At 42.6% G+C, this 72,089-nt stretch overlaps 9 non-coding genes across 9 annotated transcripts; all 9 read right to left on the bottom strand.

Moving 5' to 3' along the window:
* Positions 1-21,341: 21,341 nt before the first annotated feature.
* trnav-cac (transfer RNA valine (anticodon CAC)) lies at positions 21,342-21,414 on the bottom strand. The gene has a single exon. It is a non-coding gene; the product is annotated as a tRNA-Val (tRNA).
* Positions 21,415-24,275: 2,861 nt separating this feature from the next.
* On the bottom strand, positions 24,276-24,348 carry trnav-cac (transfer RNA valine (anticodon CAC)). Its single transcript has one exon. It is a non-coding gene; the product is annotated as a tRNA-Val (tRNA).
* Positions 24,349-27,209: 2,861 nt separating this feature from the next.
* Positions 27,210-27,282, bottom strand: trnav-cac (transfer RNA valine (anticodon CAC)). Its single transcript has one exon. It is a non-coding gene; the product is annotated as a tRNA-Val (tRNA).
* Positions 27,283-30,143: 2,861 nt separating this feature from the next.
* Positions 30,144-30,216, bottom strand: trnav-cac (transfer RNA valine (anticodon CAC)). Its single transcript has one exon. It is a non-coding gene; the product is annotated as a tRNA-Val (tRNA).
* Positions 30,217-33,077: 2,861 nt separating this feature from the next.
* On the bottom strand, positions 33,078-33,150 carry trnav-cac (transfer RNA valine (anticodon CAC)). The gene has a single exon. It is a non-coding gene; the product is annotated as a tRNA-Val (tRNA).
* A 2,861-nt stretch (positions 33,151-36,011) lies between these two features.
* On the bottom strand, positions 36,012-36,084 carry trnav-cac (transfer RNA valine (anticodon CAC)). The gene has a single exon. It is a non-coding gene; the product is annotated as a tRNA-Val (tRNA).
* A 2,861-nt stretch (positions 36,085-38,945) lies between these two features.
* trnav-cac (transfer RNA valine (anticodon CAC)) lies at positions 38,946-39,018 on the bottom strand. Its single transcript has one exon. It is a non-coding gene; the product is annotated as a tRNA-Val (tRNA).
* Positions 39,019-44,813: 5,795 nt separating this feature from the next.
* trnav-cac (transfer RNA valine (anticodon CAC)) lies at positions 44,814-44,886 on the bottom strand. Its single transcript has one exon. It is a non-coding gene; the product is annotated as a tRNA-Val (tRNA).
* A 2,861-nt stretch (positions 44,887-47,747) lies between these two features.
* Positions 47,748-47,820, bottom strand: trnav-cac (transfer RNA valine (anticodon CAC)). Its single transcript has one exon. It is a non-coding gene; the product is annotated as a tRNA-Val (tRNA).
* Between the last annotated feature and the right edge of the window lie 24,269 nt (positions 47,821-72,089).

Genomic DNA, 72,089 nt, shown 5'->3' with positions numbered 1-72,089 from the left:
TTGAAATAACCTCACTTCTTCAAGGATTCTGCATTTCCCCCATTTTATGTCTTTTTTCCACAGTTATCAGTACTGGAACCCTTCTGTTTGCGATACAAATATACAGAAGTGAAATAGGTTATAATCTAATTGGGGGAGTTAATAAATTTGCAGATGATATAGCGTTCAGTGCAGTTGAGGACAATGTTGAGCAGGAAAAAGATAAATTGCAGTTATGGGCAGATAAATTAAAGGTGAAATTTAATCCAAACAAGTGTGAAGTGTTTCACTTTGGAAGCTGAAATGTTAAGGAAAAGCAGATAGTTAATTGCAGGACCCTAATAGCTTTATTATTCAAAGGGATCTTGGCGTTCAAGACCATGGTTCCCTGAAAGTGACCATGCAAGTAATTAGGTGGTTAGGAAGGCAAATGGCATGCTTGCCTTTATTGGTCAGGGAACTGGTTACAAGAGTCAGGAAGACATATTGTAACTTTATAAGACTTTGGTTCAGGCATACTTGAAGTATTGTATTCACTTCTGTTCACCACATTACAGGAAGGGTATGGAGGCTTTGGAGAGGGTACAGAGGGCGTTTACCAGGATGCTGCCTGGATTCGGAGAGGCGAGAAAAACTCAGATTGCTTTTTGTGGAATGGCGGAAACTGGGGGAATACTTGATGGATAGCTGTACAATCATGAGATACATAGAGAGGGTTGACGGTCAGAATGCTTTTCCCAGAGTTGAAAAAGCCAAAAACTATGTGATATGCGTTTAAGGTTAGGGGGAAAATTCAAGGGGCATGTAAGGGGCAATTTGTTGTAACACAGAGAGTGGTCGGTGTCTGGAATGAACTTCCAGGGTTGGTGGTGAGGCAGATATATTAAGGATCTTTAATGTTCATTTCGATAATTTGGAAGGATATGGACCAAGAGTAGGCAGAAGGGATGAGTTTCTTTTGCATTACGTTCAGCACAACTTTATGGGCCAAATGACCAATTCCTGTGCTGCACAGATCTTTGAGAGAAAACTAACGTCTAACTCATACGACATTTAATCTAATCAATATTTAGGCAATGGTGTCAGAAATAGGAAGGAAATAAGTCGAGAACGAACTTGACTACAATCGAAAAATATAATCAATTAAATTTACAGAGTTTTTATGATATTCGTTCTGAATTATCAGATTAATAACTTTGATGGAGATGTTTCGAAAATGTTTGCAGTTACTGATGTGCTGACCCAAAATTACCCTTGTTAAACTGAAGATTAGACCAGACACTAGTTAGAAAACATGACAATATTCAGTAAGGTGAGATGCACATCATAATTTAATCCATTAATTCTTACTGCCAATACTACAATAACAAAATCTTTCAGGTCTACACCAAAATGCATTGATTTCCAGCCAATGCTCATTATAAATATCTGAATGCTACTCGGTTTAACAATCAAAGTAATCACAGCCTCATCGATTAAGAGATATCTAAGACATTTCAGTAATAATTACTGTTTATTTCGACAAATTGCTCATGAAACACCAATGTAAGATTTCTCATTAATATTCAGTTCACTGACAGCACATTAATGATTTAGTTATTTGTAATATCTAATAATTGATCATTCCAGTAAGGGGTATAACAGTGGAATTATGGCTCCATACATTAACTGATGGAAAGATATTGTTGTGTTCACTCTCCCAATTATTGTGAATATCGATGTGTATTTTGATTTGATTTGATTTGATTATATTTTTCTTCAACGTGTAGACTTATTGTATTTCTGATCACAATAATAGTTAAATATTTTAAAGCTAAAAAATAAAATTTGTGACTTTTTTGTAAACAAGAAAGAAGAATTTACATACGTATGTTCTTTTCTTTATCAGAGTAAATTTTGAATTGTTGGAAGTTATACATTTTTGTTAGGAAGGGGAGCTGTCTGCTGCAGAATAGTCAAGGTGAATTTTTTTTTGCGATTACATCCGGCTGCTAAGCATTCTAGCTATCTTTTCATTACAAGAAAAACTACTTTAAACACATTCCGCAGTCATATTTTTCATGAATTTGCAATAAGCGCATGATATGTGTATTTATCTTTCTTTCAATTGTCATGATTTTATTTTTTAAGTAAGAGCATATGTGCTTAGTACCATCATTATTGGGAATTACGATTTCATTCTCAGTCCATTACACACAGAAACAGTTAAATTAATTCCCAGCCAAATTATCGGAATGAATATTGATTTGTTTTCATTTGAGTTATCACAATTGATTATAATCCCACACTTCCTTGTTAGTAACATAACGAAAGACACTTGTGCAGCTCTAGTAGTGTCTCTCCTATTAGACTAGGAGGTGTGGCTTCAGTTCCCTTCTCCAACAGAGATACGCCAGAGCAGCTTAGAATGGTGATTAGAAAATATCTAAGCGGAGTTTGAATTGATTTTCAATCCAGTTCTGGATCTGCTTCTGTCTGTTGTTAATTCCAATAATCTCTGAATCTGCAATTTATTATCTTCAGGTCATTAATAACATCATGTATCATATTATATCCAAATTTTAGATTTGAGGACACTGCAGTTTTTAAAATTTTAAAGGGTGTAAGTAATGAAATTCATTTTATTTAATCAAAATACATTCGGGTATTATTCATATGGTGGGCAACACGATTTTACTTTCAGTCAACTCATGAATGATCAAATTTTGTTTATTCTGTGAACGTAATGCTGCAGAAGAGATTCAATAAACATTTAGCACATCATTATTGTGCATTTCAACTCCTCACGTACATCACTCCTTATTCTCTAGTCCGAGCAGATGAAGAGATGAAGATCGCCTGATGAAGAGGCAGTACCTTGAAAGCTTATGCTTCCCAATAAACCTGTTGGACTATAACCTGTTGTCATGTGATTTTTAACTTTGCTCACCCTAGTCCAACCCCAGCATCTCTAAATCATAGTTTCACAAAGGAATTCTCATAATTTCTAAGAAGAAAATATGACTTTAAATAAGCACTTTAACACGCGATTATTAATCCCTTCCGATATTAGTTAAATATCTCAATGTCAATGAAATCAATGCTCACACAATAGGGCACATACAGATACACAAATGTCTTCCTGGTAATCTAATTACTGCTCTGGAGAAAAACCGGAGTAAGTATCTTATCGTTCCTGAGAACAGGAGCCACAACAAACATTTGGTGAGCAGTTCCATCCAATAAATGCATTTGATTTCTTTCATTTTGGTTCAGTAATTGCACACAAATTATTTAGCTAAAACCAATAACCATGCTTTATTACAAATGACCGAGGATGGTAACATCAACATATGTAGCAGCTTGCCACTCAGGGTTCCAGTTGAAGTATTGCAAAACAAAATAATTTAATTTTGGATTAGTACAACTGTAGGTGAAAACATGTTGATTTTGCGCATTAAAAACCTTGATCGGCTTATTCAGAGAAAATACTGAAAGGTGGCACTGTACATTTAATTTATTTTGAGTTTCGTTCACGAAAACAATCATGTGAATTGCTTCTCATTTTCTTCCAGTTCTGATACAAATGTCAAAATATTTACGATATTAACTCTTTATGAATAATGAAAGAGTTTTCTCTGCAAGAACGACATGAAGATATTCAAGCTCCTTTAATTACTGCTGAGCAGAATACTCTTCATATGGGTCTTATTGTCTTAAACCGATCCTTTTTATGACCTTGATTTTATTTCTGACTGATGTTTCTGTGACTGATGTGTTTTCAAACCATGTGCACTGCATAAGGATTTCTTTCAATTTGTTAGAAGGAAAAAAACTGCTTTCCATGTTGATTTCCAATTATTTTTACTCCCAAGTTATTTGTCGATGTACAATAATCACAAAATTATGGAAGATCCCTGTATCTTATGTTCACTGCAATATGCACTTTCACTATCTACTTATTTACTTCCCATGTCTGACTTGAATGTCTCAACATTGATCAAGAACAAAAGTTGTAAATTAAAGCTTCATCTCAATAAGCAAACCAATGGATGGAAACATGTAATTCTTGTAATCCTGCATTTTTGAACCAAAAGCAAATCTGCTGAATAATCACTGAATGGCTCATTTTTGTGAATCCATAAAACTAGCTATCATATTGTATTTCTCAGTTTACCGAACTTAATGAATATCCAACCATCATCACAACAAAGTGCTTTTAAAACATTGAATCAATTTAGTTTTTTAGATTACAACGCAATTTTCCAGTCACTGCCATGAAAATAATTGCACAATTATAGGAGTTAGTCTTTATCACAAATATAGTGTGATTCGCATTTTAATTGCATCAATTGTTTCTTAGTACGAACACGACAATATATAAATCAATTTACTGCTCAGGGTATCGATCCCATAATGGAACCAATGACTTCCCATTCGATGCGGATCTAATTGTGCACATTTGAATGATCGCAGTAATCTCAGCCTGAAGCATTCAGAGAACTGCAATTATTTTCATCAGAACAATTTCTGGTCGTTTCTCCACATTGCTCAGTTAAATAATCAACTGAGATTTCTCAGTAGTCTTAAATTAAATAATATAATTTTGACAATCCAATTGTTGCTATTATCGTTGCTCAATATAGTTCAGAGTATGACTACAAAATTATGGTTTATGAATTAAATAAAGTAAAGATTTTGCAGTGTGCATTGTGAATATCAATTTTTATTTTAATCGTGGAAACAGTTGAATTGATTTAATTATGTTTATCTTCAATATTAACGCTGACTGTATTTATAAACACAATACAAGTTAATCACTTTTCATGGAACAAAATCATTTAAAATTTTTGTGAATGTTTGAAGTACACCAAAAGGAACTAACATCTCTTTATTGTTTCATGAAATAGTCAGAGTACATTTTGAACTTTAGGAAGTTGAACATTTCTGGAAAGAGCGGAAGTTGTCTTCAGATGAATAGCCGCATTGAGTGACTAATTCGTTTATTTTCCTAATCATTTATGTTGCAAATGCATATCAATTCTCTTTTCATTCTGTGACAAACAGCATTGAACATATGGAACTATTTGATTCATTGAGTTTCGTTCATCAGTGTACACTAATCAAATGATTAGCTTTTTTCGTATCATGCATAATTAGATTCGTATGTAATTAAAGTCATTATTGCTTTGCTGCATCATTACTGTAAATCACTAAACCGTTATGTCAGTTCATTACACACAGGAAATACGTAATTAATTCCCATTCAAATAATTACAAGAAACATCTGATTAATTTTCATTTGTGTTACCACCATAAGCATGTGACTATGCACCTGCCCTTCCCGTTTGGTAACATTATGACGGGTCCTTGTGGAGCTCTGACAGTGTCTCTACGACAAGATCAGGAGGAATGACTTCAATTCCCATCTTCAGCAGAGATGTGTCAGAGCAGCTCGGAAATTTCATTAGAAAATATTTAAGTATAGATTGAACTGCTTTTCAAAACAACATTAGATATTCTTCAATCTGTTCTGCATTTCAATCATCACCACATCTCCTATTTATTATCTTCAGTTCACTAATAAAATGATGCACCTAATTCTGCTGCTTCTACATTCCTTGGAAAAATAGTTGACGATGTTGCACTCTTAAAGTTGCAAGAGTCTAAGAAATGATACTCATGATTTGTTTTACTGTTTAAAGGAACCTAGTTCAAACATTTCAAGCACAAAAATCCTTATTCTCCGGTATTATAAAGATGAAAATATTAACAGTCGAAATTCCTCTCCAGCAAAATAACCAAATGCAACTTCATGTTATTCATTGGTCAGTTGATCACCTACATTTGTAACTAAATATTGCAATTCATCTAAATACTGGCATGTGCTTGAATCAAATTAAATTTCTAATTATTAGTCATTCATGAACTATCAGGAATTTGTTTTTATTTTACATTCACCTATTCATATTGAATGTAAGATTGATATGCTGTGAAACTATTGGCATGTTTTTTATTTCAACATTTAATTTGTCTCTCTCTCACTTATCTCACTTCATGCATGATGGCTTCAATGCACTTTGCTAAACTTACAGATTTTGTTGACTTTAAGTAGTATCTTTAGCACTCACTTATCAATCTATTCTAAAATCATAGGATCATAGAGTCATAGAATCCCTACAGTGTTGAAACAGGCCATTTCGCCCAACAGTCCACACTGAACCTCCTAAGAGGAACACACCCAGACATTCCCTTGTTCTATAACTCGAAATTTCCTCTGACTAATGCACCTAACCTCGGTAAAAACAATGACTGCAGATACTGGAAACCAGTGTTTAGATTAGAGTGGTGCTGGAAAGCACAGCAGTTCAGGCAGCATCCGAGGAGCAGTAAAATCGACGATTTGGGCAAAAGCCCTTCATCAGGGATACAGGCTGTATTCCTATTGAAAGGCTTTTGCCCGAAACGTCGATACTACTGCTCCTCGGATGCTGCGTGAACTGCTGTGCTTTTCTCGCACCGCACTAACAAAAACTAATGCACGTAACCTAAACATCCATGAACATTATGAACAATTTAGCATGGCCAACTCACCTCAGCTGCACACTTGTTTACGATCAGAATGTTATTGAAATCAATACTCACACAAAGCACGATACATAATGCCACACAATGATCTTCATGACCATTTAATTACTGTCAGGAAATCATCTGAGTAATTGTTTTATTGTTCCTGAGATTAATCATCGCTTTAAGCATCTGATCATCATTCTCTCCAATAAATACAATGGGTGTCCTCTGAAATTTCTGTTCAGTAATTATCCGTGATACTTGTTGCTCAAAGCAGTGTTTATTCTTCATTACGAGTGGCCAATGATTCTCACAGCCAGTGGTCTTGATCTTATTGTTACTGAGTGCAATAACCCCAGTAAACATCTGGTTTTCATTCTTACCAATAAATACAAGAGCTATCCTCTTACTTTTCAGTTCAGTAATTACACATGATACTTGTTGCTGAAAGTGGTATTTATTCTTTATAACAATTGGCCGAGGACACTGACAGCAAGACATATTGATAGTCCTGATTTGTTCATGTTTTCAAACAGGTTATCAGGCCATGTATTTCAAAAAGAAGTAATTTGACTTCGTTCTAAATTAAATGTAAACATTTTCAGATATTTTCCATTCAAAATGTTTATTTGCTTATTCAGATCAAATTTGAATCTTGCCTCTGCAAAGTGAATTTATTGTGCTTTCCATTCATGGAAGTACTCATTAATTGGTCCTCGTTTTCATCTTAGATCTGATGGAAATTTGAAATACTGATTACAGTGAAAAGTGTATGAATTATACATGAGTGGAGTGGTCTCTAAAAGAAAATCATGAAAGGCGAGATAGAATTCTTGAAAAGCCTGTATATTTGAATAAAGAAAACATTCCTTCCAAAAAACAAAGTTAAAAATCACACAACACCAGGGTATAGTCCAATATGTTTATTTAAAAGCACTGGCTTTCGGAGCGCTGCTCCTTCAACCACCTGATGAACGAGCAGCGCTCTGAAATCTAGTTCTTCAAAATAAACATGTTGGTTAATAACCTGCTGGTGTTTGATTTTTAACTTTGTACAGCCCAATCCAACACTGGCGCCTCCAAATCATTCAAAAAGTAAAACACTTAAGTCTGTGGTTTAACAATTCAACAATCCTGCAACTCGATTATAATTCTCAGTTTATCTGTCTTAATAAATATCTAATCAATGTCAGTGTAAATTCCCGGAAAACAAGAAATCGTTTTGTTTATTAAAACACAAACTTTAATTGAAAACTCATTGTTATCACAATATATGAATTATATTTTAACTCTCCAGTAATGTGAAGTGACCCTTGGACAGAAATTGGATGTTCTAAATTCACCTACAGGCAGAGAAATCGGGACAAATACAAAATCAATCAAACTCAATCAAACAGCAGCTAGAATCAATCATCTCCAGGATGAATCAGATTTTCTTACAACTTGACTTCCAGCCACTACCTGAGCATTATACACTTATCTTGGAAATGTCAATAATGAAGGGTTTTCACACCAACGCATTGGATTTTTTAAATCCAGCTCATAACCACATGTGGATGTTTGTCACAAAATTATTAATCATTTTACAAATCATGGAAAATATCTCAAAGCTCTTGAAATATATTAATCACTGCACATAAAGCCACACGATGGGATTCAAGGCCATCTAATTACTGTTCAGTGCAAAACTTTTTGTCAGTATTGTATTGTTCTCAAGATGAATAACCACAGCAAACATCACACTTTCACACCATCCCAAATATATGCAACAGATACCTTCTTATAATTTACACACATCTTTCCCACACCATTAATCAGACTTCATTATTTACGACTAAGGATGCTGATAGTAACATGTTTTTAAATATAGACGAGTTTTCTGATAGGTTCCCCCCAGTCATCATGATAACAATGCAATTGCGTCTCAGTACATTGTAACAGATCCCCATTAAACTTTTTCATGTATTCACTAAGAGGCAATGTTTAAAAATTTCCTCTATAAATGCTGTTGACCGTTTTTTGCGATGATACCCATGTTCCTTGTCGATTTATTTTCTTTGTAATGCTGACATAAATGTCTGAATATTGATGACATGAAAAGTTGCATGGGTTATATATTTTATTTCTACAGAAGAAAAGCTGAGACACCAAGTACAGATTGCAGGACATTCTGAGAATGTTGAATGATCAATAATGACAGCATATCGAATGTATTTTCCAAAACATCATGTCAGCATTCTAATTCTCAGTCCACTGATACGAATTATTATGTAATCAAAATCACAGCAAACTTCGTTCGAAAATATTGAATCACTTAATGTGTCAGCGTTCTAAAATAGATTACCAATTCATTGTTAGTCCAACAATCACACAGTAATTCAGTTCAGGTTTTGTAACAAATATCATGAGATTCACATTTCAATTTAAATCATTATTTCGCAGTGCCAATTTTACAAAGAAAAATGGATCTTTTATTCCACGTCAACACAACCACAAACCAAGCAATAATTGCTCATCCAACACTGACAGGAAATATCTGATATCTTCTCTTTGAATGTTCACAGAAATCATTGGATTAATATTAATATTAATATTACAAATGAAGATACGTCTGATTGTTTTAGACTCCAATAATTAATGTTGAATTCTACATGTTACGGAGAGTAATATGACATTTCTAATCATTTTAAGTTTACAGTGACCAGTTTTAACACGAATTGTTAATTATATCTAATATTTAATCATTGATCAAATCCAATATAGTCGGCTTTAAGTGTGGAATTAAGTTTCAGTGACGTAAGCATATTGCATGGTACTGTTTCCTAATGGTAGCGAATGCTGATTTTTATTTTAATGCTGAAATTCTTGTTGATTTGCTGCTGTAGGGATCCCCGATTAGCCTGCCTTGAAATTAAAACACAAAATGGTGGAGGGGAGATAAATAAGACGAACAGTCTGTTTCAGTCTTAAGTAAAAAAAAAGAATATTTTGTACAATCGTACTCCAAGTCCATAAGTATGCCATTCCAGACAGTCATATTCCAGATAATGATAAGAGAATGCCAGCATACAGAAAAATGACCAATTCTGACTTTCATTAATGAAAGAATAATTGTCCCAGTGAATGAATAAACGCCAACTGCAGAATAAAGCCCAGCTAACTTCCACAGTTGCTATCATGGAAACAGACAGGGTTTAATTGTCAGAAATATTTACTATTTTAAAGTTGCTCAGAACATTTAAAAAGTTTCTAATTACATATTCTTGAGAATCGTAAATAAGGCAGAGTGAGAGGCCCAAAGGACTGCAGCAATTAATTTTGTAATCTGAGGAAATAAAACGCACAGAGAGATCCCAAGGCCTGGAGATTATAGCACCTGTAAAACACCATGAAGCAATAGAAAGCTGCGGCTATCCATAGCGATGCCCATCTGAGATTAGGTGTTCTACAGGATCGGGTGTCTGTATAAGGAGGGAAGGGCTGTAACTACATTGCATGTGGATATTGTAACACAGCAAGTTTGTAAAAGTACTGCTTTTTACTGTACACGTTACAGTGTGTCATGGACCTCCCTTCCTAGATTGGCCTCGGGAGATGATCTCTGCACTAACTGATTGCAGCATGAGTAAACATCTTCCACTTGCCTGAGTTCTGCCTATCTCCTCAGTCTTCATTCTCTGTCAGGGGAAATCACTCCTACAGCGATGGTGACATTTAAATTCAATACAAACGCTTATTATCTGTGAAAGTATTACTTGCAGAGCGATATCATTTTCATGTTATTTTTTGAACTTTTTGTGTGTGCAAGAAAACAATGTAGGTACATCCATTTGTTATTTAGTTCAACTTATACTAAATTTAAATTTATTGAAAAGACTACACGTGGGGGGGGGGGGGGGAGGTGGATGAAGGACGATTCTTCAGCTCAAATGTCACATTAACTGGCAATTTCCGTTTTTCAAAACATGTGACCTCCAAAATGATATTTATTTTACTTTCATTTTGAGGTAGTTTTATTTTCTTCCAACATTAGTTGTCAATGAACAATAATCACAAAATTATTACTCATTTGCGACAAAATGACTTCCTGGACCAAATGTCATTAACTCGATGTTTTGTTCATAATAATACTCACTTTCCCGGCCTAATTATTTTCTTCCTAGTTCTGACATTTATCTAAACATTTATCATGATTAAAGTTACATTTATAAAATAGACATGAACTGACCAAAATAAAGTTGAACTATGTTCAATTGTTGCTGAGATTTTTTAATTATTAAAGCCACGTTTTATATTTTTATTTTCAGTTTATTAATCTTAATGAATATAAAATCGACATCAGAGCAAAGTGCATTCAAAATATTAAGTCAATTTATCTATCAGGATTTTAGAAACAATGATCAATTGCAATAATTACGCAATACTTTAACCTAGGCTTTATAACAACTACAATGTGCCTTTAATATCTTGATTATTTCTGAGTGTGAGTGCTACAATATTAAAATCTGTTTGATCAGGCCAATACACCCACAAAAGACCAATAATTGCCATTGCAACATCATTTGTAAATATCTGATTTTTGCTCATTTGAAAGATCACAGTCTTCTCCGCCATTGAAATTCAGAGAACACCAGTTACTTTGCACTGCAATATTTCTATTCATTTCTGAACATTACTCAGTGGAATAGGAAGAGGAGATACCTCATTATTCTTAAATTTATTAATAAAAGTTTTCGAATCGATTTGTTGCCAATACCTAATAATTGTTCAATTCGGTAAGGGGTGTACATGGGGAACTATGTTTTCATATAATAACTAATGCAAGGACATTGCACTGTACAATCACTCAATCATTCTGAATATTGCTTTTCATTTTAAACTTGGAAACTCTTTTGAATTGATTTGATTGGAAATCATTTTAATGTTAACATTTATTGTGTTTTTAATCACAATAGCAATTGAATATTTTTCATGTGCAAAATCATTTAACTCCCCATTAATTTTTTGAAGCACACAAAAAGGGTTGGCATCTATCTTATTTCATTAAACAATCACAGGAAATGGTGACTTCTTAGAAATCGTACATTTTCAGAAAGAATGAAAGTATTCTTCAGCTGAATAGGCACATTGACTGACCAATTCATCATTTTGTTCCAATTTATGTGTAGAACAAAAAGATTTTAATTTGCATTTCAGAAAATGAGAAACTTATGAACATATAGAATAATTGTATTCATTTTTATTTATAATGCACAGTAATCACACAATTCTGTCAAGTTGTCGTTCCACAAGTGATCATAAAAATCATGTTTAATTAAGACATTTTATTAACTCCCATCATTATTGTAAATTACAACTGAATTTTCAGTATCCAACCATTTAATTCCAATCCAATTGTCACAATAAACATATGATTAGTTTTCAGCCCTGCCCAGCCTGGTTGGGAATGTTATGAAGGAATATTGTGCAACTCTTGTCGTGTGTCTGTTACCAGACCAGAGGGTACAATTTCAATTCCCACCTTGCACAGAGCTGTGCCAGAGCAGCTCTGATAGTTGAAAAGAAAATATCTAAGAATCGAATGAATTGCCTTTCAATTCAACATTGGATATGTTTTCATTTGTTGCTCATTCCAATAATCACAGTACCTGCTATATATTTTCTTCAGTCCGCAAAGAACAGAATGTATCTAATTCCACTCAATCAATATTCTTTGCAAAATATTTGATAATGTTGCACTCACAAAGATGAAATAAGAAAAGTACAGATATTCCTTGATTTTCTTTTTTTCTGAAGAGCTGAGTTCAGACTGCACATTGAACTTGATGCTTCAAAGGTATAAACATGAGAAAAAAAATCAAGTTCTTCTTCAGTTAAATAAACAAATGCCACTTCCTACTATATATCAATTTTTAGTTATTGATCTGTTTATGAGGTTGTCTGAAATTTGTTTTTAGCTTTCCATTCATCTATTTATATTGAATGTAAGATTGAAATGTTGTGAAAATATCCGGGTGCATCCATTTGAAATTGAATTTGCATATTTCTCTCTGATCCAGTTTACTGCATGAGGACTTAACTGTGTTTTGTTCAGCAAACCTAGTGAATCCTAAAAATTGTCTAATCTTAAATAAGAACTTTCACACCCAGTTATCAGTCAGTATCTAATTCATATAAATATCTAAGTATATTGAAATCAATGTTCACACAAAACAGTGCACATAAAGCGACACAAAGATATTCGGCTGATTACTATTCAGTGGAATACCCTGAGTAAGTATCTTATTGTTCCTGGGAAAATGACAACAGTAAGCATTTATTTACTATTCTATGCAGTTAATGCAATTGATGTGTTATATTTCAGTTCAGTCGTTAATGTTGATTTATATTGTTTAAACCAATAATTCTACTTTATCACGGATATTGACTGTACTACAATAACGTTGGGAAGGAAAATTTTTGTCAATCTAACAAGCTTTAAACTCCTTTTTTGTTGTGTGTGTATACAAGAGACAATTGAAATTATAACCATTTTTATTACAAATTGAACAAATACTGCATTTTAAATTTGTGAAGTTCCTACATTTTTACAAAAGGGTTAGTCTTCACTGTATATGTCACATTAAAAAAACTTCTATTTCAAATCATGCGTGCTACAAAATGATTATTGTTTTCATTTCATTGTAAGAAAAGAATTGCTTTGACCATGTTGATTTTTTTGGCATTTCTATTCCAACATTTTTCATCATTGTCCAAAAATGACAATATTATTAAAATCGCATATACGCCACATGTCATTGACTACATTGTTCAGTTTCAAGCTCACTTTCATGACTTACGAATTCTCTTCCTAATTCTGACACAAATCTTTAAACATTGATCATAATATTGATCATATAAATTGATGTAACATATCTCTACAAGGAATCCGGTGTATGGAAATTCACAATTCTTGTATTACGTATATTTTTTTTACTTTAAAAAAGAAGAATTTCGCTCAATTATCACCGAATGGCTCATTTTTCTTCAATCCATAAAGCGAGGTACAATGTTTTATTCCTCAGTTTATTGATCTTAATAAATATCCAATCAACGTGGGCGGCACGGTGGCACGTGGGCGGCACGGTGGCACAGTGGTTAGAACTGCTGCCTCACAGCGCCTGAGACCCGGGTTCAATTCCCGCCTCAGGCGACTGACTGTGTGGAGTTTGCATGTTCTCCCCGTGTCTGCGTGGGTCCCCTCTGGGTGCTCTGGTTTCCTCCCACAGTCACAAAGATGTGCAGGCCAGGTGAATTGGCCATGCTACATTGCCCATAGTGTTAGGTAAGGGGTAAATGTAGATGTAGGGGTATGGGTGGGTTATGCTTCGGTGGGGCGGTGTGGACTTGTTGGGCCGAAGGGCCTGTTTCCACACTGTATGTAATCTAATCTAATTGTTCTCCCGCACAACCGCCTGGTCTGGCATATCCCCCTCACAACAAGTGCTTTTGAAATATTGAATCATTTTAATTCTTCAAAAGCGCATTCATTATCAAGTCATTGCCATTATAATAATGGCACAATTATTTATAAAAAAAAGTCTTCTGAACAAGTATAGTGAGATTCACATTTTCATTTAATCCATTATTTCTGAGTACTAATAGTACAGTATGAAAATGCCTTTATTTTTCAGGTCACCTACCCCACAAAGGAACCAATGAATTCCCATCCAGTCATTGCAAATATCTGATGTTTGCTCATTTGAATGATCACGGTAATGTCAGCCTTAAAATTCAGGAAAATGTAATTACTTTTCACTGAATTAATTCCAGTTCATTTCCAGACATTGCCCAATCACTTGCAAAAAGAGATTTTTCATTATTCTTGAATGCATTGACAGACTTTGATAATACAATTGTTGCTGATTTAGAATAAAAATAATAGTTATTAAATCCAGTAGATTGCGCAAATGTGGATTTACGGAACAGTATATTAACCACTGTAAATATATTGCAGTGCACAATCTCTCAATCATTGTAAATATCAATTTTTATTTTACCTGTTGAAACATAGTTGAATTCAATTAATTATATTTGACTTCAATGCTCACATTTATTGTGTTTGTAATCATAATTCGACTTACGGATGTTTCATGCAACAAAATCAAATGTAGAATTAGCATCTCTATTCTTTCATTCAACAATGGCAATAAATTTTGATTTTTTAAATTTTGAACATTTTGGAAAGAAGGGATGTTGTCTTCAGTTGAATTCTTGCATTGACTCACTAATTCACAGTGTCCGCTACTTATTCTCTTTGGGTTCCAATGAAAAGAAATTAACTAGTTCTTCTGGTTGTAAATTCCTGGAAAATATTTGAGAATGTTGTGGTTTTAAAAGTGACAAGGCGAAGTGATCGTAAGTCATCATTTATTTTGTTAGAAAGAGCTTGATTCAAACATTTCGAACACACACACACACACACTGTTATTCTGCTGTGTAACAAGGGGAAAAACAAGTCGCTTTCTTAGGCATTATGTAAATATATGCCACTTCCAATTATTCATTAGTCAGCTAATTACTTACATTTGTCATTAAAAATTGCAATTCGTCTAAATATTGTTATGACCTTTGATTAAATTAAATTTTTAATTATTGTTAATTCATGAATTTCAGGGACTTTTTTTGTTTTCAATACACCGATTCGTATTGAATGTAAGATTGACATGCTTTGACAATGTCGGAGAGTGTCCATTTGAAACTTGTTTTTCTCGTATATTTCACTGATTTTACTTATTGCATAAGATTACATGGTACCTCAGTGGGTAGCAATGCTGCCTCACAGCGCCAGGGACATTGGTTTGATTCTGTCCTCGGGTGACTGTGGGGACTTTGCACGTTCTCCCCATGTCTATGTGACATTGCTGTGGTGTCCTCCCACAATCCCACATGTGCAGGTTAGGTGAGCTGGCCATGCTAAATCGCACATTGTGTTCAGGGATATGTGCATCAGTCAGCAATAAATTTGAAGAAATATGATCGGGAAATGTGTTTGGGTGGGTTACTCTTCGGAGGGTCATTTTTTTCAAACAATTGACCTGTTATTACACTGAGGGAAACACGGTTGCTTTCGTGGCGTCGCTAGAGTTAGGGTGGGCCCCGAGATCTAAGCCATGTTGGAACTGAAACCGAGGAATCGACAGAGAGGCTACACAACGACATCGCATCCATTTGGTTTTCTTTAAATCACTGACGAGCAGGAAAATGTACTCGGGGAGGGCGAGTGGGGAAGTGAAGCAGTTGCAGCTCTGGTGAAAGCCCAAAGGTCCCTCTGAGAGTGTAATTTCTTTCATTGCTGTTGTTGATTGAATGAGCCACTGACGTGCGAAATGCACCAAAACATGATTCAGGACCTCTGGTGCCAATTCTCGCACGTTGAATAACGACAGACACCTTCCAAATGAGGTCTTTCAGAGACGACTTTGGGATACATTTGACAGGCAGACTAGTTGAAGAATCCGTGGTGCACTGTGACACCAGCACATCAGCTTCTTGAATGCTAAATGTGAGACAGTCCGGGGGCATGAGCCATAAAGTCATCACACAAATAACAACAGGGCAATTCCAAACTCCTCTTTCAAACATACTGGAGCCTGAGTGCACCACCACTGCCCAGACAATGCTGCAAAGAGACAAAGAAAGAACATAATAAGAATGGGCCATAAAAAGTGAATTTCACCAATCACAGTCTCGATTAGATTACCTTTCCCTTCCGATGACTCCAGGACGGAAAAGGAGGAAGTGGGAGAAATTCAATAACATATGACATCGAAATACATTGGAACGATTTTCTCATTGGCCAGAAAACCAAATAACGACGAGTCGAGTCACCGGAGGACTCTGTTTCGCAACAATAGTCTCCATTCGGTTCCAGTAAAAGCTCAACTTGGCTGGAACAGAAAGCAACAGTGGAGCCGCTGGCGATTTTCCGTGCGGGAAGCGAACACGATCACGACAGCACAGACACTTTGGAAAATTCGGCACTTTCCCACACCGCAGTCAATTCCCCGGGAAGCAAACTCATTTTGCTTCTGTTTTAAACAGAAATGCAGCAGGGGAATGAAACAGCATTTAAACCAGCAGCTCCGCAGAAACGGCAGCGGTGGGATTCAAACCCACTCCTCGGGCGAGACGGTAGCCTTAAACCAGCGCCTAAGACCGCTCGGCCACACGAGCAACACGCCCGCGTGTCACTTTTCTTGCACTTCCAATTGTGTTCCTGCATAACAACAGATGTCAACTCAAGTGAAAAAGGTTCCATGATCCCTCTCCGACTCGCACAGCTGCTGGGATGTGCCCGTCTACAATATCAATTTCTCAGCAGTTAACGATAGCCCATCAATCCAGACAAAAATCACTGGTAAGCTGAATCTATCTTCTCAGACTGGATTCAGCTACAAATGAATCTGTGAGTGCGTGAGAATATATGATCGGTTATGATTGGGTCAAATTACCATGAGCTACTTGACATTACTGCAATTTCGATTCTTGCTTTGCTAAATGATTTCTCCCATTGCTCGAAACAGGACAACTTACACGTTTACACGGAACATGAAACACACCGGACTACAGGGAAAATGCACAAAGCTGAGCAGGCCGTGTCCCAAATCATACCGTGCAGCATAGTTTCAGTCACTGTGTCTGTTTTGCAGAATAAGGTTCCCAAAGAATGTTCCATCCTAAAACCGGAGGTAGTATTACAATCCGAGAACGACAGATTACATTGTGAGGAAGGTCTGACCTCGGGGCCGGTTCGAGATGCCACTTTCCTTGCCTTTTACCTTAACCGTGCAATTTGCTGCAGAGATTATCACACCTGGACATGAGCCTCATGGATACCAACTGAGTTGGAAACCTGTGTGGGAATCGATGAGAAAAAGCGACTCAATAAATTTTAACAAGTTCCATGGTGCTTTTTAGAAATGCAGTTTCTGTTCACCTCAAGCCAAAAGGCAGTTTCTGAACATAGTAACAGAAGTCAAAAGGTAATTACCTCACCCCACCCCCAGTCCGGAAGAGGTGCTAACTGCCCTTGATTGCTGTTTGTTCATGATGTGAAGAGCTCTCACGCCTGAGTCACCGTCACGTCTCTGGTTGCTGAGTGAATCACAAAGAAGGACTTTCTCCAGAGCTGCAACTGCCTCACTTCCCCACTCGCCTTCCCCGTTTACATTTTCCTGCTCGTCAGTGATTTAAAGAAAACCAAATGGATGCGATGTCATTCTGTAGCCTCTCTGTCGATTCCTCCGTTTCAGTTCCAACGTGGCTTAGATCTCGGGGCGCACCTTAATACTAGCGACGCTATGAAAGCACAGGTCCAGATGTTCCTCTGAGAGTGTAATTTCTTTCATTGCTGTTGCTGATTGAATGAGCCACTAACGTGTGAACTGCTCCAAAACATGATTCAGGACCTCTGGTGCCAATTCTCGCACGTTGAATAACGACAGACACCTTCCAAATGAGGTCTTTCAGAGACGACTTTGGGATACATTTGACAGACAGACTAGTTGAAGAATCCGTGGTGCACTGTGACACCAGCACATCAGCTTCTTCCCTGTCTTTGAACCGGGCCGCCTGCGCAAGGAATGCGAATGCGGTAATGCTTTTCGTGGAAGGATCAGAAGGGGGTAACTACACTCTCAAACAGAATGGCATATGATCAGAACGATGTTGGAGAAAAACTTTACAATGCTTTGCACAGTAATTAAATGGAATCGCATTGCATTGCACGACGAGAGAAGATTTATTCAAGCAAATTCGAAGGCAGGTTTGCACATGGGAAAGCAAGCAAGAAAGCTCCGTTCTTGTCGATGTCAAAGGCTGCAGTTGAAGAGCAAAGCAGTTTCTGCACAGTTTCGAACTGGGGACCTTTCGCGTGTGAGGCGAACGTGATGACCACTACACTACAGAAACAAGCCGCGGTCGCAGCCGCTGCAGCTCAGTGGCATCCAACACAGAAAGTTGAAGCCATTCTACCTTTCGCCTTTCTGTTTCCGTTAACTCGTTGTTTCATGGGACTTGTTTAATTTTGGCTATGTGGTGAGCATGGACGAGATACACCGAAGTATCTGTTTCCACGCGGTGTAACCCGGTAACGTTGTGTTGCTTACACCTGCTTTAAAGAATTACGTTTTTGCGGAGCTTACCGTCGCAGTCTGTGGCAAAATCATTTAGTCTGTTCGACGGCTCACGGGAAAGGTTGCATTGTGAAGCACTGCAGAAACGAACGACTTCCTTACTTTTGCTCCGACTGACCATACTCCGTGAAAGTTTCCCAGATTCTCAGTTGAGGATTTTTGCAGCTGGAAGTTACCTCAGAAACCCTGTTAATTCGTAATGTATTGAGCGAATCGCAAAACAGAAAGCATTTAACACGGAACACAAACAAAACTGGAAAACCAAATGCATTTTCAGACACAGCGAGCATGAATGCTAAATGTGAGACAGTCCGGGGGCATGAGCCATAAAGTTATCACACAAATAACAACAGGGCAATTCCAAACTACTCTTTCAAACATACTGGAGCCTGAGTGCACCACCACTGCCCAGACAATGCTGCAAAGAGACAAAGAAAGAACATAATAAGAATGGGCCATAAAAAGTGAATTTCACCAATCACAGTCTCGATTAGATTACCTTTCCCTTTCGATGACTCCAGGACGGAAAAGGAGGAAGTGGGAGAAATTCAATAACATATGACATCGAAATACATTGGAACGATTTTCTCATTGGCCAGAAAACCAAATAACGACGAGTCGAGTCACCGTAGGACTCTGTTTCGCAACAACAGTCTCCATTCGGTTCCAGTAAAAGCTCAACTTGCCTGGAACAGAAAGCAACAGTGGAGCCGCTGGCGATTTTCCGCGCGGGAGGCGAACACGATCATGACAGCACAGACACTTTGGAAAATTCGGCACTTTCCCACACCGCAGGAAATTCCCCGGGAAGCAAACTCATTTTGCTTCTGTTTCAAACAGAAATGCAGCAGGGGAATGAAACAGCATTTAAACCAGCAGCTCCGCAGAAACGGCAGCGGTGGGATTCGAACCCACCTCTCGGGCGTGACGGGAGCCTTAATCCAGCGCCTTAGACCGCTCGGCCACACTAGCAACACGCGCGCGAGTCCATTTTCTTGCACTTCCAATTGTTTTCCTGCATAACAACAGATGTAAACTCAAGTGAAAAAGGTTCCATGATCCCTCTCCGACTCGCACAGCTGCTGGGATGTGCCCGTCTACAATATCAATTTCTCAGCAGTTAACGATAGCCCATCAATCCAGACAAAAATCACTGGTAAGCTGAGTCTATCTTCTCAGACTGGATTCAGAAACAAATGTATCTGTGAGTGCGTGAGAATATATGATCGGTTATGATTGGGTCAAATTACCATGAGCTACTTGACATTACTGCAATTTCGATTCTTGCTTTGCTAAATGATTTCACCCATTGCTCGAAACAGGACAACTTACACGTTTACACGGAACATGAAACACACCGGACTACAGGGAAAATGCACAAAGATGAGCAGGCCGTTTCCCAAATCATACCGTGCAGCATAGTTTCAGGCACTGTGTCTGTTTTGCAGAATAAGGTTCCCAAAGAATGTTCCATCCTAAAACCGGAGTTAGTATTACAATCCGAGAACGACAGATTACATTGTAAGGAAGGTCTGACCTCGGGGCCGGTGCGAGATGCCACTTTCCTTGCCTTTTACCTTAACCGTGCAATTTGCTGCAGAGATTATCACACCTGGACATGAGCCTCATGGATACCAACTGAGTTGGAAACCTGTGTGGGAATCGATGAGAAAAAAGCGACTCAATAAATTTTAACAAGTTCCATGGTGCTTTTTAGAAATGCAGTTTCTGTTCACCTCAATCCAAAAGGCAGTTTCTGAACATAGTAACAGAAGTCAAAAGGTAATTACCTCACCCCACCCCCAGTCCGGAAGAGGTGCTAACTGCCCTTGATTGCTGTTTGTTCATGATGTGAAGAGCTCTCACGCCTGAGTCACCGTCACGTCTCTGGTTGCTGAGTGAATCACAAAGAAGGACTTTCTCCAGAGCTGCAACTGCCTCACTTCCCCACTCGCCTTCCCCGTTTACATTTTCCTGCTCGTCAGTGATTTAAAGAAAACCAAATGGATGCGATGTCATTCTGTACCCTCTCTGTCGATTCCTCCGTTTCAGTTCCAACGTGGCTTAGATCTCGGGGCGCACCTTAATACTAGCGACGCTATGAAAGCACAGGTCCAGATGTTCCTCTGAGAGTGTAATTTCTTTCATTGCTGTTGCTGATTGAATGAGCCACTAACGTGTGAACTGCTCCAAAACATGATTCAGGACCTCTGGTGCCAATTCTCGCACGTTGAATAACGACAGACACCTTCCAAATGAGGTCTTTCAGAGACGACTTTGGGATACATTTGACAGACAGACTAGTTGAAGAATCCGTGGTGCACTGTGACACCAGCACATCAGCTTCTTCCCTGTCTTTGAACCGGGCCGCCTGCGCAAGGAATGCGAATGCGGTAATGCTTTTCGTGGAAGGATCAGAAGGGGGTAACTACACGCTCAAACAGAATGGCATATGATCAGAACGATGTTGGAGAAAAACTTTACAATGCTTTGCACGGTAATTAAATGGAATCCCATTGCATTGCACGACGAGAGAAGATTTATTGAAGCAAATTCGAAGGCAGGTTTGCACATGGGAAAGCAAGCAAGAAAGCTCCGTTCTTGTCGATGTCAAAGGCTGCAGTTGAAGAGCAAAGCAGTTTCTGCCCAGTTTCGAACTGGGGACCTTTCGCTTGTGAGGCGAACGTGATGACCACTACACTACAGAAACAAGCCGCGGTCGCGGCCGCTGCAGCTCAGTGGCATCCAACACAGAAAGTTGAAGCCATTCTACCTTTCGCCTTTCTGTTTCCGTTAACTCGTTGTTTCATGGGACTTGTTTAATTTTGGCTATGTGGTGAGCATGGACGAGATACACCGAAGTATCTGTTTCCACGCGGTGTAACCCGGTAACGTTGTGTTGCTTACACCTGCTTTAAAGAATTACGTTTTTGCGGAGCTTACCGTCGCAGTCTGTGGCAAAATCATTTAGTCTGTTCGACGGCTCACGGGAAAGGTAGCATTGTGAAACACTGCAGAAACGAACGACTTCCTTACTTTTGCTCCGACTGACCATACTCCGTGAAAGTTTCCCAGATTCTCAGTTGAGGATTTTTGCAGCTGGAAGTTACCTCAGAAACCCTGTTAATTCGTAATGTATTGAGCGAATCGCAAAACAGAAAGCATTTAACACGGAACACAAACAAAACTGGAAAACCAAATGCATTTTCAGACACAGCGAGCATGAATGCTAAATGTGAGACAGTCCGGGGGCATGAGCCATAAAGTAATCACACAAATAACAACAGGGCAATTCCAAACTACTCTTTCAAACATACTGGAGCCTGAGTGCACCACCACTGCCCAGACAATGCTGCAAAGAGACAAAGAAAGAACATAATAAGAATGGGCCATAAAAAGTGAATTTCACCAATCACAGTCTCGATTAGATTACCTTTCCCTTCCGATGACTCCAGGACGGAAAAGGAGGAAGTGGGAGAAATTCAATTACATATTACATCGAAATACATTGGAACGATTTTCTCATTGGCCAGAAAACCAAATAACGACGAGTCGAGTCACCGTAGGACTCTGTTTCGCAACAACAGTCTCCATTCGGTTCCAGTAAAAGCTCAACTTGCCTGGAACAGAAAGCAACAGTGGAGCCGCTGGCGATTTTCCGCGCGGGAGGCGAACACGATCATGACAGCACAGACACTTTGGAAAATTCGGCACTTTCCCACACCGCAGGAAATTCCCCGGGAAGCAAACTCATTTTGCTTCTGTTTCAAACAGAAATGCAGCAGGGGAATGAAACAGCATTTAAACCAGCAGCTCCGCAGAAACGGCAGCGGTGGGATTCGAACCCACCCCTCGGGCGTGACGGGAGCCTTAATCCAGCGCCTTAGACCGCTCGGCCACACTAGCAACACGCGCGCGAGTCCATTTTCTTGCACTTCCAATTGTTTTCCTGCATAACAACAGATGTAAACTCAAGTGAAAAAGGTTCCATGATCCCTCTCCGACTCGCACAGCTGCTGGGATGTGCCCGTCTACAATATCAATTTCTCAGCAGTTAACGATAGCCCATCAATCCAGACAAAAATCACTGGTAAGCTGAGTCTATCTTCTCAGACTGGATTCAGAAACAAATGTATCTGTGAGTGCGTGAGAATATATGATCGGTTATGATTGGGTCAAATTACCATGAGCTACTTGACATTACTGCAATTTCGATTCTTGCTTTGCTAAATGATTTCACCCATTGCTCGAAACAGGACAACTTACACGTTTACACGGAACATGAAACACACCGGACTACAGGGAAAATGCACAAAGCTGAGCAGGCCGTTTCCCAAATCATACCGTGCAGCATAGTTTCAGGCACTGTGTCTGTTTTGCAGAATAAGGTTCCCAAAGAATGTTCCATCCTAAAACCGGAGGTAGTATTACAATCCGAGAACGACAGATTACATTGTAAGGAAGGTCTGACCTCGGGGCCGGTTCGAGATGCCACTTTCCTTGCCTTTTACCTTAACCGTGCAATTTGCTGCAGAGATTATCACACCTGGACATGAGCCTCATGGATACCAACTGAGTTGGAAACCTGTGTGGGAATCGATGAGAAAAAAGCGACTCAATAAATTTTAACAAGTTCCATGGTGCTTTTTAGAAATGCAGTTTCTGTTCACCTCAATCCAAAAGGCAGTTTCTGAACATAGTAACAGAAGTCAAAAGGTAATTACCTCACCCCACCCCCAGTCCGGAAGAGGTGCTAACTGCCCTTGATTGCTGTTTGTTCATGATGTGAAGAGCTCTCACGCCTGAGTCACCGTCACGTCTCTGGTTGCTGAGTGAATCACAAAGAAGGACTTTCTCCAGAGCTGCAACTGCCTCACTTCCCCACTCGCCTTCCCCGTTTACATTTTCCTGCTCGTCAGTGATTTAAAGAAAACCAAATGGATGCGATGTCATTCTGTACCCTCTCTGTCGATTCCTCCGTTTCAGTTCCAACGTGGCTTAGATCTCGGGGCGCACCTTAATACTAGCGACGCTATGAAAGCACAGGTCCAGATGTTCCTCTGAGAGTGTAATTTCTTTCATTGCTGTTGCTGATTGAATGAGCCACTAACGTGTGAACTGCTCCAAAACATGATTCAGGACCTCTGGTGCCAATTCTCGCACGTTGAATAACGACAGACACCTTCCAAATGAGGTCTTTCAGAGACGACTTTGGGATACATTTGACAGACAGACTAGTTGAAGAATCCGTGGTGCACTGTGACACCAGCACATCAGCTTCTTCCCTGTCTTTGAACCGGGCCGCCTGCGCAAGGAATGCGAATGCGGTAATGCTTTTCGTGGAAGGATCAGAAGGGGGTAACTACACGCTCAAACAGAATGGCATATGATCAGAACGATGTTGGAGAAAAACTTTACAATGCTTTGCACGGTAATTAAATGGAATCACATTGCATTGCACGACGAGAGAAGATTTATTGAAGCAAATTCGAAGGCAGGTTTGCACATGGGAAAGCAAGCAAGAAAGCTCCGTTCTTGTCGATGTCAAAGGCTGCAGTTGAAGAGCAAAGCAGTTTCTGCCCAGTTTCGAACTGGGGACCTTTCGCTTGTGAGGCGAACGTGATGACCACTACACTACAGAAACAAGCCGCGGTCGCAGCCGCTGCAGCTCAGTGGCATCCAACACAGAAAGTTGAAGCCATTCTACCTTTCGCCTTTCTGTTTCCGTTAACTCGTTGTTTCATGGGACTTGTTTAATTTTGGCTATGTGGTGAGCATGGACGAGATACACCGAAGTATCTGTTTCCACGCGGTGTAACCCGGTAACGTTGTGTTGCTTACACCTGCTTTAAAGAATTACGTTTTTGCGGAGCTTACCGTCGCAGTCTGTGGCAAAATCATTTAGTCTGTTCGACGGCTCACGGGAAAGGTAGCATTGTGAAACACTGCAGAAACGAACGACTTCCTTACTTTTGCTCCGACTGACCATACTCCGTGAAAGTTTCCCAGATTCTCAGTTGAGGATTTTTGCAGCTGGAAGTTACCTCAGAAACCCTGTTAATTCGTAATGTATTGAGCGAATCGCAAAACAGAAAGCATTTAACACGGAACACAAACAAAACTGGAAAACCAAATGCATTTTCAGACACAGCGAGCATGAATGCTAAATGTGAGACAGTCCGGGGGCATGAGCCATAAAGTAATCACACAAATAACAACAGGGCAATTCCAAACTACTCTTTCAAACATACTGGAGCCTGAGTGCACCACCACTGCCCAGACAATGCTGCAAAGAGACAAAGAAAGAACATAATAAGAATGGGCCATAAAAAGTGAATTTCACCAATCACAGTCTCGATTAGATTACCTTTCCCTTCCGATGACTCCAGGACGGAAAAGGAGGAAGTGGGAGAAATTCAATTACATATTACATCGAAATACATTGGAACGATTTTCTCATTGGCCAGAAAACCAAATAACGACGAGTCGAGTCACCGTAGGACTCTGTTTCGCAACAACAGTCTCCATTCGGTTCCAGTAAAAGCTCAACTTGCCTGGAACAGAAAGCAACAGTGGAGCCGCTGGCGATTTTCCGCGCGGGAGGCGAACACGATCATGACAGCACAGACACTTTGGAAAATTCGGCACTTTCCCACACCGCAGGAAATTCCCCGGGAAGCAAACTCATTTTGCTTCTGTTTCAAACAGAAATGCAGCAGGGGAATGAAACAGCATTTAAACCAGCAGCTCCGCAGAAACGGCAGCGGTGGGACTCGAACCCACCCCTCGGGCGTGACGGGAGTCTTAATCCAGCGCCTTAGACCGCTCGGCCACACTAGCAACACGCGCGCGAGTCCATTTTCTTGCACTTCCAATTGTTTTCCTGCATAACAACAGATGTAAACTCAAGTGAAAAAGGTTCCATGATCCCTCTCCGACTCGCACAGCTGCTGGGATGTGCCCGTCTACAATATCAATTTCTCAGCAGTTAACGATAGCCCATCAATCCAGACAAAAATCACTGGTAAGCTGAGTCTATCTTCTCAGACTGGATTCAGAAACAAATGTATCTGTGAGTGCGTGAGAATATATGATCGGTTATGATTGGGTCAAATTACCATGAGCTACTTGACATTACTGCAATTTCGATTCTTGCTTTGCTAAATGATTTCACCCATTGCTCGAAACAGGACAACTTACACGTTTACACGGAACATGAAACACACCGGACTACAGGGAAAATGCACAAAGCTGAGCAGGCCGTTTCCCAAATCATACCGTGCAGCATAGTTTCAGGCACTGTGTCTGTTTTGCAGAATAAGGTTCCCAAAGAATGTTCCATCCTAAAACCGGAGGTAGTATTACAATCCGAGAACGACAGATTACATTGTAAGGAAGGTCTGACCTCGGGGCCGGTTCGAGATGCCACTTTCCTTGCCTTTTACCTTAACCGTGCAATTTGCTGCAGAGATTATCACACCTGGACATGAGCCTCATGGATACCAACTGAGTTGGAAACCTGTGTGGGAATCGATGAGAAAAAAGCGACTCAATAAATTTTAACAAGTTCCATGGTGCTTTTTAGAAATGCAGTTTCTGTTCACCTCAATCCAAAAGGCAGTTTCTGAACATAGTAACAGAAGTCAAAAGGTAATTACCTCACCCCACCCCCAGTCCGGAAGAGGTGCTAACTGCCCTTGATTGCTGTTTGTTCATGATGTGAAGAGCTCTCACGCCTGAGTCACCGTCACGTCTCTGGTTGCTGAGTGAATCACAAAGAAGGACTTTCTCCAGAGCTGCAACTGCCTCACTTCCCCACTCGCCTTCCCCGTTTACATTTTCCTGCTCGTCAGTGATTTAAAGAAAACCAAATGGATGCGATGTCATTCTGTAGCCTCTCTGTCGATTCCTCCGTTTCAGTTCCAACGTGGCTTAGATCTCGGGGCGCACCTTAATACTAGCGACGCTATGAAAGCACAGGTCCAGATGTTCCTCTGAGAGTGTAATTTCTTTCATTGCTGTTGCTGATTGAATGAGCCACTAACGTGTGAACTGCTCCAAAACATGATTCAGGACCTCTGGTGCCAATTCTCGCACGTTGAATAACGACAGACACCTTCCAAATGAGGTCTTTCAGAGACGACTTTGGGATACATTTGACAGACAGACTAGTTGAGGAATCCGTGGTGCACTGTGACACCAGCACATCAGCTTCTTCCCTGTCTTTGAACCGGGCCGCCTGCGCAAGGAATGCGAATGCGGTAATGCTTTTCGTGGAAGGATCAGAAGGGGGTAACTACACTCTCAAACAGAATGGCATATGATCAGAACGATGTTGGAGAAAAACTTTACAATGCTTTGCACGGTAATTAAATGGAATCGCATTGCATTGCACGACGAGAGAAGATTTATTCAAGCAAATTCGAAGGCAGGTTTGCACATGGGAAAGCAAGCAAGAAAGCTCCGTTCTTGTCGATGTCAAAGGCTGCAGTTGAACAGGAAAGCAGTTGCTGCCCAGTTTCGAACTGGGGACCTTTCGCGTGTGAGGCGAACGTGATGACCACTACACTACAGAAACAAGCCGCGGTCGCAGCCGCTGCAGCTCAGTGGCATCCAACACAGAAAGTTGAAGCCATTCTACCTTTCGCCTTTCTGTTTCCGTTAACTCGTTGTTTCATGGGACTTGTTTAATTTTGGCTATGTGGTGAGCATGGACGAGATACACCGAAGTATCTGTTTCCACGCGGTGTAACCCGGTAACGTTGTGTTGCTTACACCTGCTTTAAAGAATTACGTTTTTGCGGAGCTTACCGTCGCAGTCTGTGGCAAAATCATTTAGTCTGTTCGACGGCTCACGGGAAAGGTAGCATTGTGAAACACTGCAGAAACGAACGACTTCCTTACTTTTGCTCCGACTGACCATACTCCGTGAAAGTTTCCCAGATTCTCAGTTGAGGATTTTTGCAGCTGGAAGTTACCTCAGAAACCCTGTTAATTCGTAATGTATTGAGCGAATCGCAAAACAGAAAGCATTTAACACGGAACACAAACAAAACTGGAAAACCAAATGCATTTTCAGACACAGCGAGCATGAATGCTAAATGTGAGACAGTCCGGGGGCATGAGCCATAAAGTTATCACACAAATAACAACAGGGCAATTCCAAACTACTCTTTCAAACATACTGGAGCCTGAGTGCACCACCACTGCCCAGACAATGCTGCAAAGAGACAAAGAAAGAACATAATAAGAATGGGCCATAAAAAGTGAATTTCACCAATCACAGTCTCGATTAGATTACCTTTCCCTTCCGATGACTCCAGGACGGAAAAGGAGGAAGTGGGAGAAATTCAATAACATATGACATCGAAATACATTGGAACGATTTTCTCATTGGCCAGAAAACCAAATAACGACGAGTCGAGTCACCGTAGGACTCTGTTTCGCAACAACAGTCTCCATTCGGTTCCAGTAAAAGCTCAACTTGCCTGGAACAGAAAGCAACAGTGGAGCCGCTGGCGATTTTCCGCGCGGGAGGCGAACACGATCATGACAGCACAGACACTTTGGAAAATTCGGCACTTTCCCACACCGCAGGAAATTCCCCGGGAAGCAAACTCATTTTGCTTCTGTTTCAAACAGAAATGCAGCAGGGGAATGAAACAGCATTTAAACCAGCAGCTCCGCAGAAACGGCAGCGGTGGGATTCGAACCCACCCCTCGGGCGAGACGGGAGCCTTAATCCAGCGCCTTAGACCGCTCGGCCACACTAGCAACACGCGCGCGAGTTCATTTTCTTGCACTTCCAATTGTTTTCCTGCATAACAACAGATGTAAACTCAAGTGAAAAAGGTTCCATGATCCCTCTCCGACTCGCACAGCTGCTGGGATGTGCCCGTCTACAATATCAATTTCTCAGCAGTTAACGATAGCCCATCAATCCAGACAAAAATCACTGGTAAGCTGAGTCTATCTTCTCAGACTGGATTCAGAAACAAATGTATCTGTGAGTGCGTGAGAATATATGATCGGTTATGATTGGGTCAAATTACCATGAGCTACTTGACATTACTGCAATTTCGATTCTTGCTTTGCTAAATGATTTCACCCATTGCTCGAAACAGGACAACTTACACGTTTACACGGAACATGAAACACACCGGACTACAGGGAAAATGCACAAAGCTGAGCAGGCCGTTTCCCAAATCATACCGTGCAGCATAGTTTCAGGCACTGTGTCTGTTTTGCAGAATAAGGTTCCCAAAGAATGTTCCATCCTAAAACCGGAGGTAGTATTACAATCCGAGAACGACAGATTACATTGTAAGGAAGGTCTGACCTCGGGGCCGGTTCGAGATGCCACTTTCCTTGCCTTTTACCTTAACCGTGCAATTTGCTGCAGAGATTATCACACCTGGACATGAGCCTCATGGATACCAACTGAGTTGGAAACCTGTGTGGGAATCGATGAGAAAAAAGCGACTCAATAAATTTTAACAAGTTCCATGGTGCTTTTTAGAAATGCAGTTTCTGTTCACCTCAATCCAAAAGGCAGTTTCTGAACATAGTAACAGAAGTCAAAAGGTAATTACCTCACCCCACCCCCAGTCCGGAAGAGGTGCTAACTGCCCTTGATTGCTGTTTGTTCATGATGTGAAGAGCTCTCACGCCTGAGTCACCGTCACGTCTCTGGTTGCTGAGTGAATCACAAAGAAGGACTTTCTCCAGAGCTGCAACTGCCTCACTTCCCCACTCGCCTTCCCCGTTTACATTTTCCTGCTCGTCAGTGATTTAAAGAAAAGCAAATGGATGCGATGTCATTCTGTAGCCTCTCTGTCGATTCCTCCGTTTCAGTTCCAACGTGGCTTAGATCTCGGGGCGCACCTTAATACTAGCGACGCTATGAAAGCACAGGTCCAGATGTTCCTCTGAGAGTGTAATTTCTTTCATTGCTGTTGCTGATTGAATGAGCCACTAACGTGTGAACTACTCCAAAACATGATTCAGGACCTCTGGTGCCAATTCTCGCACGTTGAATAACGACAGACACCTTCCAAATGAGGTCTTTCAGAGACGACTTTGGGATACATTTGACAGACAGACTAGTTGAAGAATCCGTGGTGCACTGTGACACCAGCACATCAGCTTCTTCCCTGTCTTTGAACCGGGCCGCCTGCGCAAGGAATGCGAATGCGGTAATGCTTTTCGTGGAAGGATCAGAAGGGGGTAACTACACTCTCAAACAGAATGGCATATGATCAGAACGATGTTGGAGAAAAACTTTACAATGCTTTGCACAGTAATTAAATGGAATCGCATTGCATTGCACGACGAGAGAAGATTTATTCAAGCAAATTCGAAGGCAGGTTTGCACATGGGAAAGCAAGCAAGAAAGCTCCGTTCTTGTCGATGTCAAAGGCTGCAGTTGAACAGGAAAGCAGTTGCTGCCCAGTTTCGAACTGGGGACCTTTCGCGTGTGAGGCGAACGTGATGACCACTACACTACAGAAACAAGCCGCGGTCGCAGCCGCTGCAGCTCAGTGGCATCCAACACAGAAAGTTGAAGCCATTCTACCTTTCGCCTTTCTGTTTCCGTTAACTCGTTGTTTCATGGGACTTGTTTAATTTTGGCTATGTGGTGAGCATGGACGAGATACACCGAAGTATCTGTTTCCACGCGGTGTAACCCGGTAACGTTGTGTTGCTTACACCTGCTTTAAAGAATTACGTTTTTGCGGAGCTTACCGTCGCAGTCTGTGGCAAAATCATTTAGTCTGTTCGACGGCTCACGGGAAAGGTAGCATTGTGAAACACTGCAGAAACGAACGACTTCCTTACTTTTGCTCCGACTGACCATACTCCGTGAAAGTTTCCCAGATTCTCAGTTGAGGATTTTTGCAGCTGGAAGTTACCTCAGAAACCCTGTTAATTCGTAATGTATTGAGCGAATCGCAAAACAGAAAGCATTTAACACGGAACACAAACAAAACTGGAAAACCAAATGCATTTTCAGACACAGCGAGCATGAATGCTAAATGTGAGACAGTCCGGGGGCATGAGCCATAAAGTTATCACACAAATAACAACAGGGCAATTCCAAACTACTCTTTCAAACATACTGGAGCCTGAGTGCACCACCACTGCCCAGACAATGCTGCAAAGAGACAAAGAAAGAACATAATAAGAATGGGCCATAAAAAGTGAATTTCACCAATCACAGTCTCGATTAGATTACCTTTCCCTTCCGATGACTCCAGGACGGAAAAGGAGGAAGTGGGAGAAATTCAATAACATATGACATCGAAATACATTGGAACGATTTTCTCATTGGCCAGAAAACCAAATAACGACGAGTCGAGTCACCGTAGGACTCTGTTTCGCAACAACAGTCTCCATTCGGTTCCAGTAAAAGCTCAACTTGCCTGGAACAGAAAGCAACAGTGGAGCCGCTGGCGATTTTCCGCGCGGGAGGCGAACACGATCATGACAGCACAGACACTTTGGAAAATTCGGCACTTTCCCACACCGCAGGAAATTCCCCGGGAAGCAAACTCATTTTGCTTCTGTTTCAAACAGAAATGCAGCAGGGGAATGAAACAGCATTTAAACCAGCAGCTCCGCAGAAACGGCAGCGGTGGGATTCGAACCCACCCCTCGGGCGAGACGGGAGCCTTAATCCAGCGCCTTAGACCGCTCGGCCACACTAGCAACACGCGCGCGAGTTCATTTTCTTGCACTTCCAATTGTTTTCCTGCATAACAACAGATGTAAACTCAAGTGAAAAAGGTTCCATGATCCCTCTCCGACTCGCACAGCTGCTGGGATGTGCCCGTCTACAATATCAATTTCTCAGCAGTTAACGATAGCCCATCAATCCAGACAAAAATCACTGGTAAGCTGAGTCTATCTTCTCAGACTGGATTCAGAAACAAATGTATCTGTGAGTGCGTGAGAATATATGATCGGTTATGATTGGGTCAAATTACCATGAGCTACTTGACATTACTGCAATTTCGATTCTTGCTTTGCTAAATGATTTCACCCATTGCTCGAAACAGGACAACTTACACGTTTACACGGAACATGAAACACACCGGACTACAGGGAAAATGCACAAAGCTGAGCAGGCCGTTTCCCAAATCATACCGTGCAGCATAGTTTCAGGCACTGTGTCTGTTTTGCAGAATAAGGTTCCCAAAGAATGTTCCATCCTAAAACCGGAGGTAGTATTACAATCCGAGAACGACAGATTACATTGTAAGGAAGGTCTGACCTCGGGGCCGGTTCGAGATGCCACTTTCCTTGCCTTTTACCTTAACCGTGCAATTTGCTGCAGAGATTATCACACCTGGACATGAGCCTCATGGATACCAACTGAGTTGGAAACCTGTGTGGGAATCGATGAGAAAAAAGCGACTCAATAAATTTTAACAAGTTCCATGGTGTTTTTTAGAAATGCAGTTTCTGTTCACCTCAATCCAAAAGGCAGTTTCTGAACATAGTAACAGAAGTCAAAAGGTAATTACCTCACCCCACCCCCAGTCCGGAAGAGGTGCTAACTGCCCTTGATTGCTGTTTGTTCATGATGTGAAGAGCTCTCACGCCTGAGTCACCGTCACGTCTCTGGTTGCTGAGTGAATCACAAAGAAGGACTTTCTCCAGAGCTGCAACTGCCTCACTTCCCCACTCGCCTTCCCCGTTTACATTTTCCTGCTCGTCAGTGATTTAAAGAAAAGCAAATGGATGCGATGTCATTCTGTAGCCTCTCTGTCGATTCCTCCGTTTCAGTTCCAACGTGGCTTAGATCTCGGGGCGCACCTTAATACTAGCGACGCTATGAAAGCACAGGTCCAGATGTTCCTCTGAGAGTGTAATTTCTTTCATTGCTGTTGCTGATTGAATGAGCCACTAACGTGTGAACTACTCCAAAACATGATTCAGGACCTCTGGTGCCAATTCTCGCACGTTGAATAACGACAGACACCTTCCAAATGAGGTCTTTCAGAGACGACTTTGGGATACATTTGACAGACAGACTAGTTGAAGAATCCGTGGTGCACTGTGACACCAGCACATCAGCTTCTTCCCTGTCTTTGAACCGGGCCGCCTGCGCAAGGAATGCGAATGCGGTAATGCTTTTCGTGGAAGGATCAGAAGGGGGTAACTACACTCTCAAACAGAATGGCATATGATCAGAACGATGTTGGAGAAAAACTTTACAATGCTTTGCACAGTAATTAAATGGAATCGCATTGCATTGCACGACGAGAGAAGATTTATTCAAGCAAATTCGAAGGCAGGTTTGCACATGGGAAAGCAAGCAAGAAAGCTCCGTTCTTGTCGATGTCAAAGGCTGCAGTTGAACAGCAAAGCAGTTGCTGCCCAGTTTCGAACTGGGGACCTTTCGCGTGTGAGGCGAACGTGATGACCACTACACTACAGAAACAAGCCGCGGTCGCAGCCGCTGCAGCTCAGTGGCATCCAACACAGAAAGTTGAAGCCATTCTACCTTTCGCCTTTCTGTTTCCGTTAACTCGTTGTTTCATGGGACTTGTTTAATTTTGGCTATGTGGTGAGCATGGACGAGATACACCGAAGTATCTGTTTCCACGCGGTGTAACCCGGTAACGTTGTGTTGCTTACACCTGCTTTAAAGAATTACGTTTTTGCGGAGCTTACCGTCGCAGTCTGTGGCAAAATCATTTAGTCTGTTCGACGGCTCACGGGAAAGGTAGCATTGTGAAACACTGCAGAAACGAACGACTTCCTTACTTTTGCTCCGACTGACCATACTCCGTGAAAGTTTCCCAGATTCTCAGTTGAGGATTTTTGCAGCTGGAAGTTACCTCAGAAACCCTGTTAATTCGTAATGTATTGAGCGAATCGCAAAACAGAAAGCATTTAACACGGAACACAAACAAAACTGGAAAACCAAATGCATTTTCAGACACAGCGAGCATGAATGCTAAATGTGAGACAGTCCGGGGGCATGAGCCATAAAGTTATCACACAAATAACAACAGGGCAATTCCAAACTACTCTTTCAAACATACTGGAGCCTGAGTGCACCACCACTGCCCAGACAATGCTGCAAAGAGACAAAGAAAGAACATAATAAGAATGGGCCATAAAAAGTGAATTTCACCAATCACAGTCTCGATTAGATTACCTTTCCCTTCCGATGACTCCAGGACGGAAAAGGAGGAAGTGGGAGAAATTCAATAACATATGACATCGAAATACATTGGAACGATTTTCTCATTGGCCAGAAAACCAAATAACGACGAGTCGAGTCACCGTAGGACTCTGTTTCGCAACAACAGTCTCCATTCGGTTCCAGTAAAAGCTCAACTTGCCTGGAACAGAAAGCAACAGTGGAGCCGCTGGCGATTTTCCGCGCGGGAGGCGAACACGATCATGACAGCACAGACACTTTGGAAAATTCGGCACTTTCCCACACCGCAGGAAATTCCCCGGGAAGCAAACTCATTTTGCTTCTGTTTCAAACAGAAATGCAGCAGGGGAATGAAACAGCATTTAAACCAGCAGCTCCGCAGAAACGGCAGCGGTGGGATTCGAACCCACCCCTCGGGCGAGACGGGAGCCTTAATCCAGCGCCTTAGACCGCTCGGCCACACTAGCAACACGCGCGCGAGTTCATTTTCTTGCACTTCCAATTGTTTTCCTGCATAACAACAGATGTAAACTCAAGTGAAAAAGGTTCCATGATCCCTCTCCGACTCGCACAGCTGCTGGGATGTGCCCGTCTACAATATCAATTTCTCAGCAGTTAACGATAGCCCATCAATCCAGACAAAAATCACTGGTAAGCTGAGTCTATCTTCTCAGACTGGATTCAGAAACAAATGTATCTGTGAGTGCGTGAGAATATATGATCGGTTATGATTGGGTCAAATTACCATGAGCTACTTGACATTACTGCAATTTCGATTCTTGCTTTGCTAAATGATTTCACCCATTGCTCGAAACAGGACAACTTACACGTTTACACGGAACATGAAACACACCGGACTACAGGGAAAATGCACAAAGCTGAGCAGGCCGTTTCCCAAATCATACCGTGCAGCATAGTTTCAGGCACTGTGTCTGTTTTGCAGAATAAGGTTCCCAAAGAATGTTCCATCCTAAAACCGGAGGTAGTATTACAATCCGAGAACGACAGATTACATTGTAAGGAAGGTCTGACCTCGGGGCCGGTTCGAGATGCCACTTTCCTTGCCTTTTACCTTAACCGTGCAATTTGCTGCAGAGATTATCACACCTGGACATGAGCCTCATGGATACCAACTGAGTTGGAAACCTGTGTGGGAATCGATGAGAAAAAAGCGACTCAATAAATTTTAACAAGTTCCATGGTGCTTTTTAGAAATGCAGTTTCTGTTCACCTCAATCCAAAAGGCAGTTTCTGAACATAGTAACAGAAGTCAAAAGGTAATTACCTCACCCCACCCCCAGTCCGGAAGAGGTGCTAACTGCCCTTGATTGCTGTTTGTTCATGATGTGAAGAGCTCTCACGCCTGAGTCACCGTCACGTCTCTCGTTGCTGAGTGAATCACAAAGAAGGACTTTCTCCAGAGCTGCAACTGCCTCACTTCCCCACTCGCCTTCCCCGTTTACATTTTCCTGCTCGTCAGTGATTTAAAGAAAACCAAATGGATGCGATGTCATTCTGTAGCCTCTCTGTCGATTCCTCCGTTTCAGTTCCAACGTGGCTTAGATCTCGGGGCGCACCTTAATACTAGCGACGCTATGAAAGCACAGGTCCAGATGTTCCTCTGAGAGTGTAATTTCTTTCATTGCTGTTGCTGATTGAATGAGCCACTAACGTGTGAACTGCTCCAAAACATGATTCAGGACCTCTGGTGCCAATTCTCGCACGTTGAATAACGACAGACACCTTCCAAATGAGGTCTTTCAGAGACGACTTTGGGATACATTTGACAGACAGACTAGTTGAAGAATCCGTGGTGCACTGTGACACCAGCACATCAGCTTCTTCCCTGTCTTTGAACCGGGCCGCCTGCGCAAGGAATGCGAATGCGGTAATGCTTTTCGTGGAAGGATCAGAAGGGGGTAACTACACTCTCAAACAGAATGGCATATGATCAGAACGATGTTGGAGAAAAACTTTACAATGCTTTGCACAGTAATTAAATGGAATCGCATTGCATTGCACGACGAGAGAAGATTTATTCAAGCAAATTCGAAGGCAGGTTTGCACATGGGAAAGCAAGCAAGAAAGCTCCGTTCTTGTCGATGTCAAAGGCTGCAGGTGAAGAGCAAAGCAGTTTCTGCCCAGTTTCGAACTGGGGACCTTTCGCGTGTGAGGCGAACGTGATGACCACTACACTACAGAAACAAGCCGCGGTCGCAGCCGCTGCAGCTCAGTGGCATCCAACACAGAAAGTTGAAGCCATTCTACCTTTCGCCTTTCTGTTTCCGTTAACTCGTTGTTTCACGGGACTTGTTTAATTTTGGCTATGTGGTGAGCATGGACGAGATACACCGAAGTATCTGTTTCCACGCGGTGTAACCCGGTAACGTTGTGTTGCTTACACCTGCTTTAAAGAATTACGTTTTTGCGGAGCTTACCGTCGCAGTCTGTGGCAAAATCATTTAGTCTGTTCGACGGCTCACGGGAAAGGTAGCATTGTGAAACACTGCAGAAACGAACGACTTCCTTACTTTTGCTCCGACTGACCATACTCCGTGAAAGTTTCCCAGATTCTCAGTTGAGGATTTTTGCAGCTGGAAGTTACCTCAGAAACCCTGTTAATTCGTAATGTATTGAGCGAATCGCAAAACAGAAAGCATTTAACACGGAACACAAACAAAACTGGAAAACCAAATGCATTTTCAGACACAGCGAGCATGAATGCTAAATGTGAGACAGTCCGGGGGCATGAGCCATAAAGTTATCACACAAATAACAACAGGGCAATTCCAAACTACTCTTTCAAACATACTGGAGCCTGAGTGCACCACCACTGCCCAGACAATGCTGCAAAGAGACAAAGAAAGAACATAATAAGAATGGGCCATAAAAAGTGAATTTCACCAATCACAGTCTCGATTAGATTACCTTTCCCTTCCGATGACTCCAGGACGGAAAAGGAGGAAGTGGGAGAAATTCAATAACATATGACATCGAAATACATTGGAACGATTTTCTCATTGGCCAGAAAACCAAATAACGACGAGTCGAGTCACCGTAGGACTCTGTTTCGCAACAACAGTCTCCATTCGGTTCCAGTAAAAGCTCAACTTGCCTGGAACAGAAAGCAACAGTGGAGCCGCTGGCGATTTTCCGCGCGGGAGGCGAACACGATCATGACAGCACAGACACTTTGGAAAATTCGGCACTTTCCCACACCGCAGGAAATTCCCCGGGAAGCAAACTCATTTTGCTTCTGTTTCAAACAGAAATGCAGCAGGGGAATGAAACAGCATTTAAACCAGCAGCTCCGCAGAAACGGCAGCGGTGGGATTCTAACCCACCCCTCGGGCGAGACGGGAGCCTTAATCCAGCGCCTTAGACCGCTCGGCCACACTAGCAACACGCGCGCGAGTTCATTTTCTTGCACTTCCAATTGTTTTCCTGCATAACAACAGATGTAAACTCAAGTGAAAAAGGTTCCATGATCCCTCTCCGACTCGCACAGCTGCTGGGATGTGCCCGTCTACAATATCAATTTCTCAGCAGTTAACGATAGCCCATCAATCCAGACAAAAATCACTGGTAAGCTGAGTCTATCTTCTCAGACTGGATTCAGAAACAAATGTATCTGTGAGTGCGTGAGAATATATGATCGGTTATGATTGGGTCAAATTACCATGAGCTACTTGACATTACTGCAATTTCGATTCTTGCTTTGCTAAATGATTTCACCCATTGCTCGAAACAGGACAACTTACACGTTTACACGGAACATGAAACACACCGGACTACAGGGAAAATGCACAAAGCTGAGCAGGCCGTTTCCCAAATCATACCGTGCAGCATAGTTTCAGGCACTGTGTCTGTTTTGCAGAATAAGGTTCCCAAAGAATGTTCCATCCTAAAACCGGAGGTAGTATTACAATCCGAGAACGACAGATTACATTGTAAGGAAGGTCTGACCTCGGGGCCGGTTCGAGATGCCACTTTCCTTGCCTTTTACCTTAACCGTGCAATTTGCTGCAGAGATTATCACACCTGGACATGAGCCTCATGGATACCAACTGAGTTGGAAACCTGTGTGGGAATCGATGAGAAAAAAGCGACTCAATAAATTTTAACAAGTTCCATGGTGCTTTTTAGAAATGCAGTTTCTGTTCACCTCAATCCAAAAGGCAGTTTCTGAACATAGTAACAGAAGTCAAAAGGTAATTACCTCACCCCACCCCCAGTCCGGAAGAGGTGCTAACTGCCCTTGATTGCTGTTTGTTCATGATGTGAAGAGCTCTCACGCCTGAGTCACCGTCACGTCTCTGGTTGCTGAGTGAATCACAAAGAAGGACTTTCTCCAGAGCTGCAACTGCCTCACTTCCCCACTCGCCTTCCCCGTTTACATTTTCCTGCTCGTCAGTGATTTAAAGAAAACCAAATGGATGCGATGTCATTCTGTAGCCTCTCTGTCGATTCCTCCGTTTCAGTTCCAACGTGGCTTAGATCTCGGGGCGCACCTTAATACTAGCGACGCTATGAAAGCACAGGTCCAGATGTTCCTCTGAGAGTGTAATTTCTTTCATTGCTGTTGCTGATTGAATGAGCCACTAACGTGTGAACTGCTCCAAAACATGATTCAGGACCTCTGGTGCCAATTCTCGCACGTTGAATAACGACAGACACCTTCCAAATGAGGTCTTTCAGAGACGACTTTGGGATACATTTGACAGACAGACTAGTTGAAGAATCCGTGGTGCACTGTGACACCAGCACATCAGCTTCTTCCCTGTCTTTGAACCGGGCCGCCTGCGCAAGGAATGCGAATGCGGTAATGCTTTTCGTGGAAGGATCAGAAGGGGGTAACTACACTCTCAAACAGAATGGCATATGATCAGAACGATGTTGGAGAAAAACTTTACAATGCTTTGCACAGTAATTAAATGGAATCGCATTGCATTGCACGACGAGAGAAGATTTATTCAAGCAAATTCGAAGGCAGGTTTGCACATGGGAAAGCAAGCAAGAAAGCTCCGTTCTTGTCGATGTCAAAGGCTGCAGTTGAAGAGCAAAGCAGTTTCTGCCCAGTTTCGAACTGGGGACCTTTCGCGTGTGAGGCGAACGTGATGACCACTACACTACAGAAACAAGCCGCGGTCGCAGCCGCTGCAGCTCAGTGGCATCCAACACAGAAAGTTGAAGCCATTCTACCTTTCGCCTTTCTGTTTCCGTTAACTCGTTGTTTCATGGGACTTGTTTAATTTTGGCTATGTGGTGAGCATGGACGAGATACACCGAAGTATCTGTTTCCACGCGGTGTAACCCGGTAACGTTGTGTTGCTTACACCTGCTTTAAAGAATTACGTTTTTGCGGAGCTTACCGTCGCAGTCTGTGGCAAAATCATTTAGTCTGTTCGACGGCTCACGGGAAAGGTAGCATTGTGAAACACTGCAGAAACGAACGACTTCCTTACTTTTGCTCCGACTGACCATACTCCGTGAAAGTTTCCCAGATTCTCAGTTGAGGATTTTTGCAGCTGGAAGTTACCTCAGAAACCCTGTTAATTCGTAATGTATTGAGCGAATCGCAAAACAGAAAGCATTTAACACGGAACACAAACAAAACTGGAAAACCAAATGCATTTTCAGACACAGCGAGCATGAATGCTAAATGTGAGACAGTCCGGGGGCATGAGCCATAAAGTTATCACACAAATAACAACAGGGCAATTCCAAACTACTCTTTCAAACATACTGGAGCCTGAGTGCACCACCACTGCCCAGACAATGCTGCAAAGAGACAAAGAAAGAACATAATAAGAATGGGCCATAAAAAGTGAATTTCACCAATCACAGTCTCGATTAGATTACCTTTCCCTTCCGATGACTCCAGGACGGAAAAGGAGGAAGTGGGAGAAATTCAATAACATATGACATCGAAATACATTGGAACGATTTTCTCATTGGCCAGAAAACCAAATAACGACGAGTCGAGTCACCGTAGGACTCTGTTTCGCAACAACAGTCTCCATTCGGTTCCAGTAAAAGCTCAACTTGCCTGGAACAGAAAGCAACAGTGGAGCCGCTGGCGATTTTCCGCGCGGGAGGCGAACACGATCATGACAGCACAGACACTTTGGAAAATTCGGCACTTTCCCACACCGCAGGAAATTCCCCGGGAAGCAAACTCATTTTGCTTCTGTTTCAAACAGAAATGCAGCAGGGGAATGAAACAGCATTTAAACCAGCAGCTCCGCAGAAACGGCAGCGGTGGGATTCTAACCCACCCCTCGGGCGAGACGGGAGCCTTAATCCAGCGCCTTAGACCGCTCGGCCACACTAGCAACACGCGCGCGAGGCCATTTTCTTGCACTTCCAATTGTTTTCCTGCATAACAACAGATGTAAACTCAAGTGAAAAAGGTTCCATGATCCCTCTCCGACTCGCACAGCTGCTGGGATGTGCCCGTCTACAATATCAATTTCTCAGCAGTTAACGATAGCCCATCAATCCAGACAAAAATCACTGGTAAGCTGAGTCTATCTTCTCAGACTGGATTCAGAAACAAATGTATCTGTGAGTGCGTGAGAATATATGATCGGTTATGATTGGGTCAAATTACCATGAGCTACTTGACATTACTGCAATTTCGATTCTTGCTTTGCTAAATGATTTCACCCATTGCTCGAAACAGGACAACTTACACGTTTACACGGAACATGAAACACACCGGACTACAGGGAAAATGCACAAAGCTGAGCAGGCCGTTTCCCAAATCATACCGTGCAGCATAGTTTCAGGCACTGTGTCTGTTTTGCAGAATAAGGTTCCCAAAGAATGTTCCATCCTAAAACCGGAGGTAGTATTACAATCCGAGAACGACAGATTACATTGTAAGGAAGGTCTGACCTCGGGGCCGGTTCGAGATGCCACTTTCCTTGCCTTTTACCTTAACCGTGCAATTTGCTGCAGAGATTATCACACCTGGACATGAGCCTCATGGATACCAACTGAGTTGGAAACCTGTGTGGGAATCGATGAGAAAAAAGCGACTCAATAAATTTTAACAAGTTCCATGGTGCTTTTTAGAAATGCAGTTTCTGTTCACCTCAATCCAAAAGGCAGTTTCTGAACATAGTAACAGAAGTCAAAAGGTAATTACCTCACCCCACCCCCAGTCCGGAAGAGGTGCTAACTGCCCTTGATTGCTGTTTGTTCATGATGTGAAGAGCTCTCACGCCTGAGTCACCGTCACGTCTCTGGTTGCTGAGTGAATCACAAAGAAGGACTTTCTCCAGAGCTGCAACTGCCTCACTTCCCCACTCGCCTTCCCCGTTTACATTTTCCTGCTCGTCAGTGATTTAAAGAAAACCAAATGGATGCGATGTCATTCTGTAGCCTCTCTGTCGATTCCTCCGTTTCAGTTCCAACGTGGCTTAGATCTCGGGGCGCACCTTAATACTAGCGACGCTATGAAAGCACAGGTCCAGATGTTCCTCTGAGAGTGTAATTTCTTTCATTGCTGTTGCTGATTGAATGAGCCACTAACGTGTGAACTGCTCCAAAACATGATTCAGGACCTCTGGTGCCAATTCTCGCACGTTGAATAACGACAGACACCTTCCAAATGAGGTCTTTCAGAGACGACTTTGGGATACATTTGACAGACAGACTAGTTGAAGAATCCGTGGTGCACTGTGACACCAGCACATCAGCTTCTTCCCTGTCTTTGAACCGGGCCGCCTGCGCAAGGAATGCGAATGCGGTAATGCTTTTCGTGGAAGGATCAGAAGGGGGTAACTACACGCTCAAACAGAATGGCATATGATCAGAACGATGTTGGAGAAAAACTTTACAATGCTTTGCACGGTAATTAAATGGAATCGCATTGCATTGCACGACGAGAGAAGATTTATTCAAGCAAATTCGAAGGCAGGTTTGCACATGGGAAAGCAAGCAAGAAAGCTCCGTTCTTGTCGATGTCAAAGGCTGCAGTTGAAGAGCAAAGCAGTTGCTGCCCAGTTTCGAACTGGGGACCTTTCGCGTGTGAGGCGAATGTGATGACCACTACACTACAGAAACAAGCCGCGGTCGCAACCGCTGCAGCTCAGTGGCATCCAACACAGAAAGTTGAAGCCATTCTACCTTTCGCCTTTCTGTTTCCGTTAACTCGTTGTTTCATGGGACTTGTTTAATTTTGGCTCTGTGGTGAGCATGGACGAGATACACCGAAGTATCTGTTTCCACGCGGTGTAACCCGGTAACGTTGTGTTGCTTACACCTGCTTTAAAGAATTACGTTTTTGCGGAGCTTACCGTCGCAGTCTGTGGCAAAATCATTTAGTCTGTTCGACGGCTCACGGGAAAGATAGCATTGTGAAACACTGCAGAAACGAACGACTTCCTTACTTTTGCTCCGACTGACCATACTCCGTGAAAGTTTCCCAGATTCTCAGTTGAGGATTTTTGCAGCTGGAAGTTACCTCAGAAACCCTGTTAATTCGTAATGTATTGAGCGAATCGCAAAACAGAAAGCATTTAACACGGAACACAAACAAAACTGGAAAACCAAATGCATTTTCAGACACAGCGAGCATGAATGCTAAATGTGAGACAGTCCGGGGGCATGAGCCATAAAGTTATCACACAAATAACAACAGGGCAATTCCAAACTACTCTTTCAAACATACTGGAGCCTGAGTGCACCACCACTGCCCAGACAATGCTGCAAAGAGACAAAGAAAGAACATAATAAGAATGGGCCATAAAAAGTGAATTTCACCAATCACAGTCTCGATTAGATTACCTTTCCCTTCCGATGACTCCAGGACGGAAAAGGAGGAAGTGGGAGAAATTCAATAACATATGACATCGAAATACATTGGAACGATTTTCTCATTGGCCAGAAAACCAAATAACGACGAGTCGAGTCACCGTAGGACTCTGTTTCGCAACAACAGTCTCCATTCGGTTCCAGTAAAAGCTCAACTTGCCTGGAACAGAAAGCAACAGTGGAGCCGCTGGCGATTTTCCGCGCGGGAGGCGAACACGATCATGACAGCACAGACACTTTGGAAAATTCGGCACTTTCCCACACCGCAGGAAATTCCCCGGGAAGCAAACTCATTTTGCTTCTGTTTCAAACAGAAATGCAGCAGGGGAATGAAACAGCATTTAAACCAGCAGCTCCGCAGAAACGGCAGCGGTGGGATTCTAACCCACCCCTCGGGCGAGACGGGAGCCTTAATCCAGCGCCTTAGACCGCTCGGCCACACTAGCAACACGCGCGCGAGGCCATTTTCTTGCACTTCCAATTGTTTTCCTGCATAACAACAGATGTAAACTCAAGTGAAAAAGGTTCCATGATCCCTCTCCGACTCGCACAGCTGCTGGGATGTGCCCGTCTACAATATCAATTTCTCAGCAGTTAACGATAGCCCATCAATCCAGACAAAAATCACTGGTAAGCTGAGTCTATCTTCTCAGACTGGATTCAGAAACAAATGTATCTGTGAGTGCGTGAGAATATATGATCGGTTATGATTGGGTCAAATTACCATGAGCTACTTGACATTACTGCAATTTCGATTCTTGCTTTGCTAAATGATTTCACCCATTGCTCGAAACAGGACAACTTACACGTTTACACGGAACATGAAACACACCGGACTACAGGGAAAATGCACAAAGCTGAGCAGGCCGTTTCCCAAATCATACCGTGCAGCATAGTTTCAGGCACTGTGTCTGTTTTGCAGAATAAGGTTCCCAAAGAATGTTCCATCCTAAAACCGGAGGTAGTATTACAATCCGAGAACGACAGATTACATTGTAAGGAAGGTCTGACCTCGGGGCCGGTTCGAGATGCCACTTTCCTTGCCTTTTACCTTAACCGTGCAATTTGCTGCAGAGATTATCACACCTGGACATGAGCCTCATGGATACCAACTGAGTTGGAAACCTGTGTGGGAATCGATGAGAAAAAAGCGACTCAATAAATTTTAACAAGTTCCATGGTGCTTTTTAGAAATGCAGTTTCTGTTCACCTCAATCCAAAAGGCAGTTTCTGAACATAGTAACAGAAGTCAAAAGGTAATTACCTCACCCCACCCCCAGTCCGGAAGAGGTGCTAACTGCCCTTGATTGCTGTTTGTTCATGATGTGAAGAGCTCTCACGCCTGAGTCACCGTCACGTCTCTGGTTGCTGAGTGAATCACAAAGAAGGACTTTCTCCAGAGCTGCAACTGCCTCACTTCCCCACTCGCCTTCCCCGTTTACATTTTCCTGCTCGTCAGTGATTTAAAGAAAACCAAATGGATGCGATGTCATTCTGTAGCCTCTCTGTCGATTCCTCCGTTTCAGTTCCAACGTGGCTTAGATCTCGGGGCGCACCTTAATACTAGCGACGCTATGAAAGCACAGGTCCAGATGTTCCTCTGAGAGTGTAATTTCTTTCATTGCTGTTGCTGATTGAATGAGCCACTAACGTGTGAACTGCTCCAAAACATGATTCAGGACCTCTGGTGCCAATTCTCGCACGTTGAATAACGACAGACACCTTCCAAATGAGGTCTTTCAGAGACGACTTTGGGATACATTTGACAGACAGACTAGTTGAAGAATCCGTGGTGCACTGTGACACCAGCACATCAGCTTCTTCCCTGTCTTTGAACCGGGCCGCCTGCGCAAGGAATGCGAATGCGGTAATGCTTTTCGTGGAAGGATCAGAAGGGGGTAACTACACTCTCAAACAGAATGGCATATGATCAGAACGATGTTGGAGAAAAACTTTACAATGCTTTGCACAGTAATTAAATGGAATCGCATTGCATTGCACGACGAGAGAAGATTTATTCAAGCAAATTCGAAGGCAGGTTTGCACATGGGAAAGCAAGCAAGAAAGCTCCGTTCTTGTCGATGTCAAAGGCTGCAGTTGAAGAGCAAAGCAGTTTCTGCCCAGTTTCGAACTGGGGACCTTTCGCGTGTGAGGCGAACGTGATGACCACTACACTACAGAAACAAGCCGCGGTCGCAGCCGCTGCAGCTCAGTGGCATCCAACACAGAAAGTTGAAGCCATTCTACCTTTCGCCTTTCTGTTTCCGTTAACTCGTTGTTTCATGGGACTTGTTTAATTTTGGCTATGTGGTGAGCATGGACGAGATACACCGAAGTATCTGTTTCCACGCGGTGTAACCCGGTAACGTTGTGTTGCTTACACCTGCTTTAAAGAATTACGTTTTTGCGGAGCTTACCGTCGCAGTCTGTGGCAAAATCATTTAGTCTGTTCGACGGCTCACGGGAAAGGTAGCATTGTGAAACACTGCAGAAACGAACGACTTCCTTACTTTTGCTCCGACTGACCATACTCCGTGAAAGTTTCCCAGATTCTCAGTTGAGGATTTTTGCAGCTGGAAGTTACCTCAGAAACCCTGTTAATTCGTAATGTATTGAGCGAATCGCAAAACAGAAAGCATTTAACACGGAACACAAACAAAACTGGAAAACCAAATGCATTTTCAGACACAGCGAGCATGAATGCTAAATGTGAGACAGTCCGGGGGCATGAGCCATAAAGTTATCACACAAATAACAACAGGGCAATTCCAAACTACTCTTTCAAACATACTGGAGCCTGAGTGCACCACCACTGCCCAGACAATGCTGCAAAGAGACAAAGAAAGAACATAATAAGAATGGGCCATAAAAAGTGAATTTCACCAATCACAGTCTCGATTAGATTACCTTTCCCTTCCGATGACTCCAGGACGGAAAAGGAGGAAGTGGGAGAAATTCAATAACATATGACATCGAAATACATTGGAACGATTTTCTCATTGGCCAGAAAACCAAATAACGACGAGTCGAGTCACCGTAGGACTCTGTTTCGCAACAACAGTCTCCATTCGGTTCCAGTAAAAGCTCAACTTGCCTGGAACAGAAAGCAACAGTGGAGCCGCTGGCGATTTTCCGCGCGGGAGGCGAACACGATCATGACAGCACAGACACTTTGGAAAATTCGGCACTTTCCCACACCGCAGGAAATTCCCCGGGAAGCAAACTCATTTTGCTTCTGTTTCAAACAGAAATGCAGCAGGGGAATGAAACAGCATTTAAACCAGCAGCTCCGCAGAAACGGCAGCGGTGGGATTCTAACCCACCCCTCGGGCGAGACGGGAGCCTTAATCCAGCGCCTTAGACCGCTCGGCCACACTAGCAACACGCGCGCGAGTTCATTTTCTTGCACTTCCAATTGTTTTCCTGCATAACAACAGATGTAAACTCAAGTGAAAAAGGTTCCATGATCCCTCTCCGACTCGCACAGCTGCTGGGATGTGCCCGTCTACAATATCAATTTCTCAGCAGTTAACGATAGCCCATCAATCCAGACAAAAATCACTGGTAAGCTGAGTCTATCTTCTCAGACTGGATTCAGAAACAAATGTATCTGTGAGTGCGTGAGAATATATGATCGGTCATGATTGGGTCAAATTACCATGAGCTACTTGACATTACTGCAATTTCGATTCTTGCTTTGCTAAATGATTTCACCCATTGCTCGAAACAGGACAACTTACACGTTTACACGGAACATGAAACACACCGGACTACAGGGAAAATGCACAAAGCTGAGCAGGCCGTTTCCCAAATCATACCGTGCAGCATAGTTTCAGGCACTGTGTCTGTTTTGCAGAATAAGGTTCCCAAAGAATGTTCCATCCTAAAACCGGAGGTAGTATTACAATCCGAGAACGACAGATTACATTGTAAGGAAGGTCTGACCTCGGGGCCGGTTCGAGATGCCACTTTCCTTGCCTTTTACCTTAACCGTGCAATTTGCTGCAGAGATTATCACACCTGGACATGAGCCTCATGGATACCAACTGAGTTGGAAACCTGTGTGGGAATCGATGAGAAAAAAGCGACTCAATAAATTTTAACAAGTTCCATGGTGCTTTTTAGAAATGCAGTTTCTGTTCACCTCAATCCAAAAGGCAGTTTCTGAACATAGTAACAGAAGTCAAAAGGTAATTACCTCACCCCACCCCCAGTCCGGAAGAGGTGCTAACTGCCCTTGATTGCTGTTTGTTCATGATGTGAAGAGCTCTCACGCCTGAGTCACCGTCACGTCTCTGGTTGCTGAGTGAATCACAAAGAAGGACTTTCTCCAGAGCTGCAACTGCCTCACTTCCCCACTCGCCTTCCCCGTTTACATTTTCCTGCTCGTCAGTGATTTAAAGAAAACCAAATGGATGCGATGTCATTCTGTAGCCTCTCTGTCGATTCCTCCGTTTCAGTTCCAACGTGGCTTAGATCTCGGGGCGCACCTTAATACTAGCGACGCTATGAAAGCACAGGTCCAGATGTTCCTCTGAGAGTGTAATTTCTTTCATTGCTGTTGCTGATTGAATGAGCCACTAACGTGTGAACTGCTCCAAAACATGATTCAGGACCTCTGGTGCCAATTCTCGCACGTTGAATAACGACAGACACCTTCCAAATGAGGTCTTTCAGAGACGACTTTGGGATACATTTGACAGACAGACTAGTTGAGGAATCCGTGGTGCACTGTGACACCAGCACATCAGCTTCTTCCCTGTCTTTGAACCGGGCCGCCTGCGCAAGGAATGCGAATGCGGTAATGCTTTTCGTGGAAGGATCAGAAGGGGGTAACTACACTCTCAAACAGAATGGCATATGATCAGAACGATGTTGGAGAAAAACTTTACAATGCTTTGCACAGTAATTAAATGGAATCGCATTGCATTGCACGACGAGAGAAGATTTATTCAAGCAAATTCGAAGGCAGGTTTGCACATGGGAAAGCAAGCAAGAAAGCTCCGTTCTTGTCGATGTCAAAGGCTGCAGTTGAAGAGCAAAGCAGTTTCTGCCCAGTTTCGAACTGGGGACCTTTCGCGTGTGAGGCGAACGTGATGACCACTACACTACAGAAACAAGCCGCGGTCGCAGCCGCTGCAGCTCAGTGGCATCCAACACAGAAAGTTGAAGCCATTCTACCTTTCGCCTTTCTGTTTCCGTTAACTCGTTGTTTCATGGGACTTGTTTAATTTTGGCTATGTGGTGAGCATGGACGAGATACACCGAAGTATCTGTTTCCACGCGGTGTAACCCGGTAACGTTGTGTTGCTTACACCTGCTTTAAAGAATTACGTTTTTGCGGAGCTTACCGTCGCAGTCTGTGGCAAAATCATTTAGTCTGTTCGACGGCTCACGGGAAAGGTAGCATTGTGAAACACTGCAGAAACGAACGACTTCCTTACTTTTGCTCCGACTGACCATACTCCGTGAAAGTTTCCCAGATTCTCAGTTGAGGATTTTTGCAGCTGGAAGTTACCTCAGAAACCCTGTTAATTCGTAATGTATTGAGCGAATCGCAAAACAGAAAGCATTTAACACGGAACACAAACAAAACTGGAAAACCAAATGCATTTTCAGACACAGCGAGCATGAATGCTAAATGTGAGAGTGTCGGGGGGCATGAACCATAAAGTAATCACACAACTAACAACAGGGCAATTCCAAACTACTCTTTCAAACAGACTGGAGCCTGAGTGCACCATCACTTCCCAGACAATGCTGCAAAGAGACAAAGAAAGAACATAATAAGAATGGGCCATAAAAAGTGAATTTCAGCAATCTGTTTTCCCCGAGCCGCAATTCTGATTTTGTCTCTTATTTACAGCACTTACAGTCCATTCAGATTTTGTTTGCCATTTGCCATTCGCCTGAATTGCACACATTTGCATTGTGGGAAGCAATCGGAGCAGCCAGAGGAATCTCACACGGGAGAGAGAGAGAGCAGGAGTGTGTAAATTCCACACAGTCAGTCACACAAGACTTGAATCGAAGGCGGGGTTCTGACGCTGAATGGCGCAGTTCTACCCACTTAGCCCTCCCAATATGAAAGCGCCTGTCCTGGAAGCAAATTGAACCCGACCTCACGCAGTGACAGGCGTGGTACTACCCAGGATTTCTATGCAAAAATAAGCCTATTTGCTAATACTGGAAATTAACATTCGCTTAACTATCGGAACACTTTTTAAAATTACTTGGCCTATTGCCTTGTACGTGTTGGCATCACAAATTCACATCTGAAAACTTCTGAAAGTTATGCGGATTTCTGCCTCTGCAACCTTTGCATGCACTGAGTTCCAGATTTCAACCCACGGCTGTTTCAAGACATTTGTCTGCACATTCACTCACATCTTTCCTCTTCTATCCTTAAATCTATGCCACCCTTCCCCACCTCCCGTGATCGATCTCACCATCAAAGAGAAACATTGATTTCAGTCTATGCCATCCATATTCCTGATTATTTTATGCATTTCAATGATGTTTCCTCTCAATCTCTTCGAGTCTAAGAAAAACAATTCCAGCCTGTCCAATTTCTCTTCACAACTGAAACTCTTCTACCCAGACAATATCCTGGTAAATCTCTCCTGCATCATTTCCAGTGCTATCATATCCGTTCTATAATGCGAATTGCAGAACTGCACACAATAGACAAGACAGAGCTGAATGAGCAAGTGAAATAAATGATGTAGAATTCCACAGACAGAAGTATTTTCGAATAAATTTTCTTTTCCTCAGTGCTGCCCTGTGTCCTTTTCCAGAGCCTGGTTTTCTAATAATCTCTGGTCCATGTGGTAAAAGCTGTTACATGAGAATTGATCTCACAACCATAGTATCGAAATGGATTGATTGGCTTGAAGGTGAGCACATGGTTCTTCTATGACGGCACAGAGGCGCAAGAAATGCCAAAGTTGGGAGTGCTCCTGGTCAAAGGCGGGGACGAAGAGCATAATTGTTGTATTAGGATACAACACCAGCATTAACCCGCACGACAGATTGGCTCAGCTGAAGCGTGCTGGAGCCTTCAGCGAGAGGTCGGTTAATTGAAAGCATTCTCTGAAATTTTCCTGAACAATGCGCTGTTTTGTTACGTTGACAGTAAGCTGTTTTTGATCACATCGTCTCCGCATCAGCGTCTTGCTCCCAGTAAAAACTCCAGACCAGCGTAAATCACTTTCATTCCGACACAGCCACATGTCATATTCTCATTCCCTCTGTAATAATTAGAATTGAGAATATCATTCTCTGAAATGCAGTAATGTAGCATGAAGTTGACAGAGTTGTGAACAAAGAAGAAAAAATAACAGAGAAAATTTACAGCCCAGGAACACGCCCTTTGGATGTCGAAGCCTGAGCTGATCCAAATCCATTGTCTAAACCTATCACCCAATTCCAAAGCATCTGTATACCTCTGCACACTTCCTACTTATGCATCTGTCCAGGCGCACCTGAAATGAATCTACAGTGCTTGCCTCTACTACATCTGCTGGCAACACGTTCTAGGCACCTATCACCCTCGGTGTAAAATACTTCCAATGACTATCTGTCTTAAACTTTTCAACTTTCACCTTGAACGTGTGACCTCTCATTATTGAATCCCTCACCTTGGGAAAAAGCTTATCTCTATCCACACTGTCTATACCCTTCATGATTTTGAAGACGTCAATCAGGTCCCCCTCAATCTCGTTTTTTCTAATGAAAACAAACGTAACCTACTCAACCTTTCTTCAGAGCTAGCATCTTCCATACCAGGCAACATCCTCATTATTCTTCTCTGCACCCTCTCCTAAACGTCCACGTCGTTTTTGGTAATTTGGCAACCAGAACTGTACACAGCATTCTAAGTGTGGTTGAACCAAAATCTTGTACAATTTTAGCATGACCTTCCAGCTCTTACACTCAATGCCTGGACCGATGAAAGCAAGCATGCCATATGCCTTCTTGTCCACTCGATGCACCTGTGCAGCCACCTTCAGGTACAAAGAACCTGAACTCCCACATTAACCTTCTCAGCAATTTTACCCAAGACTCTTCTGTTTACTGTATACTTGGCTCTAGAATAAGACTTCCCAAAATGCATCAACTCACATTTGTCTGGATACAACTCCATCTGCCACTTCTCCGCTCAATTGCCCTATCTATATTCTCCTTCATTCTTTGACAGTCCCCTATGCTTTCTGCTACTCCACCAATCTTCGTTTCATCTGCAAAGGTAATGGCAATATTTGGGCCAGCAACACTTGGAGACTGGAGCATGGCAGCTACTGGTAATTAGATTCGATGAATAAAATCTGGAATATAAACCCGCTCAGAGGACGAGTGACAAAAAAGTTTTACTTTGCTGAAAGCCTTTGCAGTCATGACCCTTCAAAAGGGGAATCTGCTGTCCTTAACGAGACTTGCCAACATATAACTTCAGATCAACAATAGTACGATTTACCCATAAATTCCTTCTGGATCAGTTCAAGGAGATTTAAGGATGAAAAACAACTGTTGTTCAGACTATGATGGCCACACTCCGTGGGAGAATAAGGAAGGATATAAAAGATGCATGGATGATGGGGAAAATTGGGAATCGTCTCAGCGTGGTCTCAAATTCAGCTGATTATCCAAACTATATAGACACAAGGATACCGACGCCTCCATGAAGTCAGGTCCATGGGGGCTGGGTCTGCAGGAAGGGATTCAATTACCCGCTGAAATGTAAACTCACTTCCTCAGTCAGAATGTGGACAGGTCATTCACCACTCCCCTATGTGAGAAGGAATCAGTCAGGAAACCATCCTGCAGAGTTGCCTTCAGGTTTCCGAATGATAGCAAAGGCCCGATTCTGTTGTTATTGCAGGTGTTCATCCCATCCAGCAATGAACCATGCTTGGATGCCTGTTTCCAGTGGAGTACCACTGTTTCCTGATGTAGATCAATAATTCAAACTTAGTTGTCGGAGTCACTTTTAGATGTTTACAGACGATGCAACAATTGGTCGTGTCGGTGACTGTGATGAATAATATCAGGGATTGCAGTGATGTATCAATCAGGTGGAATGGAAAAACGACGAATGGATTTGAATCCAGACCAATACGTGGTAAGGAATTTGGAGAATTGAAACAATAACAGTGAGGATTCTGAGCGGTGTACAGGAACAAAGAGATTTTGGAGTAGATATTCACAGATCTCTGAAGATTGTTGAACAGGGAGATCAGTAGTACGAGAGACTCTTTGTTGACCTCAGTCTGAAAATGATATTCGATTTTTAGCAAACGCCAGTTTCGGAAACAACTAAAGGAATGAGCACAAGTCTGGTCAATGCGATAATCAACATTTTTCAAAATTTTAAAATAAAATGTGAAGGGCTCGAGTATAACTCTTTTGCCATCAAGACCGCTTCACCACTCAATGAATTTATCACTGCTTCCTCTCCAAGTCATGCTGGTATGTGCCTTGGAGGGTAATTCATAAATGGTGACGTTTCAGTGCATCTTCAACTTTGTCCTTATGGTCGGTACAGTCTTTGAGCTTTGAAGATTCTGTCAACAAAGCCTGGTTGACTTACTCCAGTGAATCTTCTATGTGGTGCACTCTGCTGAAATTGTGCCTGAGCAGTTAAGGGAATAAATATTCAGACGTTGAGCAATGTACAGTTAAGTGACTGCATTGTCGTGGAGGGTGTCCAGTTCCTTCAGTGATATTGAAGCTGCACTCACCTAGGCAAATGGAGAGAGTTCTGTTCAACATCTAATTTGTGCGTTGCGGACGATGTAGGCTTCACGGAGATAAGAGTTGAGTTAATAATCAAACAAAGTTGACCGACGGACATGTTTTTGTCGTCAACTTCTTATATGCGTGATCAGGTTCCATTTCTCCTAAATACTCGCTCCCAGGCGGATTACACGGAGAACTTCAGTTACAATGAAGCCTTTGAATGTCAATCGAATATGATTAGATTCTCATTTGTCAGAGTTATCATCGCTGTATTTGGTCCTTCTGTGGATCAATCCGATTCCAATCACTTTCTGATTTCGAGTTCCAATTCCCGTCTGCGCCTGAAATTTCAGCCCATTTCATCACCGAAATTTCTCCACCTGTCTTTATAATAAGTAAGGACGCTGCAGGGGACAGCAGTGATTTACGAGGATGTTGCCAACTCTGTATAAAATGGACCTTCATGGAATGATTGGTTAGGCTGGGTCTATTCTCCTCGACACAATGGAGGTAGAGGGGTACTCTCTCATTATGTAACACCAATCATAAACGTTCAATATTCGTGGAATCTTGACAGGGTAGATTCAGGCAGGTGGTTTGCCCCATGCTGTGAGGAGAGCACCAGAGGACATAATCTCAGAATTAGATAGTGTCCATCTAATTCAGAAATGTGAAGTCATCTCTTTGCTCAGTGGCCAAAAATTCTGTGCCATCAGTGTTGTTGGGTGTTTTTAAACTGTGCCAGATAGTTAATCAGAAATATAATGAAATTTTTTCTTGGAAAGTGAGCAGAAAGGAGTTTAAGATTATCAGATCAACCATGAGTTCGTTGAATGTTGGGGCAGACTCCATGGGCTGAGTGGCAAACTCCCACTTTTTTAACATTTTGTCTAACTCATTATTTTATTCATAAGTTCAGAATTGTGGGGGGATGGGATGAAGTGATAGAAAACGTTTATTAAAGAGATCAGACAGATCAGGAAAAAGTTCATAAACTCAGGAAGACGAAATGTACTGTGACCTGGGTATAACAAATGACACTGGGCACCGCACAGGTGGCTGTGTACAGAAGCAGTGAATGCTGAAGAACGTTGATTGACCTTATACAATTGGCAAGTCAGTGATAACGCTGGATGATGGTTCGTTGTATGATTCACACACAGCAGAAATTTGTGAAAGAATGAAAGGTTCGTTTCATTGGAGAATTTTTCTGCGGTTCCAATTCCGAGTCACTGTTTGACTTACTGATCAGATCATTGTGTGAAGTGTTAGGTTAAGATACTCATGTGCAACCCCACTGGATAAACTTGTGCTCCTCATTATTTCGATGCAAATTAATAGAAAGACAAGATGGAATATGGGGCGGAAAGAAAAATGCGTTCTTTCTCATGACACCAAGTTAATCTACAATTGAATAGAATGACTTCTCTCACTCTGCATTTCGACTTTAATGTGGTGTCGATTATTGTGAATCTCCCGTGCAGTGAAGGGCAAGAACAAGATTCTCTATCCAGTGTATACCAGACGTGTGAGGTGCCAATAAAAACTGCGGGAGTGGTTTGTGATGTTAGGGACCAGAGTGTAACTCGAACTCGTGAATGTGGAGCACAGCGGTGTAATAACCCAACACCATAATCGTTCAGTCTTCGCAGCACATTTTGTAGAGCGGTGACATGTCACCTCATCAGGATACATGTGGTGAAAGTAAAGGATGAGAAATTTGCTGAGCGGAATTGTATCCACGCCATTGTGTTTCTGTATGCACCAGAATTATAATAATAGCAAATTCCAATAAATAGCCATGCACGACAGAATGAATAGCTGTCATTGATACATTCTGAGTCAGAACTGTGTCAGAATGAAACAGAGAACAAGAATTTTCCGTCATATTCATACCTATATTTGACTCATAATTTCTTCAGTCACTTTCTCCCTCACGTGAAGAAGGCGCCATGGAGAGGGAAATAAAGGCGATGTTGTTGCTCAATGGCCTTTCTGACATGGCTGAGCCTGAATTGGATTAAATTGCAAGAAACGCTGTTTTGTTCGTTTCATTTTAATTTTGCTGCAACCTCACAATGTTCATTGTAATAATCAGAAGTGAATTAGATAAATCTCATTGTAACGATTAATATTGTATTCAAATTTGCTCCGACTATATTTCAGCTTAAGGAAAATATTGCTTAGAAAATCAGAGTGTTAAAATGCAAAAGAAAACCCATCAGTTTTGTTGCTCGTTGCTTTGGAAGATTTCACCGAGTATAAAATGGACCAAATATCAGGGTGCTTCTCCTCACATCTTTAACGCATATGATTAAAGCTGGAATTCGATCTCCAAGCAACTGGTCACTTCTTATTATTATGTAATATCATTCCTTCACAACGAGAAAAATCCACTCAGATCTATTTACAATGCTTCAGGTAGAATATTATGCCAAATCTTAAAACATCCAGAGTTTTTGAAACCGAATTTTATTCAGCTGCACACGTTCACGAAATTTCTTTACATTTAAAGTCAACCCACTTAGACATTGTTCCCCCGAAACTTCCGACCGACAACATCGCACCCCTACACCTTTACCAAGCCACACGCTGTCTCCCTCCTTGTGAAATTTATTCCTTGTATGTCACCAAATGTGCCTTTCCAAATATTTTGAAAAACAGATTCTCGGAGCGACAGCGATTCTGTTCTCCTCATTTCTTTGTCCTTCAAAGGTTTTATCAAAGGTTTTGAATGTCTAGCGTCTCGATGTTTACTTACTTCAAAGAGGGAATTTTTCACCGACTGACTCTGTATAAACATTTCATAACCTGAAAAAAAACCCAACTAAGTCTTTCTTGGTTCAGGGAGAACTGTTCTAAATTTTCGAAGACAATACGTGAATAAAATCTCATCCTCAGTACACCCCGTCAGCATCGTTTCTAATGGATTTACACCCCAGTAAATACCGTCATTACCCTCTCCGAGAAAATCACAGAATCCTCCACCTCAGAAAGAGCATTTCAGTCAATCGAGCCGGTGTCGACTCTCTGAAGAGCATCTCTGCAAGACCTATCTCTCCTCCCCATTCCCTTACAATTCACCAGAAGAGGGGCAACTCTCCCCATTATGATGTCAAATAAAGCTGTTGGGCTATAACCTGGCGTCCTGTGACTTCTGACATTGTCCCCGCATTACCCAAGCTAATTCACTTAATTTACTTAATTCCATCCCTGCACACGAGAGGGCAATTTAACTTGGTCAATGAACATAACCCTCAGAACGAACAGCAATGCGAATTACTGAGCCAATGTTCCATCATAGTGAGCAAAACCTGAATCATTTTTAATCGCTTTATACCCTGGTAACTCAGCCTCATCAAAGCAAATCAACCCAAATTCAATGTATCGAAACGCTACTCCGTGCTTTACAATCTGATTTTTGCTGCGCGAAATGTTTATGCAGTCATATTTGAATGCTTTTACGCTATTTCTTCCTCACTTTTCTGCTTTCAATAAACACTTCAATTCGGAACAAGTCTGCCGAATGTTTTTCATTCCAACACCGTAACAAGGTGCAGTTTTCAGAAGTCACGTGTTTGCGCTTTCACTGACAATCTGCCTCCCTGAGAGCTGCTGTTATTCCTCACTTGATTCAGGCAGCACTGTCCTTCCTGTGACATGTCCCATCGAGAATGGAAGGACAAATATCAATACCCGCACTTGGAAATGGAGTGACAGTTTTTAAACATTTACACTGTCCCAGTGGAGAATTGAGCCCTGTGACAGGCGTGGACACTAACCATACTACCGAGAACAAGAGTGTCAAAGGAGGGCCTTCAACCAATTGTGGTGACACTTGTCAAAAACAACTGCCTAACGAACTTAATCCCATTTCACAATGTTTATACCACAGCCTTATATGTCTTGGTATCACAAGTTCAAATCTGAATATTTATTCAGGTTCTAAGGGTGTCTGCCGCTCTGAAAAATGCAGACAGTGTATTTCAAATTCCAACCACCCACTGGCTAATAAAGCTTTTTCGCACATCTTCTCAAACAATTCGGCCTTTCTCCTTAAGTCTCTGGCCCCTGCTAATCGATCCCTCCATCAATGGGAAACTCGTTCAGTCAACCCTGTCCATACCCTAACTCAATTATGTCTCCACTACATCTCCTTTACACTGCGACAAACACTCCACTCGGTCCTGTCTTTCTTCACAACTGAAAGTCTTCAGCCCAAACAGTATCCCGGGAAATATCTCCTGCAATTTTCTCAGTGTGATCACATCCCTGCTATAATGTGACTTGCAAAACTGCACACAACACACTTGTTTAAGCCTAATGAGAATTTGCTTTAAAAATTTTTGGATTAGTGTGAGGGCGATTCTGGCGAAGAAGAATTTATTACCCATTCCGAATTGCCCAGAGGGCAGTTGAGACTCAACCATTTTGCTATGAGTCTGAAGTCACATGCAGCCCAGACCAAGTCAGGATAGCAAATTCCATCCCGAAATGACATCAGTGAAACAGATTTTTTTTTCAACAATTGTCAATGGATCTATAGTAGTCATTAGATTCTTCCTTGCAGATATTTTTTGAATCCAAATTTGACAATCATGGCATGGTGGGATTCAAGCCCGAGTACCCAGACTATTACCTCAGTCTCTGGATTATCAGTCCTATGAAATTACCACAAGACCAACGCAGAAAGCCACAAAAGCTGATCTTTTCCAATAAAATGTCTTTGCACCCAAACTGCCCTGCGTATTTTCCATGAGCCTGACGCTCCAATTGTCTCTGGCCTATGTCAGTAAATGTTGCTACATGGGGATTGATTTCACAACCGCGGTATCCAAATGTATCGACTTGTTTGAAGGTCCCGATGGTGGGACTGGGGCACGTTCACCCAACAACAGTGACCGCAGCAGCAGCACAGACAGAACAGTATGAATGTGAAAGAGAGTGATAAATTGTGCATTGCCTCAGAGAAATGGGGGGAGGGATGGAAATGAGGTTTAATGATCGTGGGAAGGAGAGGAGTCTCCGACAACGGGTGTGTTTGAATCCTGATAAATGAAACGCAGAGATGAAAGAGAGCGGAATTTGAAGGTAAAACGATTAATTTCTTAGCATTTGTCAAAAAAAGGACAACGGAGAGAATACTAAGTGCCGTGATTTGGTTTCAAATCGAGGTTGCTGTGGTCACAATTCAAAATACCGACAACCACGATCACAGTAACCACAGAACAGGATGCTTGCAAGCAGCAATAAGTATACTAGCAGAGGAAATGTTCGGAAGAACAGCACATGTTCAATATCAGTACCCAGGGAACAGTGACAGACATGTGGGAACTGAGAATGAGCTGAATCTTTCAGTTTGATGTCCTCAGAGGCTGTGGAGATCCCTTGAATGAGAATGTTGAAAGATGAGATTGATCGATTTCGACAAAACATCAAAGACTCGGGGGACAGTACAGGATATTGTTGAAATGTATGCTTCAATAGCATTTTAGCTTAACATCGGCACAGCCGCCCAGACCGAACCAGAAATGGGGATGGGAATGTATGCACGGAGTTATTCTCTGACTCCTGTGATGAAATAGGTGAGCGTCCTGTCCTTCTGTGATGGTATAGGGGCGCAAGAAATTCCTCGGTTGAGTGTGCTCCTGCTCAAGGGAATGGTTGTCCCCGTTTATACTATCATAGCGATTTCCGGTTCATCTTTCTAAGACAGCTGAATGGCACAAGTGGAGAGTTTAGAGCCCTGAACTTTGCAGTGGTGGGTTTAAAAGATGATTTTGCTGTTTGGATCTGTGTTTCTGACACTGGCGGTGGCAGCTACATTTGTTCGCATCAGCTCAGTATCAGCTTCTTCCACACAGTCAAGACTTCAACCTGGAGAAGGTGGTGTTGGGGTGATATTTTAAACTAGTCATCCTTGGGGGTTGGGACATGGAAACGGTGATGTTTACGTTCGACGAATAAATCATGAAATACAAGCCTGACCTCAGGAACAGAGATCATGACTTTAATTTCCTGCAATCCCATTCATTCATGACCCTTATGCAGGGCATTCAACCATCTTCACCCAGTCATGCCCACGAGAGACTCCAGGACCAGAAAAACATGAGCTGACCCTTAATTCAAGAATCTCCACAGTCTGGGGAGCAGTCTAATCGGCCCTTCCAGTCCACACCGTACATCAGAAGCGCATCCCACCAGACCCCAGGGTATTCTCTGTCCCATAAGCCTGCATTTCCCATTGTTGATCCCTGTAACTGGTACATCTTTGGTCTGAGGGAGAAATAAAAGCGCAAACATACAGAGAATGTGTAGAGTGCCCACAGACAGACACCCGAGGCTGGGATCACAACCCGGGTTTTTGTTGAAGCCAGACAGCAACGAACGAGGGGCGAAGAATAAATATTGTTCAGTCTAGTCATACTCACACCCGGTAGGTGAATGAGGAAGAATGAAAAGACATTCACAACATGAAATGTTTGTATCTGTGTGGACACAATTTGAAACGATCATTCACCCTGTGTGGAACAAAGGACACTGATACCACAGAGAAAGCAGGGCAATGTGGGATCTGTTGGAAGGGAATCAATTAACCGCAGAAATGGAAACTCATTAAATCAGGAACACTGGGGTGAGACCGTTCACCAGTCCCGCGTGTGGGAAGGGATGACTGAGCAAAACAACCTCCGGAGACTTCAGCAGGATTACATATCCCATCAGGTGTTCGGTTATGCTGTCAATGCTGCTGTTAATCCCAACCAGCTGCCTGCTCCATAGTGTCAGTCAGAGTCATACAGCATAAAAACAGGCCTGTCAGTCTAACCAGTCCATGCTGAGCATATTGCCAAACGAACCCATTCCCGTCTGCCTCCTCCTGAACCCGCTGAGTGGTGATAATGCCCTTGTAGTTTTATTACTGTGTTGTTAATCCAAAACCCAGGCAATATTTTGGGGACAAGGGGTTCAGGTCCTGGCATGACAGATAATGGAGTTTGAATTCAATAAGCACCTGGAGATGAAGAGTCTCGTGGTGACCTGAATCAGTTGTGTGGAAAATCCCATCTGATTCACTCATGCCAGTTCGGGAAGCATCCTGCCATATTCATCTGCTCTGTCCCACAGGAGACTCCAGATGGATAATACCGTGGTTGACTCTTAAATGCCCTCTGGGAAATAACTGATGCACTAGGCATGAATAAATTTATTTTAAAAATCCCACTTTCCCATTCATGTTTGGAATTAATTGTCCATTAAATGTTGCAAACATACCCTCATCCATCACTTCCTCAGCACTTAATTACACACGTAAACCACCGTTCCTAAAAAAATGCCTTATGTCTTTTTTTTAAAAAAATCTCTTTTCAATTTAAACATATGCCCTCTCGTCTTGAAATCCCCCTCCTGGGAAAAGGCAGCTATCGTTAACGCTAAACTTCCCTCTCAATAATTCATAAACTTCTGTCAGGTCGCCGCTCAAAACCCTAACCTAGAGTGAAAACACTCTCAACTAGGAGAAAGTGAGAACTGCAGATGAGAGATCAGAGTCAAGAGTGTTGTGCTGAGAAAACACAGCCGATCAGGCAGCATTTGAGGAGCAGGAGAATCGACGTTTCGGGGAAGAGCCTGGTGAAGGACACTTGCGCGAAAAAAAATTGATTCTCCTGCTCCTGGGATACTGCCTTACCTGATGTGGTTTTCCAGTACCCCGATCTCGAATCTGAAAATAGTCTCAGCCTATCCAGCCTTTCATTAGAACTCAAACCTTCCACAGGCAACAAGCATGTATACCTTTTGTGAACCTACGCCAGCTGAATAAAATCATTCCTACAACTGGGCGACCAGAACTGGACATAATATTCCAGAAGAGGCCTCATCAATGTCCTGCAAAACTTCAACATAACGTCCCAACTCCTATACACAAAGGACTGAGCAATGAAGGGAAGTATGTTAAATGCCTTTGAGCCATCTTGTGTGTTGGTAATGCAAATTACAAGGAATTATGTACCTGCACACCGAGCTTTCCTGTTCTCCAACATAGGCAAAGCCATACTCTTTTTGTTGTACCAAAATGCAATACCTTCCATTTATACAGATTGAACTCAATGTTACATTTTTCAGTCCAACGACTCATTGGATTAAGATCCTTTTGAAACTTAGATAATCTTCCTCACCGTCTACAATTCTGGCGTCGCCTGCAAACCTACGCTGCATGCCTGCTGTGAGTTCCACTGTTTTCTCATATAGATCAATGATTCATATTTACTTGTAGTGGCCGTGATTTAGCAGTGTGCAGATCATACAACAGTTAGCCATACCATTAACCATGAGGAAGAAAGCCGCAGACTGCAGGGAGATATCAAAAAATTTGAAATAAAAATGGTGAAAGCAATTCATTCCAGGGAATTGGGTGATAATGAGGCAAAATTAAACGTCAAACCAGCTGCCCACACTCCAGCTGTGGCACTCAGCTGTCTCAGCAAGATGCACTGTAGATTGCTGTTATTATAAACGGGAACAAATGTTCCCTTCTACCCCGCCTTTGACCAGAAGGACTCCCAACCTCGGAATTGCTTGCGCCTCTAAACCATCATAGAAATACCGTACATTCTCCGGTTGCGTCACTTGAGCCATCGAGTATCTCTGCGACCTCATTCCCATCTCGATTTCAAGTTGGTTATTCGCGACTGCGCCACTCAGTCCCTCTTATTCTGGGGCGAGGAACTGGGACTATGTGGCAGCAGTGGTTACTGCCTTGTGTCGGGAAACTCGAGAAGTAGCCGATGTTAAACTGCATTGTTATTGAAGTGTACATTTCAACAAAAGCTTGGTCAAAACAATGACTGCAGATGCTGGAAACCAGATTCTGGATTAGTGGTGCTGGAAGAGCACAGCAGTTCAGGCAGCATCCGAGGAGCAGTAAAATCACCGTTTCGGGCAAAAGCTCTTCAACAAGAATACAGGCAGAGAGCCTGAAGAGTGGATAGATAAGTGAGAGGAGGGTGGGGGTGGGGAAAAAGTAGCATCGAGTCCAATAGTTAAGTGGGGGAGGGGATGAAGGTGATAGGTCGGGAGGGAGGGTGGAATGGATAGGTGGAATAGAAGATAGGCAGGTAGAACAAGTCAGGACAAGTCATGGGGACAGTGCTGAGCTGGAAGTTTGGAAATGGGGTGAGGTGAGGGAAGGGGAAAGGAGGAAACTGTTGAAGTCCACATTGATGCCCTGGGGTTGAAGTGTTCCGAGGCGGAAGATGAGGCGTTCTTCTTCCAGGTGTCTGGTGGTGAAGGAGCGGCTGTGAAGGAGGCCCAGGACCTCCATGTCTTGGGCAGAGTTGGAGGGAGAGTTGAAATGTTGGGCCACGGGGTGGTATGGTTGATTGGTGCGGTTGTCCCAGAAATGTTCCCTAAAGCGCTCTGGTAGGAGGCGCCCAGTCTCCCCAATGTACAGGAGACTGCACCGGGAGCTACTGATTCAATAAATGATATTGGTGGATGTGCAGGTATCAAAAGCTGCACTGTCCCCGGAGTCTTTGAAGTTGTGGAGAAATCTATTTATCTCAGCCTTCAACACATTAATGATGGAATCACCACAGCCACTGGGGGAACCGATGTTAAACGGTCAGCCCATTCTGAGTTCCCACACATCTGCCCTTGTTCGCTCAGCACTGATATTGTGTATTTGTTGCTCTGCCTAATATTTCTTATGATACTTTGCTTATTAGGAGCGTTTAGCGTGTTCTTCTGTGGTTTGCCGTGATCGTATAGTGGTTAGTATGCTGCGTTGTGGCCACAGCAACCTCGGTTCGAATCCGAGTCACGGCCGTAATTGCTCTATATGTCCCAGGCTTTTGTGAAACACAAAGGAATCAGTTGTTTGAAAGTTTTGATTTTCTCCAAGGTGATTTTTTTTTTCCTTCAAGCTCTGATCGCTCACATCTCTGTGTTTCATATGTCAGAATTCAAATCCACCTGTTCTCAGAGATTTCTTCCCTCCTACGATCACTAACCGAACTTTCCATCCCAGACCCCCACCTCATTAATTTGGAGATGCCGGTGTTGGACTATGGAGTACAAAGTTAAAAATGACCCAACACCAGGTTATGGTCTTACAGGTTTTATTGAAGCACTAGCTTTCGGAGAGCTGTTCTTTCATCATGTGTTTGCAGAGTCATTTCCTATTTCATTAAGGCATTGCAGAATCTAATACACACTCTCACATTGATACCGATTAGTCTGTGTGGCTGTGGTCACTGTTGCTGGGTGAACGTTTCCCAACCCCACCATCGCGATCTGCAGACAATTTGATCCATTTGGTTACCATTGTTGTGAGATCAATACTCATGTAGCAGCTTTTACTGATAGAGACCAGATTTTATTGGGGGGGGGGGGGGGGGAGTCCAGCTCAGGAAAATGGCACAGAACAGTTTCGGGGAAAAGCGACTTAATTGGATAAGATCAGTTTCACTACTTTTCTGCAATGGCCAAGCGCTATTACCACTGAACACTGAACTGTTAATTCAGACACCACGGACCTGGATTTGACTCTGACCATGCTAGGTGGTAGAATTGGGATTCAATAAATATCTGGAATTATGAATCTAATAACTCCTATATATCCATGTTCAATTTTTGAAAATAAAACAAAACAATCTGACGTCATTTAAGGAATGAAACTGCCATTCTGACCTGCTCGGGCCTCCATGTAACTCAAGGCTCACTACAAGATGGTTGAGTCTCAACTACCCGCTGTGCAATTCGGGATAGCAATCAATACCGCAGAGCCAGCGACGCCCTCATACTGTAACAGAATAGAAAAAAAAGTTCATTCGGCCCGAGCGAGATTACAGTGTGCAGTTCTGCAATTCAGAGTACTGCATCGATGTGATCGCACTGGGAAAGTTGCAGGAGAGATTCACTGGGATATTGTCTGGGCTGAAGAGTTTCAGTTGTGAGGAGAGATTGGACAGACTGGGGTTGTTTGTCGCCGAGCAGAGGAGATTGGAGAAGACATGACTGAGATGTAATAAATACTGAGGAATATGGATAGGATTGACCGAAAGAAGCCTTTGTTATTGATGGAGGGATCGAATACCGGGGCCAAGAGATTTCGGGAAAAGGCAGAAAGGTTTGAGTAGATTTGCGGAAAGGGTCAGAGAGGCGGAAATCATTCTAACCTTTAAAAGAATTGAGATGTTAATTTGTGATGCCAAAACATATAAGATTATGGGCTAAACGATGGAATTGATTCAGGTCTTCAAGCAGTTGTGTTGGACAAGTGCGGCCACAACAGGCTGAAGGGTCTCCTTCGATGTTGATATCCTCCACAGTATCGTGGTTAGTGTCCCCTCCTGTCACAGGGCTCAATTCTCCGCTGGGGGCATCGTGAATGTTGAAAGCATGTCGCTCTGTTCCCCAGTGAAGGTTATTCATGCCTGGCTTTCCATTCTCGATGGGACATGTCACAGGAAGGACAGTGCTGTCTGAATCAGCGTGGGGAAGGACTGCAGCTCCTGGGGAGAGAGAGTGTCAGTGAAAGTGCAAACATGTAACTTCAGCCAACTGCACATTGTGTTTGTGTTGCAATGAAAACCATGAAATAGAGTTGCTCCTAACTGATATGTTTATTTAAAGCAGGAATCTGAGGAAGAAAACAGAATAAACCCATTTAGATCTGAGTGCAGAAACATTTCCAGCAGAACTACTAAGGTTGTACAGCGTAGAACCGCGTTTGGATGCATTGAATTCGGGTTTGTGGGCGCAGCTTGCTTTCACTCGGCAGAGCTGCCAGTGTGAAAAGCCATTACACATGATACAGATAGTGTTCAATGTGATGGTACATTTATTCAGTGGTTCGCACTGCTCTTAAGTCTGTAGGTTAGGTGGGTTGGCCTGTTAAATTGCGCTGATGTGTCCAGGGAGTGAATTCAGTAAGTTAAGTGAGTTAGCCATGGGTAACGCAGTGATAAGTTCAGCAGTCACACGATGCCAGGTTTTATTCCAGCAGGTATATTTGAAATCACAAGCCAGAGGCCTGCGGGGATAGAGATGGGAGCTAGGTCTTATTGAGATGCTGTTCAAAGTTTCCCTACCGACCTGAGTGACTGAACTGCACTTTCTGCATTGTAGGAAATCTGTGATTCTATCAGCGAGGACACTGCCAGCGTTTACTGGGTCGCTAAGACATTAGAGACGATGCTGACGGCGTTTATTGGGGATGGAGTTTTATTTATTTGTGTTTTGGAAAATTTGACCCTGAACCAAGGAAAACCGAATGGAATTTTTCCAGCGTAATTGAGGTTTGGACAGAGTCAACATATGGAAAATTCACTCTTTCAAGTTCATATATTTCTGAATGTCAGGCTTTCAAAACCATCGATGTAGGACAAATAAATGATGGGAGCAGAATTTCTGTCACTCTGAGAATCCGTTTCCAAAATATTTGGAAAGGCACATTTCGAGACACACAAACAATGAGTTTCACCAGGAGAGAGACAGCCTGCGGCCAGGTGAAAGTGTAAAAGTGGGGTGTGGGAGGTTGAAGGGGCGAGGAAACAGTATCTAATTTGGACGACTTCAGATGCAAAGAAATATCAGAAACGTCTGCAGCTGAGTAAGATTCAGCAAAAAACCTCAGAGTTTAGAACGATTTCTATTAATATTCCATATGAAGCTTTATAAATGGAACTGAGCAGATTTGGTTCTGTTGTAAGTTACATTGGGATAATGAAAAGGAGGGCAAACGTTTCTATTCTCGTTTCATTCAATCTTGACTTTCTATGAATTTACATCGAATGAAAGGGGAACAAATAAGGAGAGATCGGGTGCAATAGTTTATCCAGTGGGATTGTGAATTTTAATGTAATACTCCACACAAAGTTCTGATCAGTATTTTAAACAGTCAATTGAATTGAAACCGCAGAAAATCTTTCCAATGAAACGAATGTTTCATTCTTTCACAACTTTTTGCAGTGTGAATCATACCACGATCCATCATCCAGCGTGATCACCAAGTTGGCAACAATATTAGATCCACCAATTTTCTTCAGCAATCACAACATTTGCACATACCCATCTGCGGTGTGCCCAGTGCCATTTGTTGTATCCAGGCCACAGCACATTTCTTGTTCATGAACTTATGAGCTTAGTTCCTGATCTGTCTGATCAGTTTGAGAAACCTTTTCTATCACTTCATCCCATCCCTCAGAATTCTAAAGATATTAATAAAATAGGGCGTTAGACCAAATGATGTAGGATTGGAAATCGGCCATTCATCCCATCAAGTCTGCTCCACCATTCAACGAACTCATGGCTGATCTGATAATCCTCAACTCCATTCTCCAGCATTGCCTCGACAAAGCTTCATCATCTTTCTGGTTAAATATCTGTCTGGCACAGTTTGAAAGTACACAACAACTCAGCCTCAACAACAATTTCGGCAAGGAGTTCAACGGATCCACTGGCCCCTGACCAAAGAAATTACTCCTCATTTCTGAATTAAATAGGCAACATCTAATTCTGAGTTCATGTCCTCTGGTGCTCTCCTCATATCAGAGGGTGAACCACCTGCCATTATCTACCCTGTCAAGATCCCATGAATATTGAACGTTTATAAATGTTACTATGTGATTATAGAGCTCTCCTCCGTCTCCTTTGTTTCAAGGAGAATAATCCCATCCTGACCAATCATTCCACGAAGCTCCATTTTCTCCAGTGTTGACAACATGTTCATTAATCTCTGCTGTCCCCTGCAGCGACCCTACATATTGTTAAGGCAGGTGGAGACATTTATGTGAAGAAACGGTTGAAATTTCAAGCACAGACGGGAATTGTATCTTGAAATTAGACAGCCACTGGAATCAGATTTGTCCACACAAGGACGAAATAGAGTAAGTATCACTCTGACAAATGAGAATCTAATCATATCTCATTGACATTCAACAACTTTACTGTAAAAGAATTACCCGTGTAATCGTCCATAGAGCTATAATTTCGGGGGAAAATCTTATCGAAACTGGCTACATAAACACTTTGACAACAACAACTTGTTCTTGAGACATTTTTTGATTATAAACTCAACTCATTGTTCCGTGAATCCTACAAATGAGACGTGGAATATAACTCTCTCCATTTGCCTAGATGGGTATAACTTCAATAACACTTAAGGAACTGGACACCGTCCACGACAATGCAGTCATTTGAGTGTATCCTCTTCAACACCTGCAATATTCATTCCCCCCACCACCAAGGCGCAATTGCAGCAGAGTGCACCAACTATAAGATGCACTGGAGTAAGTCATTCGGGCATTTTTGACAACCTTCAAAGCTCAACAGTTGTACTGACGAAAAGGACAAGATTAGAAGATGCAACGAAACGCCACCATTTTCAAGTTACCCTCCAAGGCCCATAGCACCCTGACTTGGAAAGGAATCAGTGAGAAACTCATTGGTGAAACGGTCTTGATGGGCAAAGTTGCATACTTCAGCCTTCCATCTTTTATCGTAGAAATTTAAGAAAAATGTTGATTTATGCGGTGACCAGACTTGTGCTCAGTCCTTTAGCTGTTCCCTAAACTGGTGGTTGCTAAAGTTCTGCTATCATCCACAGCCTGTGGTCAACAATAGAAAATACCCGAAAACCCTCTCAATCAACTGACTCCCCTCCAGATTAGAGTGGTGTTGGAGAAGCACAGCAGGTCTGGCAGCATCTGAGGAGCAGGAAAAATGGACGTTTCAGGCAAAAGCCCTTCATCAGGAATGAGACTGGGAGCACATGGGATGGTGAGATAAATGGGAAGGGTGTTGGGCTGGGGAGAAGGTAGCTGAGAGTGCTGTAAGTGGATGCAGGCGGGGGGTGAACATGAAATGTCAGAGAAGTAGGTGGAGTGGATAGGTGGGAATGAAGATGCACAGATGGGACAAGTCAGGCAGACGGTGTTGAGCTGGAAGGTGGGAACTGGTGTAAGGTCGGGGGAGGGGAAATAAGGCAGCGGGTGAAGTCCAAATTGATGCCTTGGGGTTGAAGGGTCCCGAGGCGGATGATGAGGTTTTCTTCCTCCAGGCATCGCGTCGTGAGGCAGTGGCGATACAGGAGGCCCAGGACCTGCATGTCCTCGGGAGAGTGGGAGGGGTAGATGAAATGTTTCCCCAAGGGGCACTGGGGTCCATTCTTGTGGGTATCCTGCAGATATCCTCTGAAGTGTTGTGTGAGAACACATCTCCTCTCTCCTACTCAGAGGAGACCGCATCGGGAGGAACGTATACAAGAAATTACATGTGTGGAAGTGCAGGAGAAACTTTGATGGATGTGGAAGCCTTCATTAGAGCCTTGGACAGAGGTGAGGAGGTAGATGTGGGTGCAGGTTTTGCAATTCCAGCAGTGACAGGGAAATTTATATTTTCCTCCCCACCCCTATCCACTTTTCACAAAGACTGTTTCCTCCATGACTACCTCGTCAATTCCTCGCCCTCCAATGACCCAACCTCCCCTCGCGGCACCTTCCCCTGCCACTACAGGAATTGCAAAACCTGCACCCACTTCTTCCCTCTCACATCCTTCCAAGGCTCCAATGAGCCTTCCACATCCATCAATTGTCCGTGTGCATTTCCACACATGTCATTTATTGCATCTGTTGCTTGCAATGCGGTCTCCTCTACATTGGCGCCAACAGACACATTCTCGGAAAGCGCTTCAGAGAACATTTCCAGGGCACCCGCAACATTAAAATCCAAACCCCCATGACCAAAAACATCAATTACCACACCCTCCCCCTCCGACTCTCCCAAGGACATGCAGTTCCTGGGTTTTCTCCACCGCCATTCCCTCACCACCAGACGCCAGATCTTCCACCTTGGGGCCCTCAACCCCAGGGCATCAACGTGGTCTTCACCAGTTTCCTCATCTCCCCACGGCCACCTTATCCGAGTTCCAACTTTCTAACTTGGCACCATCCTACTGACCTGCCCCACCTGTCTATCTCCCTTTCCACCTATCCGCTCCACCCTCTTCTCCGACCTATCACCTTTAACCCATTCTCTATGCACCTCTTGCACTCTCAGCTAATTTCTTCCCAGACCCAGTACTCCCGTTTATCTCTCCACCCTCGAGGCTCCCAGCTTTATTCCTGATGAAGGGCGTTTGCGCGAAACGTTATTTTTTTTCTGCAACTCGGATGCTGCCTGACCTGCTGTGCTTCCTCAGCACCACTCTAATCTTGATTCTGATTTCCAGCACCTGCAGTACGCACTTCCGTCCATCCGATTCCCCTGTCTATTGATCATGAATAGGCAGTTGCTGAAGTTCCAGCATCATTTCCCTGCTCTTTCATTCCCACCTGCGGTCAAGACCAGAAAGTATCTCCAACCCATCGAGACCACTTGATCCCTTGTCCAATCACATTCAAACATTCGTGAATGTCTACTCCAATATCTCTTTTATTACCTTAAACCACTCGATATTCACACTTTTCTCATTGTGCGTCCTCAAATTCATTATCACCCACTTCACTGGATTGAATTCCTTTCAGCACATTTTCTTGCCAATTGTTTCCAATCTCCCTGCAGTCTACGGCTTTCTTCCTCATGGTTAACGATATGACTAATTGTTGCCTTATTTGCAAACAGCTAAATGATGGCCACGACAAATAATTAAAAATCGTTGACCTATATGAGTAAACAATAGAACTCATAGAAGCCATGGTTCATAAGCTTGCAGAGGACAGCAGAATTGGAGACTGCAAAGAAGGTGATCTAAGATTCCAGAAGGATCTTAATCCATTGCGTCTTTGGGCTGAAAATGTCACATGAAGTTCAATCTGGATAAATGGAAGGCATAGCATTTTGCTACATCAAATATTAGAAGGGCTTATACAATTACTGATTGGGCGTTGCATCGTGTTGTGGAACACGGAAGCCAGGAATGCAAGTACATAATTCATTTTAGTTTGCTTCATATATAGACAGAATGGTTTAAAAAAATGTCATCTTGCCTTCGTTGTTCAGTCCTTTGAGTGTACGAGTTGATCCGTTATGTTGAAGTTGAATCGGACATTGGGTGATGCGTCTTCTGGAATACTGTGTCCAGTTCTTGTCGCCCAGTAATAGCAAGGAAATTATTCAGCTGGAGTAGGTTTAGAACAGGTATACCAGCGTATGGCAAGTGGGAAAGGTTTGTGTTATAACGAAAGGCTGGATAGGCTGAGAATATTTTCACTCGAGCACTGGAGTTTGAAAAGTGACCTGATAGAAATTTATACATTATTGAGAGTTCGGCTCGAGTTAACTGTAACTGTCATTTCTCCAAGGAGGAGCACTTCAAGACGAGCGGGCAATTGTTTAAAGTGAAAAGAGGGATTTAAAATAAGACATGAGAGTCTTTTTTTAAACAGAGGATGGTTTATGTGTGCAATTCACTTCCTGAGGCAGTGATGAATGAAAGTACATTTACAATATTTACAGGATATTTGGATCGATAAATGAATTGGGAAGTATCAGTGGAATTAACAAAATCTATTCATTCATGCCTAGTACATAATTTATTGCCCAGAGCGAAGTTCAGAATCAACCACGATATTATGGATCTGGAGTCACATACCAGCCAGACCAGATAGGTATGGCAGTTTCCTTCCCTATCAGGCATTAATGAATCAGATCTACTGATTCAGCATCATCATTCGACTCTAGGTATTTATTTAAATAAAGTCCCAGCATCTGCCATGCCAGGGTTTGAACCCGTGTCCGCAGAATTATATCTGGACATTCATATTAACAATGCAGCAATAATATCACAAGGGCATTATTAACCCTCAGCAGTTACAAGAGCCGTCAGATGCGACTCGTTTAGTTTGGCATTATGTTCAGTATGAGCTGGTAGGAGTAAAAGGCCTGTTTTCATGCTGTTTGAGTCTATGACTTTGACGCTATGAAACTGGCAGTTGGTTCGAATTAACAGCAGCATTGACAGTTTAATTGATCTCCTTCTGGGATATGTAATCTTGCTGGTTACTCTGGAGGTTCTTCTGCTCATTGAGCCCTTCCCACACGCGGGATTGTTGAATAGTCTGTCCCCAGTTTGACTGAGTAGATGATTTTCCACATCAGCAGGTAATTGAATCCCGTATTGCCCTGGTTTCTCTGTGATATCGGTGCCTTGTATATACCCAGGATGAACGATTGGTTCAAATCATGTCCATGCAGACGCAAGTCCCGTTGTCCATGTTGTGAATATGTTTTTATTCTTCCTGATAAACCCACAGGGTGTGGATGTCGCTGGTCAGGACAGCATTTGTTGTTCTTCCTGATTCGCTGCTGCCTCGCTGCACAGAAGACATGGATTCGATCCCAGTCTCGTATGACTGTGTGCAGTTTGCACATTCTCTCTTTGCTTGTGTGAGTTTCCTCCCACAGTCTGAAGGTGTGCGGGTTACTGGGATCAGCCATGGGAAATGAAGGGGAACGGAATAGGTATGGAGTGTGTGTCTGATAGGATGTGCTTCAGAGGGATGGTGTCGACTGGAAGGGCCGAATGGTCTGCTTTCCCACACGGTCGTCATTCTCGGATGAAGGGTCAGCTATTTTGTTCAGGTCCTGGAGACACAAGTAGCCAGGATTGGGTAAAGATGGTAGCATCCCCTATATAAGCGAAATTCATGAATGGGATTGCAGGAAATTAAAGACATGTCCACTGTTCCTGAGATCAGGCGTTCATTCCAGGTTTTATTCTTCGAACTTTAACATTACCAGGAAGCTGAGGAAGAAACAGGGTAAATCAATTTCGATGTCAGCGCAGAAACATTTTCCGCAGCATCATGAGGAAAACTGACAAAATGCTCCTCAGAACTGTTAGTTCACAGAGATGTTTTTTGTTCCACTCAAGCCCTTAAGAGATTGAATAACAATTTAACTAAGACTTGCAATGTTAGAACACACCAGGCGATGGGTCACGTCTGGGAAACTGTGTTTCCAAGCCAGATGTTTGATAACTGATCATGATGCAATAGGCTGAAGTACCATTGGCCATGCTTTTAAAAACTCAAAAACTGTCATTTTTCACCTGAACAAAATAGGCAAAAAACAAAGTCATCAAGAAAAGTTCCAAGCATTGCACATGTCGTCCTTGGTGCGAACGTGCTGAAATGCAGCTGTCTCACTGCTATTTCCCAATGTTGATTTCCAGTCAGGGAAAAAAAAATTGTTTTTCCTTATGGAAATCTTAAATTGAACATGAGTTCCTGACATTACAAAACAGCAAAGGTATCAGTTCTGTCAGAGTCAGTGAGAATTTCATATCGGAGATGAAATCAAATGGGAAGAAACGCTGAAATCAGTTGCCTTTGCCTGCTCAGACTCAGTACTACAAAATGATCCTTATTGAAACATATAGCTGTTTTCAAGGATTTAATAAGTTGGATGCAGAAAGTTTGGTTCTGTTGCCAGAGCACCTCGTATCGAATGACTTGGAGATGCCGGTTTTGGACTGGGGTATGCAAATTTGAATATCATAGAACCCCAGGTTATATTTCAACAGGTTTAATTGGAAGTACTAGCTTTCGGACCACTGCTCATTCATCAGGTGATTGTGGAGTCCACAGTTGTAAGTCACAGAATTTATAGCATATGTTTACAGTGTGATGTAACTGAAATTGTATATTGAA

This window comes from Chiloscyllium punctatum, chromosome 18 (genome assembly GCF_047496795.1).
Source record: "Chiloscyllium punctatum isolate Juve2018m chromosome 18, sChiPun1.3, whole genome shotgun sequence".
In the NCBI taxonomy this organism is placed as follows: Eukaryota; Metazoa; Chordata; class Chondrichthyes; order Orectolobiformes; family Hemiscylliidae; genus Chiloscyllium; species Chiloscyllium punctatum.
The sequence above is the reverse complement of the archived record's forward strand: the minus strand, read 5'-3'. Positions and strand labels throughout refer to the sequence as shown.